This window comes from Trachypithecus francoisi, unplaced genomic scaffold, assembly GCF_009764315.1.
Source record: "Trachypithecus francoisi isolate TF-2019V2 unplaced genomic scaffold, Tfra_2.0 Lachesis_group7, whole genome shotgun sequence".
In the NCBI taxonomy this organism is placed as follows: Eukaryota; Metazoa; Chordata; class Mammalia; order Primates; family Cercopithecidae; genus Trachypithecus; species Trachypithecus francoisi.
Genome location: NW_022681472.1, coordinates 9,269,032 through 9,341,120, shown reverse-complemented (window position 1 = coordinate 9,341,120; position 72,089 = coordinate 9,269,032). Strand labels below are relative to the sequence as shown.

Sequence of the window (72,089 nt, the reverse complement as noted above, 5' to 3'; positions counted from 1 at the left end):
ATCTTCCTGCAAGTATCAATCACCCTTGAGCCTGTTCATGTGCTGAGAAATAAAGGAGACAAAGAAATAATGGGGAACATAGAAAGATGCAGAGGGAAAATATAAGCAACACAGGCAAACAGGCTGTGTTAACCAAACAAGTACCTTCTGTACTTGTTTCAAGTACTTTGGGAAATTTAAGAAAAATATGTTAAACGCTCAATAAGGACCAGGGGGTTTTAATTTTTTTATGTGAGAGAAGAAAGTCCTTGTAGATATGTACTAATTGTTTCCTTCCCGCTCTCCAATCCATGATTTATGGAATACTTAATGGTCATTTACTACTCACCTACTCACAGGAAACTGGCAGATCTGATATTCGACCCTACTTAGAAGCTGATAAATTGGCCTGTTACCGCTTGCTTCATGGATGTTAGCAAAAGACACAAGACTCATGGGTCAGAGACATGGCCATCCCAGGGGTACAAGTCCTCATGAGAAAGGCTAATTAACACGTAGCTTCAGACTAAAAGCAAATATCAAGGTGCACATGGTGCCCCTGGAAAAAGAGCTTACAATTGTGTGCAGCCATCAAATGAAGCCTACATCATTCAGCAGGGAGCACAGAGGGATCTGTGTGAAAAAAACCTGACAATGCCATCGTGTCCTCCTGGCCAGCTGATACACCTAGGGTTCCTGGTTCAGTTTAAATAATTGAGTCTAGACCTTGATTTGGAATGATGGCCTAAAGGGCAGACAGTCCACTTGTCCTGTCTGTACGTGGACTAGTACACCAGAGGAGGAGCGTTCATTCACCCCACAGAACGACGGAGCCACAGCTGTGAGAATGGGTGTGGAGAAGGCAGGGGACAAAGGAGAGTCTGCCTTTGCTACTTCCAGCAGATTTGTCAGCAAGTGACAGAGAATGGCAATCAAATCACAGTGAAAGTAATCTGGAGGAGGATGGCAGACCTAGAAGTCTTAAATTTCAGGTACTTGCAACAGCTTAAGAGAGCTACTCTGGGTCATTTTCCTTTTTGAGAAAGGCTGCAGAGAAAGATCACTAATATCGCTCACCCCCCTATACCTCCTGAGGTCTAAGGGGTTCCCTTTCCAAGTACCAGGGTTGTTCCTCTTCCTCTACTACCATAAAATCATTGAGGTCCATTTCAGTAGCTATAACGTCACCCTCTGTCCAATTATTCCCTTACCCATACCAAGACCTTTCTTTGGAAGGGTCAAGTACAAGAGGGACAAGGAACTTTTATTAAATGGACAGAGAACACTTCTATTAGTTTGCTTGTGCTGCCATAACAAAGTGCCACAAACTGAGTGAGTGGCTTACACAACAGAAATTTCATTTCTCACAGTTCTGGCAGCTGGAGGTCCAAGATCAAGGTGCCATGGTTTGTTTCTGGTGAGACCTCTCTTCCTGGCTTGTAAATGGTGGCTTCTTGCTGTGTCTTCACATGGCCTTTCCTCTGTGCTTGAGGGGAGAGAGAGAGAAATCTCTGGTGTCTGCCCCCCTTCTTTTAAGGACACCAGTTTTATTGGATTAGGGTTCCTAATTACCTCTCTAAGGGTTCTATTTCCAAATACAGTCACATTGGGGATTAGGGCTTCAACATGTGAGTTTTAGGGGAACACAATACAACTCACAACAATACTTATTTCCCCACTTTGGTCTGTACATGCCCCCATAGGAGGACTTGGTAAGCAGTCTATTCAAACATGTGTTTATTTTTAGGACCTAAAGCCATGTTACTCCAATAAGAAAATCTAGGTGGCTAACCTAGAATGAAGTTTGAATTCTCTGGGGTTCCCTTTTGGCTGGGCTGTTACCCAGAGGGTGCCCCCACAAAGCAAACCCGGAACTGCCACTTGAGGAAAGAAGAGAGCATTGGCCAGGCGCGGTGGCTCAAGCCTGTAATCCCAGCACTTTGGGAGGCCGAGGCGGGCGGATCACGAGGTCAGGAGATCAAGACCATCCTGGCTAACACGGTGAAACCCCGTCTCTACTAAAAATACAAAAACCTAGCCGGGCAAGGTGGCGGACACCTGTAGTCCCAGCTACTCGGGAGGCTGAGGCAGGAGAACGGTGTAAACCCGGGAGGCGGAGCCTGCAGTGAGCTGAGATCCGGCCACTGCACTCCAGCCTGGGAGACAGAGCCAGACTCCGTCTAAAAAAAAAAAAAAAAAAAGAGAGCATTGTCCCCAGTTTTCATAAGAGCAGAAACCCAAATTTTCTTTTTTTTTTTTTTTTTTTTGAGACGGAGTCTAGCTCTGTCTCCCGGGCTGGAGTGCAGTGGCCAGATCTCAGCTCACTGCAAGCTCCGCCTCCCGGGTTTACGCCATTCTCCTGCCTCAGCCTCCGAGTAGCTGGGACTACAGGCGCCCGCCACCTCGCCCGGCTAGTTTTTTGTATTTTTTTTAGTAGAGACGGGGTTTCACCATGTTAGCCAGGATGGTCTCGATCTCCTGACCTCGTGATCCGCCCGTCTCGGCCTCCCAAAGTGCTGGGATTACAGGCTTGAGCCACCGCGCCCGGCCTCAAATTTTCAAAATAGGTTTGTTGCAAGACCATCCCCCAGGGCTTCTCCCTGCACATTTTAAGGTCAAAGATACTGACTCCCTATGTTCTAGACTCTTTTTTCCAGAATGCTTGTCTGGCAAACAGCCTTGGAGGATAATCATGTCTCCCTCTAGAGTAAAGAGAGTGTTGTTAAATTTTCAGTGTAATAATGTTTTATTCTAGAGCAAAGATCAGACACACTCATTTCCCACTAATAGAGATTTGGGATTCTTAAGCTTGGGGTTCCTTCCTTGTACACCACCTAATGAATGCTCAGATTTCATCTGCCCCCCATCACATTACCCCAGGGGAACTGGGCTGGGGGAACTGGTGTAAATATACTAAACTCTGGCTACCGCTATTGCCATGAGACATAAAGTCCTTTGTCTCTGAGCCAAGTGTCTCATGTCTTCTACCAACACTCATGAAACTATGGCAAGCTCACTTGTTAGTTTGCAAGTAGGACAAAACCTCAGACTTGTCATATTTCTTTTCTTTTTTTTTTTTTTTTTTTTTTGAGATAGGCTCTTGCTCTGTCATCTAGGCTGCAGAGCAGCGGTGCAATCATAGCTCACTGTAGCCTCAACCTCCCAGGCTCAAGTGATCCTCCCACCTCAGCCTCCTAAGTAGCTGGGAGTGTGTCCTGGCATGTCACCATGCCTAGCTAATTTTTTAATTTTTTGTAGAGATAGTCTTACCATATTGCACAGGCTGGGCTTCACACTTCTTTTTTCTTTTTTGACAGAGTCTCCCTCTGTCACCCAGGATGGAGTGCAGTGGTGTGATCTTGGCTCACTGCAACCTCTACCTCCCAGGTTCAAGCAATTCTCCTGCCTCAGCCTCCTGAGTAGGTGGGAATACAGGTATGCACCACCAGGCCCAGCCAATTTTTGTATTTTTGGTAAAGACGGGGTTTTGCTTTGTTGGCCAGGCTGGGCTCAAACTCCTGACCTCAGATGATCCACCCACCTTGGCCTCTCAAAGTGCCGGGATTACAGGCATGAGCCCCTGCGCCCAGCCATTTCACACTTCTTGATGATCACTCTCACATTTTTTGTCCTGATCATTACCATGGAAGCAGCCAAGAGAAGATAATTCCTTTCTGGAGACCAAATTCAGTGACCAAACGGCCTCACTATGGTGCATGGACCAGGACATGGTAAGAGAGTAGAGTGAGAAATATTTTTCAGTCAGTTTTTGAGAAGGCAGTTTCAATACTCAACACAGGAAGCTTGTGAATGGTAGGGAACTGTGCTGGTCCATTTGTGTTGCTACAGAAGAATGCCTGAAACTGAGTAACTTATAAAGACAAGAGGTTTATTTGGCTCACGGTTCTGCAGGCTGTACAGGAAGCATGGCACCAGCATCTACTTCTGGTGAGGACTTAGGAAACTTAAAAACATGGCGGAAGGCAAAAGGGGAGCCCATGTATCACATACTGAGAGACAGCAAGAGAGACAGCAGGAAGCTCCAGGCTCTTTTAAAAACTCAAATCTGGCATGAACTCATGGAGCAAGAACTCACTCATTACTGCAAGGATGGCACCAAGCCATTCATGAAGGATCTGCCCCCATGATCCAAACAATTCCCACCAGACCCTACCTCTAACTTTGGGGATTACGTGTTAACATGAGATTTGGAGGGGACAAACATCCAAACCGTATCAGGAACACATAAATACTCCATTAAATACCTTGATTATTAGGCCACGGTTGACTCCCCTTTGAAAAAATGCTCCTCATTGTCAGAATCCAAATGGTCCAGAAAACCAGACACATGACACGGATCAGTTTCACAGGCTACAGTGGTCTGACAGGAGTTGGCTGATTAGACTAGAACAATAACACAGTAGCCTGAAGGAGTGTCAACAATGGTGAAGCACCACTGGTAGCCCTCAGAGGGGTCAGGGATCCAGTGTAGTCAATCCACCAGGAGCCATGCAACACAGTCTCCCATTCTGTGAGGGGAGGAAGCTTGGATGGCTGGAGTATGGCGAAGCGTAGTTCTGAAAAAGTTTCAGCAAGGGTAATGGAGGGTCCTAGAGCCAAAGTGACCTGTTAGAGACATCCAAGAACAGATCTTAGAATCCCTGCTGTATTCAACCATTCTCAGGGAGCAGCCATGAGCAGTGTGTCCTCTGCATCCATGTTGTGATAGATATCAGAACTCACCATCTAGAACTGCATTCATCCACACTCTCTGCAAGTAGAAAACCTAAAAGATTCCTTCTCATGGCCACCACAACCAGCTATGGTTAACAAAAGGATTCCATAAGACGGATACCAAAAGAAATAGAAAGAATAATAAGACCTACTATTTGATAGCACAACAGGGTGACTATTGTCAATAACAGCTTAATTGTACATTTTTAAATAACTTAAAGAATGTAATTGGTTATGTGCCACTCAAAGGATAAATGCACATTGCATGCCTATATCAAAACATCTCATGTGCCTCATAAACATATACACTTACTATGTACCGGCCGGGCGCGGTGGCTCAAGCCTGTAATCCCAGCACTTTGGGAGGCCGAGACGGGCGGATCACGAGGTCAGGAGATCGAGACCATCCTGACTAACACAGTGAAACCCCGTCTCTACTAAAAAATACAAAAAAACTAGCCGGGCGAGGTGGCGGGCGCCTGTAGTCCCAGCTACTCGGGAGGCTGAGGCAGGAGAATGGCGTGAACCCAGGAGGCGGAGCTTGCAGTGAGCTGAGATCCGGCCACTGCACTCCAGCCTGGGCGACAGAGCGAGACTCCGTCTCAAAAAAAAAAAAAAAAAAAAAAAAAAACTATGTACCCACAAACTTTTTTTTTTCTTTTGGGATGGAGTCTCGCTCTGTTGCCCAGGCTGGAGTGTAGTGGTGCGATCTCGGCTCACTGCAAGCTCCGCCTCCTGGGTTCATGCCATTCTCCTGCCTCAGCCTCCTGAGTAGCTGGGACTACAGGCACCCGCCACCACGCCCCACTAATTTTTTGTATTTTTAGTAGAGATGGAGTTTCACCATGTTAGCCAGAATGGTCTCGATCTCCTGACCTCATGATCCACCCACCTCAGTCTCCCAAAGTGCTGGGATTACAGGTGTGGGCCACCGCATCCAGTCACAAACTTTTTTTTAATTTAAAAAAAGATACCATAAGAAATTCTATTAAAGGCCAGGCATGGTGACTCACGTCTGTAATCCCAGCACTTTGGGAGGCCAAGGCAGGTGGATCACCTGAGGTAGGAGTTCGAGACCACCCTAGCCAACATGCCAAAACCCCATCTCCACTATAAATAAAAAATTAGCTGGGCATGGTGGTGGGCACCTGTAATCCCAACTACTCGGGAGGCTGAGGCAGGAGAATCACCTGAACCCAGGAGGCGGAGGTTGCAGAGAGCCCAGAGATCACACCACTGCACTCCAGCCTGGATGACAGAGTAAGACTCCATCTCAAAAAAAGAAAAAAAACAAGGAAGGAAGGAAGGAAGGAAGGAAGGAAGGAAGGAAGGAAAAGAGAAAAAAAGAAATTCTATTACAAAGAACAAAGCGGGCATGGTGGCTCACACCTGTAATCCCAGCACTTTGGGAGGCTGTGGCAGGTGGATCAGTTGAGTCTAGGAGTTTGAGTCCAGCCTGGCCAACATGGCAAAACCCTGTCTCTACCAAAAATACAAAATTTTATACAAAAGTTAGCCGGGTGTGTTGGCACACGCCTGTAGTCTCACCTACTCTGGAGGCTGAGGTAGGAGAATCACTTGAGCCCAGGAGGGAGAGGTTGCAGTGAGCCAAGATCACACCACTGCACTCCAGGCTGGGCGACAGAGTGAGACCCTGTCTCAAAAATAAATAAGTAAAAATAAAAGAGCAAAGGAAGCGAGATCCTTTGGAGTCTTATTTATAATAAGTCTATTTAGAATAATGTGCTAACAGACATTTAATATATATATATATATGAGTATTTTAAATATGTAAAAGGAAAGGAACTAAGCAGGGTATCATAAGTACTGTCAATTTCTAATACAGAAATATTTATAATTTATAAAAAGATTCTACGAGGTATTAAAAACATCTGTAAAGCTCTGGAAAGAAAAGCACAACAAAAGGTATGTAATTTTTTCAGTGTATAGATTATCTTTTTCTTTTCTCTGTAACTAAAAACAGCCTGAAGGACTTTTTGTTGTTGGCCTCTTTTCTGTCTGTGGAAATCAGACAAGTAAGAGGAAGGAGTAGAGAAACAGCTCCCTTCCTATCTCACAGCCCAGATGGACGAGGCCTCCCTTTGACTGTCGGGAACCGGGATCTGGTGAGAGGGAGAAAAGGGGAGTGGGAGTTGCAGCAGGCCTAGTAAGGGCATCATAAGGTCTTATCACCCACCTACGCAAGTGTCAATTCTTCTAAAAGATGTATTGAGATATAAAAATACCCCCTTACAGTATACAATTTATTCCCAAAGTATATTTACAGGGTTGTATAACACCATCACCACAATCTGAGTTTAGGATACTCACATCATCCCAAATAGAATCCCACTGGTAATGACTCCCTCAACAACTACATACATACACACGCAAACACACACACACTAGCCCTAGAAAACCATTCACTACTTTTTTTCTCTTTCTTTTCTTTTTTTTTTTTTTCTTTTTGAGACAGGGTCTCCCTCTCACCCAGGCTGGAATGCAGTCACGTGATCTCAGCTCACCACAACCTCTGCCTCCCGGGTTCAAGCAATTCTCCTGCCTCAGTCTCCCGAGTAGCTGGGAGTATCGGCGTGTGCCACCAGGCCGAGATAATTTTAGTATTTTTAGTAGAGATGGGGTTTTGCCATGTTGGCCAGGCTAGTCTCGAACTCCTGGCCTCAAGTGATCTGCCTGCCTCAGCCTCCCAAAGTGCTGGGATCACAGGCATGAGCCACTACGTCCTGCCATTCATCTACTTTCTATGTCTATAGATTTGCCTATTCTGGACATTCATATAAAGAGAACCATACAATATGTGGTCTTCTGTGCCTGGCTTCACTTACTTAGCTTGTTTTCAAGGTTTATCCATGTCACAGCACGTATCAATACTTCATTCCTTTTCATTGCTGAATTGTACTCCACTGTACTGGTGGAGATACCACATTTTGTCTATTCATTCATCATTTGATGGACATTTGAGCTATTTCCACTTGTTGGCTACTATGAATAATGCTACTAAGAACGTTCTTGTATAAGTCTTTGCATGGACATGTGTTTTTCATTTTCTTTGGCATATATGTAGTCATGAAATTGCAGGACACATGTGGCAACTCTATGGTTAACATTTTGAGGAACTACCAAACTGCCTTCCACAGCAGCTGACCAAAAGTGTGCAAGGGTTCCAATTTCTCCATATCCTGGTCAACACTTGTTATTGTCTTTCTTTACTACAGCCATCCCAGTGGGCTTGCAGTGGCATCTCATTGTGGTCTTGATTTGCATCTCTCTAGTAACTAATGATGGGCAGCATCTTTCCGTGTGCTTATTGGCCATTTGTATATCTTCTTTGGATAAATGGCTACTCAAATCCTTTCCCATTGTTTAACTGGATTACTTATCTTTTTGTTGATGACTTGTAAGAGCTCTTTATATATTCTGGATATCAGTTTCTTATCAGACATATGATTTCCAAATATTTTCTCCCATTCTTTGGGTTATCTTTTCATTTTCCTGATGTACCATTTGCAGCACAAAAGGTTTCAATTTTTATATAGTCTTATTTTTCTATTTTTTACTTGGTTTCTTGCACTTCTGATGTGATTACTAAGCATTAACTAATCCAAGGTCACATTTACTCTTAGGTTTTCTTCTAAGAATGTAATAATTTTTGCTCTTTCATCTAGGCCTATGATCTATTTTGAGTTGATTTTGTATATAAGAAAGAAGTTCAATTTTATTCTTTTGTATGTGGGTATCCACTTCTTCCAGGACCATACATTGAAAAGGCTAATTTTTGCCTCATTGAACTGCATGCCAATTTTAAGCAAAAAATGATTGCTTTCTATGACTGCAGTCCGAGAGATGGATAACCAGGCTCATTGACTCAGTCTTTTCACATCCCAGAATTTCTAGCACTTGCTATTTTGTGACAGAAACCTCCTCCAAACACATTTGTTACCTAAACAAACACAAGAACTGTACTTAACCTTGCTGAACTACATAAGAATTTGAACCACTTCTGTTTGCTATAAATACTCAGTGCTGTGAAAGAGGCTGTTGGTTTCTATTGAAACTCAATTCTAGAGTATTTGTCTGGGAAGCTGGGGGACTGATTTTCCTGTTTTACCCATGACCTCTCCCAATAAATGCATTTATTAATTTCCATGAATTGTTGTGGCTGGTGGGAGGTATGCAGCAGCCGCCAGTTGTATGGCCACAACACGCAGGCTGCCAACAGAAGGCCACAAAGACTACTGAATCTCTCTTCCCAATTTCATTGCTGCCATGGACCCTGCGAATTCATGCCCCCCCGGGCCTTCCACCTTCCTGCAGAGATAATAACGGGGACATAGAAGGATTCTTCAGGCTAATCCCACTGCAGCAGTTCTAAAACATCAGATGAGATTGTTGCTCTCAAGGTGGTTCACAGAAGACCAGAGCTGGATAATAGTTAAATAGGACTGTGCTCAACTCCAAACACAGAAAGAGAAAGTGGGGATTTTATAGCCAAGGACCAGGGTGAGGGTCAGTGGATGGAAAATTATTAAGAGGAAATATCAGAGGTAAGAGGGAATCTGGCTGAACCAACACGAGAGGACTCTGGCTGAAGGCAGGCCAGGGTGATCAGACATCAATGGGATAGTAGGGCGTGTGGAAGGTGATAAGATACTGAGAATGATTAGATATCAACAGTGACCAGATATCGATGGCGGGGGATTCTGACTAAACCAACTTTAAGGTATTCTCTTTAAAGCTGGGCGATGCAAAAATGGACAAAAAGTCCAAAAGTCAAGGCCTCATCAGGAATAAGAACAAGTGGAGGCTGAGCCGGTCAGGGAGAGACCCTCTGTCAGTGGACCAACTCATGCAAGTGACTTGGTGCATTAAAGGAACTCAAAAAAAAAAAAAAAAAAACCAAACCTATCGATAGAAAACATTAAAGATTTAACTCAAAGCCTAGATTTGTTGCATGGGACTCCAGAGGGAAAAAAAAAAGAACCTATTGAAGTGGATTTTTAAAAGTCTACAATCTCAGATGAAGAGTTACCATTATTTTAGAGAAGTCCATCTCTATTTCAACCTCTACTGATCTTTCAGACTGCACTGTTCATTCTAATTCTTATACTACAAAGTCAGAGCAGCAGATTCTCTAGGGAAAGAATGCTTGCACCGTGAAATCCACAAGTCCTGGGCATGGCCTGGAGACACAATGTCCAGGTCCCCCACCCAGTCAGGGTGCCAGATGGTGCCTGCTCCTCCCTAGGTAGGGACATGAAAAAACGTAGAATGCCAGGATCTTAAATCTGTAAGAGTAAAGATTCAGGAAATTCCCTTATTTACAGATAAGACAACTAAGGCCCAGAGTATTAAGGGGTTTGGCCTATGCCACACAGGGATTTGAAGTTGATGCAGAAATATCTGGAGTGTACTAATGTTTTTCGTTTAAATCACAGATGTAAGACGGTTTTTCATTCAAAATCTGATACTTCAAGCATGCCACTGCCATATCCAAACTTTTAAGCTGATGGTTTGATAATGAACATTAAGTGCTAGGTAAGATGGGGCAAGGTGGTATTTAGTTACTACAGCTTCAAACCAACCAAATCTAAATATAATTTCTAGCTACCTTGTTGAAACACAAAAGACATCCTCCAATACCTTTTTCTCTGCATTACATGCATTACAATGAGAGGTCAGTTGACCTTTGTTCCCTGGATTATTCTGACATTGTTCAAAGAGCCTCCCAGTTTGCAGCTCACAGAGCCCAGATGCTAGCCACCCCTGAACACAGATCCCCAGACCTTACTGTCAAATTTGGCAATTATTTTCTGTCTCTGTCTCTGCAGCTGCACTCAGAAGACTGCTTTTGTGGACCACCAGGAATTTCCTGTGATAGAATATCAGAAAGCTACTGGTGACTCGGAGGAGGTGACTTCACAGGGCAAAAGTTCCCTTTCTACAATAAACATTTTCAGTGTGGCCATGTGGGAGACTTCCTACACAGACCCCACACCTCCCGGCCACTTGTCATCTTGACACCAAATAGCCAGAGAAAGAAACAGAACCATTTGTAAGAGGTCATCTTTTTTTAAAATGAACTTGCCTATGGGTTCTGAGTATGTTATATCATCACGAAAAGCCATGGAAAAAGCTTACCTGAAAATGATTTTAAGAAAACATATGGGCCGGGCGCGGTGGCTCAAGCCTGTAATCCCAGCACTTTGGGAGGCCGAGACGGGCGGATCACGAGGTCAGGAGATCGAGACCATCCTGGCGAACACTGTGAAACCCCGTCTCTACTAAAAAATACAAAAAACTAGCCGGGCGAGGTGGCGGGCGTCTGTAGTCCCAGCTACTCGGGAGGCTGAGGCAGGAGAATGGCGTGAACCCGGGAGGCGGAGCTTGCAGTGAGCTGAGATCCGGCCACTGCACTCCAGCCCCGGCGACAGAGCAAGACTCCATCTCAAAAAAAAAAAAAGAAAACATATGGACTTTTTAGGGGCCGGGCGCGGTGGTTCACGCCTGTAATCCTAGCACTTTGGACGGCCGAGGCAGGCGGATCACGGATCATAAGGTCAGGAGATCAAGACCATCCTGGCTAACGTGGTGAAACCCCATCTCTACTAAAAATACAAAAAATTAGCCAGGCGTGGTGGCGGGTGCCTGTAGTCCCAGCTACTCAGGAGGCTGAGGCAGGAGAATGGTGTGAACCCAGGAGGTAGAGCTTGCAGTGAGCCGAGATCGCACCACTGCACTCCAGCCTGGGCGACAGAGTAAAATAAAATAAACTAAACATATGGGCTTTACAAGGCAAATAAGCAAGCCAATTCACAGTTCTAACTGAAGGATGAGGCTGCCAAATGATTATAAGGCCCTTAAGCCTCTTGAGGCAACTTGCAACATGTTTGAGAGGAAAGTGGGGCTTTGCTCCCTCCCTAGCACACGGACTTCTCAGTCACAGGACCCCCACGGGAAGCTGATGCACTCAGCCCTTTACTTCTCCAACAGTCATTCCAAAAGGCACCATTTGGAAGAAAGTCAGTGAAGAGAGAAGCCAGGCTGGGCTCACTCTAGGCTGGGCAACAGAGCGAGATTCTGTCTCAAAAAAAGAAGAAGAGAAAAGCCAGACCACATGGTGATCAACCATTAGAGCTGGTGCACACTTAAGACACCTACAGTCCTCTTGCATCAGGTAAGGGCATGATCCCAGGGAAGAGGAGCCAGCACCAACACGCACAGACACCATTACCAAAGGAAAGACAGCACAGCTGGCAAAACTTTGACTTTCCTCCTCGGTCTTTCAAATAACACATTCTACTCCTTGATTTATCGTGTTTTTTGTTTATTTTTGTTTTTGTTTTTTTGAGACGGAGTTTCCCTCTTGTTCCCAGGCTGGAGTGCAATTGCGCAACCTCGGCTCACCACAACCTCTGCCTCTCGGGTTCAAGTGATTCTCCTGCCTCAGCCTCCTGAGTAGCTGGGATTACAGGCATGCGCCACCACACCCCGCTAATTTTGTATTTTTAGCAGAGACAGGGTTTCTCCAGGCTGGTCAGGCTGATCTCGAACTCCCGATCTCAGGTGATCCGCCCACCTCGACCTCCCAAAGTGCTGGGATTACAGGCGTGAGTCACTGTGCCCAGCCTATCCTGTGTTTTAATAGTATCACAGATTCTCACCCACAGAATCTCATTCTTAGAAGTTGCTAGTATTATCATTTGCACATTTAAAAAAAACTGTCTCGGCCGGGCGCGGTGGCTCACGCCTGTAATCCCAGCACTTTGGGAGGCCGAGGCGGGCGGATCACGAGGTCAGGAGATCGAGACCATGGTGAAACCTCATCTCTACTAAAAATACAAAAAATTAGCCGGTCGCGGTGGCAGGCACCTGTAGTCCCAGCTACTCGGGAGGCTGAGGCAGGAGAATGGCGTGAACCCGGGAGGCGGAGCTTGCAGTGAGCCGAGATCAGGCCACTGCACTCCAGCCTAGGCGACAGAGCGAGACTCCGCCTCAAAAAAAAAAATAAAAATAAAAATAAATAAAAAAATAAAAAAAACTGTCTCGTTAGCATAATAGAGGAAGAATCCATCCAAGAGGAGCTTCAAACTCATCCATATTCTAAGCAAGGACTCTTGCCCATACACCTGGCTGCCCCTTCTTCTTAGCTTATGGCTTTGACCTCATGACTTTCTCTTGTTCCTTTTGGTCAATGTTTCCCATTCATATGATCAGTCTCCCCAAGGAATAAGCTCCTCTCCCTTTTGTAAAACAGGACCTAATGCTTTGGTTAGGCTTGAGTTTTCCCAGGCTCATGTGTGTGTCTGTATGTGTGTGTCTATGTGTGTGTGTTCTCTCACACACACACCACCGTGGGGGGCCTAGAGCCCTCACCAGGCTTTCTGTAAAAAGTTAACGACTGACCGGGTGTGGTGGCTCACGCCTGTAATCCCAGCAGTTTGGGAGGCTGAGGTGAGCTGATCACCTGAGGTCAGGAGTTCCAGAGCAGTCTGGCCAACATGGTGAAACCACGTCTGTACTAAAAATACAAAAATTAGCGGGGCATGGTGGCACACGCCTGTAATCTTAGCTAGTCGGGATGCTGAGGCATGAGAATCGCTTGAACCAATGGGCTGAGATGGTGACACTGTGCTCCAGCCTGGGCAACAGAGCGAGACTCAGTTTCATTAAAAAAAAAAAAAAAAAAGTCACAGCAGCTAGGACCAGCTGCAGTTGGAGCAGGCGGCTGCCCTGGCAGGGCCATTCCTGTTCCCTGCAGCCCCACAGGCCCTCTCCCCCCTAGGGGTCGAGTAGGAGACCAGCGGTATAAGCAGCAAACACAGAGTTACAGCATCTTTGGCACCATCCCTGACAGAGCCTGGGCTGGATTCATCACAGTTCTCCTAACGGCTTCCGCGTATGAAGCGTGAACTTCACCATCTCCATCTTGATTTTGACCTGTTTCCACGGGAACTGGCATCACGGGCAGGACTTTGCAACACAACACTGGCACCGATTTCACCTTTTCTGGGTGAAATACAGATTTGGTTGAATGACGGTCGCTTCTACTGCCTCCTGCTGAGGATTTGGCAGGGGCTCCTTTCAAGGCCACAAGTGTGGATGACCCAACCCCACCTCAGGCGGGCATGAAAGTACAGGTCATGGAACGCGTCCGACCAAGGGTGATGAAAAGGGAAGTAGCGGGCACCACAGACACATGATTCCAGACCCCTCTTCATCCAGACTGTGGCTTGAGCCCTCAAAAATGACGTGGTTCCCATCCCTGCATCCCACACCACAGCCCCAGGACTCTCCCGGCCCAGGCCGCGCCGTCTGTGGCGAAGGCACACAGCACAGATTGTAGGTTTTGAGGCTGGGCCAAGAGCTACCAGGCTTCGCTCCAGCGACTGGCTGCGGCTCCATGCTACACCCGGCGTACTGCTCCCGCTCTGCCAGGGGCTCCACTCCTAAGCTGCTCCCCGTTTTCTTTCACTCATAGTGTCTCCTTTCCCCGGATTCCTGGGTTCAAACTTGACTTTCACCCATTGTCTCGCTTCCTCCTAGCCAGCCTTCTAACCCCGCCAAACCGCTGCACATTGAAATTTGCAAACGCATGCTTTAGGTAGAATACACCGGCACTGCCCTATTCCCTACAGAATGTTCTGGAAGGATCTAGACAAGGGGACCCAGGCAGCCCCCAAGCCTCGAGGACGCAACTGGGAACTGGAGCGGAGTAATCCTGGTGCAGCGCCAGGTCTCAGCCTGTAAACCTTTCTAAAATTACTCTCCCATCCGTGGTCTCTGAGGCCCTCATCTTCGAAAATTTCAGGTCAACAAGATAGCTTCTGAGCACTTACTTGGTGCCAGGCATAAAACAGCCCAGATCCCGGCCCTGGTGGACTTGGCATAACGAGGACGGCAGACAGAAATCAAATAATTATAAAAATAAACTTTAAAGGGTCTGAAGTGCTCCAGAGGAAAACTCAACGGGCTCTAAAGGCAAATAACACAGCCTGGGTATTGTGATGGCATGAACTTTCCCAACAGCCCGGGAGCTTAGCCTGGTTAAGGAAGTGGTACCGTTGTGCCTATGGGGAATCGCCCCGAAGCCTGGGTGCGGGCGCAGCGGGGCTGCGGGAGGCCCGGGCATCACACAGCCCACAGGCTCCGGGAAAACGCAAGAGCGGAGGCGCCAGCTTAGGCTCCGGCTCTCATCCTCGTCCTGGTGAAGTCGATGCAGCCCTGCCTGCTGCCACCATTCAGTACGCCTGGTGTCTTCCGCAGCAGCAGCAAAACTGATCCTGGAGAATTTAAGCAGAAAAGTATGCCCTACGTGTCTCAGACTACCTGGAGAGCGGCGAGAATTGCGCTCAGAAAACTGCAAGAAACGCAGTGGCCCAGGTGGGAGGAGTTCAGCCAAAATCACAGCAGAAGCGGAAGCCGGTGAGTAATGCTCGCGGGGGCCCCCCCTCCCCTCCCCTCCCCTCCCCTCCCCTCCCCCCCACCCCCACGAGCTCAGCACGCAGGCCCCAGGGTCAGCCTGTTTCCTTCACTTCTTAGTTTTTTGGTTTTTGTTTTTTTTTTTTCTTTTGATACGGAGTCTCGCTCTGTCACTCAGGCTGGAGTGCAGTGGCACGATCTCAGCCCACGGCAACCTCCGCCTCCTGGATTCAAGCGATTCTCTTGCCTCAGCCTCCCGAATAGCTTGGATTACAGGCTGACGCCACCACACCAGGCTAAGTTTTGTATTTTTACTAGAAAAGGGTTTTCACCATGTTGGCCGGGCTGGTCTGGAACTCCTCGCCTCAAATGATCCTCCCGCCTCGGCCTCCCAAAGTGCTGGGATTACAGGCGTGAGCCACCACGCCCAGCCTTCACTTCTTAGTTCTATTACTTACTATGAATAGCTGTGCAACCTTGAGCAAGTTGATTAACCTCTCTGTGCCTTGGTTTCCTCATCTCCAAAATAAACCTTTTAAAATGCCATATTTCAACAAATCTAAAGTGCTGTCAATTTTATGATGTACTAATACTTTATGAGCCACTAGGAAGAAAAACACTGCCAGTTAAACTATGACACATGCTTTCACATCACTTCAAATTTTTATCTTATATATCATTAAAAATCCTTAATTAGGCGGGGCACGGTGGCTCACACCTGTAATCCCAGAACTTTGAGAGGCCGAGGCAGACAGATCACTTGAGGTCAGGAGTTCAAGACCAGCCTGGCCAACTTGGTGAAACCCCCGTCTCTACTAAAAATACAAAAAGTAGCCGGGCATGGTAGTGCACACCTGTAACCCCAGCTACTCAAGAGGCTGAGGTGGGAAGATCACCTGAGCCCAGGAGGTTGAGGCTGCAGTGAGCCGAGATCACGCCACTGCACTCCAGCCTGGGTAACAGAGCAACACTTTATCTTAAAAAAAAAAAAAGAAAAACAAAAAAGCCTTAATTAGACTTTATTTAGATATAGGTTTTCATCGTGTCATTCTTATACACACACAAAAAGGAGCATATAATTTTTAAAACCAGTTAAGATAGTTCTAGATCTTTTTCAATTCAGAGTCCAGGTCTCACGGGGAGAGAACCGTGTATTAGGTGTCAAGGTCAGAAGCAGAATCCAGCATTCCAAATTCTACCACTTGCGGTCTGGTCATTGTGGTCCATAAGTTTCCACTCAAACTTCATTGCTCTCTGTGCCATCAGGACACTGGCAGCATTTTCTCCTGGACCTTCATCAAGCCTCAGACACCTCTTCTGCAAGTTCTGGTGTGCTGTTTTCTTGACCTTACCTGGGGTGTCAAGAAGCTTTCCGAACACAGCCACAGTCCCTTCCAAATGATCCTTCTGGGGCTGTTATCTGAAACAGCAGAGACTGGCATCCTTTTATGCCAACAAGAAGAAAACTAAGTGTGTGCATCATGGACAAGGATGACCGTGGGACTGACGACCATCTGATCACACAGGAGGACCACAAGATGCTCCCTGGAACTGAGCCCCATCTCAGCACTGACCACAGACAGGCACTCCTACCAGCCCCAGGAAGAGGGCTGCGAGGGGTAAGTTAATTTACATAAATAACTTAGACGTAGGCCTGGCACACAGAAAGCACTCAATAAATGTCAGTTATGTGTGTTTGTTTGAAGAAATACTGTAGTAAATTATGAGTGTTTTATAAAGTTGAGATTTTCATTTTGTTTTGTAGAATGAGTGGGGCTTATGCATACCTGCAAGATAAGGAAAATGAGCTCAACTACTCCACCATTTACATGCTTTCAAAAGTAATTTTTAATTTGGGGAGGGCTATGAGGGAGAGGAATAGATAAGCAAAATAATCTTTTTTTAGTTCTGCCAGACAGCCAGGCTGTCCTCTTGATGAAAATGAAATGTACATAACCACATAGCTAGAATTCAGACCAGCTCGAAGAAGTCATAGCACACAGGGATATTCCTTATGGTTCAGTGCAAGTGTCTAAATAACCTTTCCGGCCATGCGCGGTGACTCACGCCTGTAATCCCAGCACTTTGAGAGGCCAAGGCGGGTGGATCACCTGAGGTCAGGAGTTTGAGACCAGCCTGGCTAACATGGTGAAACCCTGTCTCTACTAAAAATACAAAAATTAGCGAAGCATGGTGGTGGGCACCAGTAATCCCAGCTACTCAGGAGGCTGAGGCAGGAGAATCGCTTGAACCCAGGAGGCGGAGGTTGCAGTGAGCTGAGATTACGCCATTGCACTCCAGCCTGGGCAACAAGAGTGAAACTCCATATAGAAAATGAATAAATAACCTTTTCCCCAATTTTCTCCACTACCAATGATTTAAATTTATCTCAGTTATCATGTAGTGTACTTAGGAACTAAAAACAGCCTTGTTGGTTTTCTTTGTGTTATGATTTGGAACACTGGGTTCTGCTTCTGACCTTGCCACCCAGTACACAGTCCTCGCCCTGCAACAGCTCATTTAGAGATGGGAAAGATTCTTCCCGTGGAGGAGCTGTCAGAATAGGGAGTGGGAACAAAGACCAGGACACCGTCTCCCAGTTCCTGCTGCATGAGTAATCAGAAAGCCACAGAAGGCAGTGTGGCTCAGCTGGCCCAGGCTGGTGTGCTCAACTGGAAAAGCCTTTATTTCACAGTCCTTTTTGAGTAATAGAAAATATTTTAACCCTTAAACACCATCAGTCATTTGTCCATGCATTTATTTTCAGTGCAATTTGGTATTTCTAAGACTAATTGAAATCTGGATTTGGCAACTCACTGGCTATAGGGATCAAAGTTCTGCTACCTTTGGATTTACCTATAAAATGAGAATAAATAACTGGGTGCAGTGGCACATGCCTGTAATCCCAGCTACTCAGAAAGCTAAGGCAGGAGGATTGCTTGAGCACAGGAGTTCAAGACCAGCCTGGGCAACATAGCAAGACCCTGCCTCAATTTTAAAAGAAAATACTGTTGCCTCATGAGGAAAAAAAAGAAAAAAAAAGTTATCTCTTGAGCTGCCAATGTCTGTGACTGATTTCCAATTAGAATCAACTAAAATGGCCGGGCATGGTGGTGGCTCACACCTATAATCCCAGCACTTTGGAAGGCCGAGCAGGGCAGCTCCCTTGCGTTCAGGAGTTCAAGACCAGCCTGGCCAACACGGTGAAACACCGTCTCTAATAAAAATACAAAAATTAGCCTGGCATGGTGGCATGTGCCTGTAATCCCAACTACTCAAGAGACTGAGACAGGATAATCGCTTGAATCCAGGAGACAGAGGTTGCAGTGAGCCAAGATCGTGCCATTGCCCTCCAGCCTGGGCAACAGAGTGAAACTCCATCTCAAAAAAAAAAAAAAAACAACTAAAATGAGAATGAATAGCATAGACCCAGGTGTCAGGTGCACAGGGGGGAGCAGTAGTTTGGGGCACTTGCCAACTCTCCCCATTTGCAGGCCATTTTGTCAGACTTCCAACCTTAGAAAACAATTGTTAGCTTAGAACATGATTTTAGGCCAAAATATAAGGATTATTTACTTTGACAAACACTGTAAAGTTGCCCTCAAAAAGGATATGCCAAGTATAGTCCCAGCGATGGTGTAAGAGGGTACCCAGTTCCACACACGCTCGCTGACACTGGATTCTGCGATTATGATTTCATTCTTGGTAAGGTTGTGCAGACTCCATATGCTTATGAACTACTTTCCCAGATTTCTCATTTCCCTATTGGGGTGTTTCATGCATCCACAGTCTCTGCACCTTACAGCGGTAACCTAACAGGTGGACATCCACGCGGACTGAAGAGAACCACGAGCTTATAAGCTGGTGCAGTGGAAAAAAGGGAACTCCAATTCCCAAGGTCATTAGGCCCAACACAAGCTAGGACCCTCTCCCAGAAGCCTGCTCCCAAAACCTGCAGGCAGAGAGGATAAAAGTGCTTCAAGGAACGCTTACTGTGTTTCACCCTCCATGAAAAGAGTCAGTGGGCTGTCACTGTGTGGAGACAAAGCTAGGAGGGTGACACCTGTGGCAATTTGGTGCAGCCCAGAAGTGCAGGGTGAGCAGCTGCGGCCAGTTCTCCCTCCTGTCACTTAGCCCCTCGCCTTGGAGTTCCCGTAGCTGTAAGCTTGAAGTCTCAATTTATAGATTTCTTTGTTTATTCTAAAGTAAAGAAGCAGGAAGTTCATTTTTACCATGACCTTGACTAGATGTCTTTGATGATCATGTTTAATGGGTTAAAGATTCAACATTGTTTATTTATGTCATTATAACATGACGTCATCCTTGTTGTTATATTTTTCACATTTCTTTAATGAGTGTACTTCCTGAAATAAAGTATACACACACAAACACACACACACACATAATCATGTCCATAGTTTAAAGCAAAAGTTTTTCAACTTAATTTACTTAGTTTTATTGCAGCTCCATCACAATCTACAATACAAGTAATGTTATCTAATTCTTCAGTATTTACCTGGACTTTTAAAATAATTGAGTCTTTCTAAAACTTAGACTGTAATAAATTTTTAATTTTTTTCTCCACAATCATTCATCAGATATAACCTGTATATCAGAAGAGCTTTTTTTTTTTTCTCTTTTTTTGATGGAGTCTCACTCTTGTTTCCCAGGCTGGAGTGCAGTGTCACAATCTCGGCTCACTGCAACCTCCACCTCCCGGGTTCAAGCGATTCTCCTGGCTCAGCCTCCCAAGTAGCTGGGACAACAGGCTCGTGCCACCACGCCCAGCTAATTTTAGTATTTTTAGTAGAGATGGGGTTTCACTATCTTGGCCAGGCTGGTCTCAAACTCCTGACCTCAGCTGATCCACCCGCCTTGGCCTCCCAAAGTGCTGGGATTACAGGCGTGAGCCACCACGCCCAGCCCAGAATAGCATTTTTTGAACTTTGTTTTCTCTTCCTTTAAATAGCAAAATGTCACGTCAATGGGAAAAAAAGAATTGCAAAACAACTTACAGCGGCTGTTTTAAACACCCTTAAGTAGCAGCCAAAATTTGAAGCAATAACTCCACCTAGTGTTCTGGTTGTGGTACTGCAATAATAATATAGGCTCCTTGACTTATATCAGTTTTTCAACCTTTTGCACAGAAATCATCTGGGGATCTTGTTAAAATGCAGAACTTCGTTCAGAAATTGAAGGGTGAGAACTGAAATTCTAACTTCTAACAAGCTCCCAGGAGGTGCCAATGCTGCTTGTCATAAACCACTCTGAGTAACATGGACTTAGTTTATATATATGTAGCAAATTTTAGTGAGTTTGACTATTAAGCCTAATTGCCTAAAAAGAATTAGAAAGTTTTTATTATATGTAAAGATCATTTTAGATGCTGACAATCCATAAATCAAACTCACTTTATCCCTTTCTACAAGGGATTACTTGAGATGAATTGGTGATGTTGGATTAACTATTATTAAAAAAAAAAAAATGCCCAAAATCAATCTACTTGAATGTTCAACCCTTACTCTTTTTTTTTTTTTTTTTTTAAAGACAGAGTCTCTGTCACCCAGGCTGGAGTCCAGTGGCGCGACCTCGGCTCACTGCAACTTCCGTTTCCCAGGTTCAAGCAATTCTCTCTCCTCAGCCTCCCAAGTAGCTGGCATTACAGGCGCCTGCCACCACACCCAGCTAATTTTTGTATTTTTAGTAGAGAAGGGGTTTCATCATGTTGGCCAGGCTGGTCTCGAACTCCTGACCTCAGGTAATCCACCCACCTCGGCCTCCCAAAGTGCTGGGATTACAAGCATGAGCCACCAAGCCCGGCCTATGACATTCATTTTAGGTTCAAGGGGTGCATATGCAGGTTTGTTACATGGGTAAATTACATGTTGCTGTATTGTGAGGGTTCAGTATACAGATAATTTTGTCACCCAGATCATCAGCATAATCCCCTATAGGTAGTTTTCCTATCTTCTCCCTCCTCTCACCCTCCAGCCTCAAGTAGACACCAGTGTCTGTTCCCTTCTTTGTGTCCACATGTACTCAATGTTTAGCTCCCACATATAAGTAAGAACATGCGGTATTTGGTTTCCTGTTCCTGCGTTAATTTGCTGAAGATAATGGCCTCTAGCTCCATCCATGTTGCTGAAAAAAAAAATAGATTTCCTTTCTTTTTTTTTTTTTAAATTTATTTGAGACAGTGTCTCTGTCACCCAGGCTTGAGTGCAGTGGCGCAATCATGGCTCACTGCAACCTCCTGAGTTCAGGCAATCCTCCTGCCTCAGCCTCCCAAGTAGCTGGGACTACAGGCATGCTCCACTACACCCAGTTAACTTCTGTATTTTTTTGTAGAGACAGGGTTTCGCCATGTTGCCCAGGCTGGTCTCCAACCCCTGGACCCAAGTAATCTGCCCACTGTGCCCAGCCTATTCTATTTTTCTTTATGACTGCATAGTATTCCATGGTGTATATGAACCACATTTTCTTTAAGCAGTCTACCGTTGATGGGCACTTAGGTTAATTTCATGTCTTTGATATTGTGAATAGTGCTGCTATGAACATATGTGTGTGTGTTTCTTTATGATAGAATGATTTATATTCCTTTGGGATATTTATATATCCCAGTAATGGGATTGCTAGGTTGAATGGTAGTTCTATTTTAAGTTATTTGAGAAATCTCCAAACTGCTTTCCACAGTGGCTGAAGTAATTTACATTCCCACCAGCAGTGTAGAAGCATTCCCTTTTCTTCACAACCTTGCCAGCATCTGATTTTCTTTTCTTTTGTGTGTGTGGGTTTTTTTTCTTTTTTTTTTTTTCAGAGTCTTGCTGTCGCCCAGGCTGGAGTGCAGTGGCATGATCTTGACTCACTGCAACCTCTGCCTCCCGGGTTCAAGCGATTCTCCTGCCTCAGCCTCTCGAGTAGCTGGGATTACAGGCGCAGGGTATCACACCAGGCTAACTTTTTGTATTTTTAGTAGAGATGGGGTTTCACTATGTTGACCAGGCTGCTGTCAAACTCCTGACCTCAAGTGATCCTATTGCCTTGGCCTCCCAAAGTGCTGGGATTACAGGTGTGAGCCACCACGCCCGGCCTATTTTTTTATTTTAATCATAGCCATTCTGACTAGTGTGAGATGGTATCTCATTGTGGCTTAGAGTGTTAATAGCCCTCTTGGGTAAGTGGCCAGTTTGCAACATAAACCCAGGACCAGCTCATTCCAAAACTCTTACTTTAAATCACTTTACTACCATGTTAGCTTGTGAGTGCGCACCTCTTTGGACTTCTGTTTATTAGATTATATGCAGCTTTCAGATACATATGTATAATATACAGTCACAAGGGACTTTTTAAGAGTTTGCCTATTCTGTATTCTTAAGATGCTAGGAGGTACTATAAATGCAAGTTTAGGAGACTTAAGAAAGTCGACATCTAAAAACCGAGAGGTAACGGGATCCAACTTTAAAGTGTTTCTGAGAGGGTCAAGTGAACATCATAGTAAAAGGCAGTGTTACTGCTTTTGGTTTGGTTGCGTTTTCTTTTTGTTTTTTTCTTTTTTGGTCACCAACTTCTACCAATAAAGAACTTGGGTTTGTGGTACTCAGATTTAGGTTCCAATACCTTTAAAACTGAGGGTGAACCACAGTGTTGGGAGGCAGATTACTTATAGAATAACACCACACTGTATTTTAATGATTTGTTCTGTTAATTATCTGTTTCCTTCTCCCGATCTCTGTATGCCCATGGGGCAATAACTCTACCCTTCTAATTTTAGTATCTCCTGGCCAGGCGCGGTGGCTCACTCCTGTAACCCCAGCACTTTGGGAGGCCGAGGTGGACAGATCACAAGGTCAGAAGTTCAAGACGAGCCTGGCCAACATGGTGAAACCCTGTCTCTACAAAAATACAAAAATTAGCCAGGCGTGGTGGCACGTGCCTGTAATCCCAGCTACTTAAGAGGCTGAGGCCAGAGAATTGCTTGAACCCGGAGATGGAGGTTGCAGTGAGCCGAGATGGTGCCATTGCACTCCAGCCTGGGCGACAAAGTGAGACTCTGTCTCAAAAAAATTTTTTCTTTAATATCTCCAGTGTCCAGCATTGTGTCCTGTGTGTATTTTAGGTCTGTTGAATTATAAATTCATGAATAACTAATTATCCCAATTAATTGTAGAACAAAGATCAAACCTAGAAATTCCCTGAGGAATGTTCCCATTTGGTCAGTAGGTGGCAGTCTTGCCTATTTTGAGCAGGCTACATTCACTTTGTGATAACAAAACCTACTTTTCCACTGGAGGGAAAAGGAGGATGATTTGGAGCGCTCCAGAGCTGGAAGGCTTCTCAGGGATCATTGCTCGTGACTTCCGTGGGTCCCTCACTCTGGTCTGTCAAAGCAGAAGTCAGCATTTCACTCCTGGTAACTACTGCATACAAGTAACCAAGAGACTACTGGCTCAGTGAGGAAAAAAGCTTGGACACCCCTTCAACTCAGCATTTGAGAACTGGCCTGATCCATTGGGTCAGGCTCTGAAAAAAACACAAGTGCCCGCTCAAAGGCGCTTGGTGTGCAATAGTGTGTCCCAGGCTATCAGCTCTCAGGCAGTGATGGCAGACACATGCCCTGAGAGTGAAGCCACAGCGAAGCTTCGACAGCAGGGGCCAGCGGGGGAGTCATAAGGGGAATATTAATGGCAGCTTCTCTAACTTCAGACAATATCCAGCAACAGCTAACACTTTCTGATTCTCCAGTTAATGCAATAAAATTGCAGAGATGCTACACATGGCATTAATAGGAAGCAATAAGTGTGCATTAGAATAACTCCCTTCCCAGTGTCAGGGAGTTAAGTTTTATTCTGACCACTGCGATTCCAGAGAGGAACTAGGGTCACTATCAGCAACACTGAGCTACAGCTGGCTGGACTGGGCTATGGCCTAAATTCTCTGTCACATCTCCTTGTACACGACAGCAAATTACTACCTCTGCCTTCAGCAACTTCTGTACACAGAACAATAACCCCGTCTCTCCTGAGAATTGTTCCACCTACACATGGGAGAAGCAATAAACCTTGGGAGACCCAGCCTCCCCAGGAATTTCTCTGGGTCAGAGTCACTCCTTATATTTAAGACAGTCAGCAGTTTCTAACACCTGCTACATAATAAATCTTAGCCCTCCAAACCAGTGGTCTTTCATCCTAAAATCAGTTGAGTGATGATTTGATGTCAATGTAATATTGAAGTCAGGGAAGAGAGATAACCACAAACCTCTGCTTGATATGAGAAGGCACTGTGAAGGAAAAGATTTAGGACTTATAGAAAGTACACAAGAAAAAAGTATAGAATCCTTATGTTGGCAGACTAGATGTCAATTTATGGCATTTGCACATAGTATATCTACTATTCTACTTTTATTTTAAATGTAAGTTTCTTTACATCAAAAAAATGTTTTGGGGAGAGCATAGTGACTCATGCCTATCATTCCAGCACTTTGGAAGGCCTAGACAGGCGGATTGCTTGAGGCCAGAAGTTCGAGACCAGCCTGGCTAACATGGAGAAACCCCGTCTCTACTAAAAATACAAAAGTTAGCCAGAGGTGGTGGCATGTGCCTGCAATCCCAGCTACTCGAGAAGCCAAGGTGGGAGAATCGCTTGAACCCAGGAGGCAGAGGTTGCAGTGAGCCAAGATCACACCACTGCACTCCAGCTTGGGTGACAGAGCGAGACTCTCTCTCAAATTTTAAAAAATTTAAATATTTTAAATTTTGGTTTATAAATATTCTTATGGTAATATAAAAGGTACCTTTTACCACATGCAGAGCAAACGACTAAATCAGAAATGAATGAGACAACAGTCCCAACCCAAAAAAAAAAAAAGGCTTATAAGAGGCCTGGCATGGTGGCTCACACCTGTAATCCCAGAACTATGAGAGGCCGAGGCTGGCGGATTGCTTAAGTCCAGGAGTTTGACACCAGCCTGGGCCACACTGTGAAACCTCACCTCTATTAAAAATACAAAAAATTAGCAAGGCATGGTGGTGTTTGTCTATAGTCCCAGCTACTTGAGAAGCTGAAGTGGGAGGATCACCTGAGTCCAGGAGGTTGAGGCTGCAGTGAGCTGAAATGGCACCACTGCACTCCAGCCTAGGCAACCAGAGTGAGACCCTGTCTCAAGAAATATAAAAAATAAATAAAAGGAGTATAAGAGAACACTGTGACCAGCCTAACCAACATAGTGAAACTCCATCTCTACTAAAAATACAAAAATTATCTGGGCATGGTGGTGCATGCATGCAGTCCCAACTACTTGGGAGGCTGAGGCAGAAGGATTGCTGGAACCCAGGAGGCAGAGGTTGCAGTGATCCCAGATACATGCTGCTGCACTCCAGCCTGGGTGACACAGCACATTTCTGTCTCAAAAATCAAATAAAATAATAAAAATAAAGAGGACACTGTGAAAAACTGTGTGCCAACAAATTAGATAACCTAGTTGAAATGGATAAATTACTTGAAAGACACAAACTACAAAAACAGACTCAAGAAGAGTAGAAAATCACAGAAAAAAAGAGAAATAAAAAAGAATAGAAAATCTGAAAAGATGTATAACAAGTAAAGAGAATTATTAATCAAAAACTTCAAACAAAGAATAGCCCAGGATCAGATGACTTCACTGGTGAATTATACCAACTATTTAAAGAAGAATTAATGCCAATTCTTCAAAAATTCTTCAAAAAAAAAAAAAAGAGGAAACACTTTGAAATCATTCTATTTGCCTAGTATAACACTGATACCAAAGACATCACAAAAAACTACAAATATATTTTAAATGATACACGCAAAACTCAACAAAATACAAGCAATCCAAATTCAGCAACATATAAAAGAGGATTATATACTATGACCAAGTAGAATTTATCCCAGGTATGCAAGGTTGGTTTAATATCTGAAAATCTATCAATGTAATACACCAAATTACTAGAATAAAAGACAAAAACACATGCTGATAAGAGATAGCCCATGTTCACGGATTAGAAGACTTTTTTTTCTGAGACATGGTCTCACTTTGTCACTTAAGCTGGAGTGCAGTGGCACAATCATGGCTCACTGCAGCCTCAACCTCCAGGGCTCAAGGGATCCACCTTAGCCTCTGCCTGTCCCTTGGGTACCTGGAACTATAGGCATGTTCCACCAGCTAATTTTTAATTTTTTACTTTTTTGTAAAGATGGGGTTTCACTATGTTACCTAGGCTGGTCTCAAAACCCTGGGCTCAAGTGATCCTCCCACTTTGGCCTCCCAAAGTGCTGAAATTACAGAAGTGAGCCACTATGTCTGGCTAGAAGACTTAGTATTGTTAAAATAGCCATATTCTCTGAACTGATCTACAAATTTAAAGCAATTTTTATCAAAATGCAAGCTGCCATTTTTGCAGAAATTGGCAAGGTGATTCTCAAATTTGTATGAAAATTCAAGGGGCCCAGAGGAGTCAAAACCATCTTGAAAAAGAAGAATAAGGCTAGGATTTCTTTTTTTTTTTTTTTTTTTTTTTTTGAGGCGGAGTCTCGCTCTGTTGCCCGGACTGGAGTGCAGTGGCCAGATCTCAGCTCACTGCAAGCTCCGCTTCCCGGGTTTACGCCATTCTCCTGCCTCAGCCTCCCGAGTAGCTGGGACTACAGGCGCCCGCCACCTCGCCTGGCTAGTTTTTGTATTTTTAGTAGAAACGGGGTTTCACCGTGTTAGCCAGGATTGTCTCGATCTCCTGACCTCGTGATCCGCCCATCTCGGCCTCCCAAAGTGCTGGGATTACAGGCTTGAGCCACCGCGCCCGGCCAGGATTTCTTATTTTCAAAACTTACTACAAAACTACAGTAATCAAGACTGTATAAGACTTTATGAATCAAGTATATAAAATTAGACACACAGCTCACTGGCAGTTATGGCCAACTGATTTTCAACAAAGATACAAGACAACTCAATAGGAACAGAATATTTCTTTTCAGTAAATGTTGCTGGTACAACTTGATACCACATGCAAAAGAACAAAGTTGGACTCTTGCCTCACATCACATACAAACATTAACTCAAAAGTATTAAATGCTCAAATGAAAAACTAAAGCTAGAAAACAGAGAATTTTAAGACCTAGGAGTAAATCTGCATGACTTAGCATTAGGTAATCATTACTTAGATATGACAACAAAACCATAGGCAAAAAAAAAAAAAAAGAAAGAAAGAAAAAACAGATAATTTAGACTTCATCAAAATTAAAAACTTTTGTTTATTAAAAGACACTGTCAAGAAAGTGAGACAGGCCAGGCATGGTGGCTCAAGCCTGTAATCCCAGCACTTTGGGAGGCCGAGACGGGTGGATCACGAGGTCAGGAGATCGAGACCATCCTGGCTAACACAGTGAAACACCGTCTCTACTAAAAAATACAAAAAACTAGCCGGGCAAGGTGGCGGGCGCCTGTAGTCCCAGCTACTCGGGAGGCTGAGGCAGGAGAATGGCGTAAAAACTCGGGAGGTGGAGCTTGCAGTGAGCTGAGATCGCGCCACTGCACTCCAGCCTGGGCGACAGAGCGAGACTCCGTCTCAAAAAAAAAAGAAAAAGAAAGTGAGACAATACATAGAATGAGAGAAAATATTTGCAAATAATATATATAATAAGGATCTAGTATCCAGAATACATAAATACTATTATAATTCAATAAAAAGACAAATGATACAATTTTAAAATAGGCAAAGGACCTGAAAAGACATTTCTCCAAAGAAAACATACAAGTGGCAAAAAAGTTCATGAAAGTGATTATCAATACCATTAGTTACTAGGGAAATGCAAATCAAAACCACAATGAATTACCACTTCACTCCCACTAGAAAGGCCACAATCAAAAAGACAGACAATAACAAATTTTGGCAAAGATATGGAAAAATTGGAACCTTCATGAGTGGCTGGCAGGAGTATAAAATGGTGCAGCCACTGTGGAAAACAGTTTGGCTGTTCCTCAAAAAGTTAAACATGGAATTACCATGTGTATTAGTCTATTCTCACACTGCTGATAAAGACATACCCAAGACTGGGAAGAAAAAGAGGTTTAATTGGACTTACAGTTCCACATGGCTGGGGAGGCCTCAGAATTATGGTGGGAGGCAAAAGGCACTTCTTACATGGCAGTGGCAAGAGAAATTGAGGAAGAAGCAAAAGCAGAAACCCCTGATAAACCCATCAGATCTTGTGAGATTTATTCACTGTCACGAGACTAGCATGGGAAAGACCAGCTCCCCATGATTCAATTACCCCCCTCTGAGTCCCTCCCACAATACGTGGGAATTCTGGGAAATACAATTCAAATGGAGATTTTGGTAGGGACACAGCCAAACCATACCATTCCACCCTTGGCCCCTCCAAATCTCATGTCCTCACATTTCAAAACCAATCATGCCTTCCCAACAGTCCCCCAAAGTCTTATTTCAGCATTAACCCAAAAGTCTCATCTGAGACAAGGCAAGTCCCTTCCGCCTATGAGCCTGTAAAATCAGAAGCAAGCTAGTTACTTCCTAGATACAATGGGGATACAGGTATTGGGTAAATACAGCCATTCCAAATGGGAGAAATTGGCCAAAACAAAGGGGTTACAGGGCCCACACAAGTCCAAAATCCAGCAGGACAGTTATGTTTTAAAGGTCCAAAATGATCTCCTCTGACTCCAGGTCTCGCATCCAGGTCATGCTGATGCAAGAGGTGGGTTCCCATGGTCTCGGGCAGCTCCATCCCTGTGGCTTTGCAGGGTATAGCCTCCCTCCTGGCTGCCTTCATGGACTGGTGTTGAGTGCCTGCATCTTTTCTAGGCACACAGTGCAAGCTGTTGGTGGATCTACCATTCTGGGGTGTGGAGGATGGTGGCCCTATTCTCACAGCTCCACTAGACAGTGGCCCAGGAGGGACTGTCTGTGGGTGCTCTGATCCCACCTTTCCCTTCCGCACTGCCCTAGCAGAGGTTCTCCATGAGGGCCCCACTCCTGCAGCAAACTTCTGCCTGGGCATCTGGCATTTCCATATATCTTCTGAAATCTAGGCAGAGGTTCCCAAACCTCAATTCTTGACTTCTGTGCACCTGTAGGCTCAACACCACGTGGAAGCTGCCAAGGCTTGGAGCTTCCACCCTCTGAAGCCACAGCCCAAGCTCTACATTGGCCCCTTTCAGCCATGACTGGAGCAGCTGAGACACAGGGCACCACGTCCCTAGGCTGCACACAGCACAGGGATGCTGGGCCTGGCCCACAAAACCACTTTTTCCTCCTGGGCCTCCAGCCTGTGATGGGAGGGGCTGCTATGAAGGTCTCTGACATGGCCTGGAGACATTTTCCCCATGGTCTTGAGGATTAACATTAGGATCTTTGCTACATATGCAAATTTCTACAGCCAGCTTGAATTTATCCTCAAAAAGTGGGTTTTTCTTTTCTACTTCATCATCAGGCTGCAAATTTTCTGAACTTTTATATTCTGTTTCCTTTTTAAAATGGAAGGCTTTTAACAGTACCCAAGGTACCTTTTGAATGCTTTGCTGTTTAGAAGTTTCTTCTACCACATACCCTAAATTATCTCTTTCAAGTTTAAGGTTCCACAAATCTCTCAGGCAGGGGCAAAATGCCGCTAGTCTCTTTGCTAAAACGTAACAAGAGTCACCTTTGCTCCGGTTCCCAACAAGTTCCTTATCTCCATCAGACCACATCAGCCCGGACCTTATTGTTCATATAACTATCAGCATTTTTGTCAAAGCCATTCAACAAGTCTCTAGGAGGTTCCAAACTTTCCCACATTTTCCAATCTTCCGAACCCTCCAAACTGTTCCAATCTCTCCCTGTTACCCAGTTCCAAAGTCGCTTCCACATTTTTGGGTATTTTTTCAGCAACGCCCCACTCTACTGGTACCAATTTAGTATATTAGTCCATTTTCATGGGGCTAATAAAGACATACCCAAGACTGGGAAGAAAAACAGGTTTAATTGGACTTAATAGTTCCACATGGCTGGGGAGGCCTCAGAATCATGGCAGGAGGTGAAAGGCACTTTTTATGTGGTGGCCACAAGAGAAAAATGAGGAAGAAGCAAAAGCAGAAACCCCTGATAAACCCATCTGATCGTGTGAGACTTATTCACTATAATGAGAATAGCATGGGAAAGACTGGACCCCAAGATTCAATTACCTCCCGCTAGGTTCCTCCCACAACACATGGGAATTTTGGGAGATGCAATTCAAGTTGAGATTTTAGGGGGAAACAGCCAAACCATATCACAATGTAATTCCATTCCCAAGCACATACCCTAGAGAACTGAAACCGGGGGCTCAAATTCTTGCACTCTAATGTTCACAGCAGCTTTATTCACAATAACTCAAAGGTAGAAACAGGCCAAATGTTCATCAACAAATGAGTGAATAAACAGATGTGATACATACATGCAATGTAATATTATTTAGCCATCAAAAGGAATGAAGTACTGGTTCATGCTGCAACATTGGATGAACCTTGAAAATATATTAAGGAAGCCAGACACAAAAGACCACATATTGTATGATTTCATTTGCATGACATATCCAAAATAGATAATTCTATAGAGATAGAAAGCAGATTAATAGGCCAGGAGTGGTGGCTCATGCCTGTAATCCCAGCACTATGGGAGGCTGAGGCGGGTAGATCATCTGAGGTCAGGAGTTCGAGACCAAATTAGCCAACATGGTGAAACTCAGTCTCTACTAATAATACAAAAATTAGCTGGGTGTGGTGGGATGCACCTGTAATCCCAGCTACTCGGGAGGCTGAGGCAGGAGAATTGCTTGAACCCAGGAGGCAGAGGTTGCAGTGAGCTGAGATCACACCATTGCACTCCGGCCTGGGTGACAAGAGCGAAACTCTGTCTCCAAAAAAAAAGAGAAAGAAAGCAGATTATTAGTTCCCAGGGGCTGGGGACAGGAAGAGATGAACACAGACTGCTTAATGGGTATTAGTTTCCTTTTGGAGTGATGAAATGCTTTGGAACTAGATGGAGGAGGTGGTTGCACAACACTGAGAATGTATGACATTCCGCTGAATTGTTTTCAGTTGTCAACTTTATGGTATATGAATTTCACCCCAGTGTTTAAAAAACTTCTGTGTAGATGAAATGAAGAACACATATTCTCTGCAATGTCTATCTTTTACCTCGTTTCCTACAGCCTTTCTTTGCTTTTTGTTCCAATAAAGTCTTTGAGATCTCTGTAATGCAATGCTTCCTTCAGGCACAGCGTCTTGACGCATGCTGCTCCCTTTGCACAGAAGGATTGCTCTCATCGCCTCACTGGGCTCACTCTTAACCCTCGTTTTGTCACTTCTCAAGGACGCCTTCCCTGATTTCACTTACTAAATCAGATTACCTTCTTGTATGCAGTCAGGTCCCACATAAACACCATTTCCAACACTTATCTTCATTGCAATCTTATATTCATTTGCATGAACAACTCTGCTTTTAGACTATCAACTGCATGAGGGCAAAGACCACATCTTTTACTCACCATGGTAGATCCAAGGTTTGGGACTTAGGAGGTACTCAATAAACAATTAAGCCTTGGAATGATTAATCAAATAAATATTTGAAAGTTATTTGCACAGTGCCTTGTAGGCCAAGCAGGGCAGATAATCTGAGGTCAGGAGTTGAAGATCAGCCTGGCCAACATGGTGAGGCCCTGTCTCTAATAAATACACAAAAATTAGCCAGGTGTGTTGGCATGCACCTGTAATCCCAGCTGCTCTGAAGGCTGAGCCAAGAGAATTGCTTGAACTTGGAAAACAGAGGTTGCAGTGAGCTGAGATCAAGCCACTGCACTCCAGCGTGGGCAACAGAGCAAGACTCTATCTCAAAAAAAAAAAAAAAAACGGCCGGGCGCGGTGGCTCAAGCCTGTAATCCCAGCACTTTGGGAGGCCGAGACGGGCGGATCACGAGGTCAGGAGATCGAGACCATCCTGGCTAACACGGTGAAACCCCGTCTCTAGTAAAAATACAAAAAAACTAGCTGGGCGAGGTGGCGGGCGCCTGTAGTCCCAGCTACTTGGGAGGCTGAGGCAGGAGAATGGCGTGAACCCGGGAGGCGGAGCTTGCAGTGAGCTGAGATCTGGCCACTGCACTCCAGTCCGGGCCACAGAGCGAGACTCCGCCTCAAAAAAAAAAAAAAAAAAAAAAAAAGTTCAAACATAGAATAACCATATGACCCAGCAATTCCACTCCTAGGTATAGACCCAAAAGAATCGAAAGCAAGAACTCATGGCCAGGTGAAGTGGCTCATGGCTGTAATCCCAGCATTTGGGGAGGCCAAGTCAGGGGCATCACCTGAGGTTAGTAGTTCTAGACCAGCCTGGCCAACATGGTAAAACCCTATCTCTACTGGAAAAACACAGAAAATATCAGCCGGGCATGGTGGCACACACCTGTAATCCCAGCTACTCAGGAGGCTGAGGTAGGAGAATCGCTTGAACCTCGAAGCAGGAGGTTGCAGCGAGCCAAGATCATACCACTGCACTCCAGCCTGGGGTGACAGAGTGAGACTCCGTCTCAAACAAACAAAAAAAAAAAGCAAGAACTCAAACTTGAAACCAATGTTCAGAGCAACATCAACCACAGCAGCCAAAAGATGGAAACAACCCAAATGTCCCTCAACAGAGGAGTGAATAAACAGAATCTGGTATATACACACGATGGAATACTATTCAGTCTTAAAATGGAAGGAATTTTTTTTTTTTTTTTTTTTTTTTTGAGACGGAGTCTTGCTCTGTCGCCCAGGCTGGAGTGCAGTGGCCGGATCTCAGCTCACTGCAAGCTCCGCCTCCCGGGTTCCCGCCATTCTCCTGCCTCAGCCTCCCGAGTAGCTGGGACTATAGGCGCCCGCCACCTCGCCCGGCTAGTTTTTGTATTTTTTTTTTAGTAGAGACGGGGTTTCACCATGTTAGCCAGGATGGTCTCGATCTCCTGACCTCGTGATTCGCCCGTCTCGGCCTCCCACAGTGCTGGGATTACAGGCTTGAGCCACCGCGCCCGGCCTTCGGAAGGAAATTCTGACACGTGCTCAAGATGAATAAAGCATGAGAACATTATGCTAAATGAAATTAGCCAGTCACAGAAGGACAAATACTTAAGATTCCACTTAAATAAGGTATCTATAGTAGTCAAACTCATTGAAAAGGAAAAAGGAATGGTGGTTGCCAGGGGCTTGGGGATGGGAGGAAGAAATAGGGAGTTGTTGGCGGGGCAGTGGTTCACGCCTGTAATTCCAGCACTTTGGGAGGCTGAGGCAGGTGGATCGCTTGAGGTCTAGAGTTCGAGACCAGCCTGGCCAACATGTTGAAACCCTGTCTCTACTAAAAATACAAAAAATTAGCCGGCCGTGGTGGTGGGCACCTGTAATCTCAGCTACCAGGAGGCTGAGGCCAGAGAATCACTTGAACCGGGAGGTGGAGGTTGCAGTGAGCCGAGATCGTACCATTGCACTCCAGCCTGGGCAACAAGGCAAGACGCCATCTCAAAAAAAAAAGAAAGAAAGAAAGAGAAAAGAAATAAGGAGTTGTTTGTTTAAAGGGGTATAGAGTTTCCATCTTGCAAGATGAAAAGTTCTGGATATCTGCTGCATGACAGTGTGAACATACTTAACACTATTGAATTTCACACTTAAAAATGGTTAAGATGGTATTTTTTGTGTGATTTTGTTTGTTTTGAGACAGTCTTCTTCTGTCTCTCAGGCTGGAGTGCAGTGGTTCAATCTTGGCTCAATGCAACGTCCACCTCCCAGGTTCAAGCGATTTTCCCGCCACAGCCTCCCAAGTAGCCGGGATAAGAGACACCCGCCACCATGCCCAGGTAATTTTTGTATTGATAGTAAAAGACGGGGTTTTGCCATGTTGACCAGGCTGGTTTCGAACTCCTGACCTCAGGTAATCTGCCTGCCTCAGCCTCCCAAAGTGCTAGGATTATAGGCGTGAGCCACCACATCCAGCCTTGTGTAAGATACCATTAATTAAAATTTTTTTTAATTTAAGAATGAAACTTTGATACATGCTGTCTTATGGATGAACCATATGAACTAGGTAAAATAGGCCAGACACAAAATGACAAATATTGTGTGGGGCCACTTGTATGAGGTAGATAGAATAGGCAAATTCATAGACAGAAAGTAGAATAATAGTTATCAAGGGCTGGGGCAGGAGAAAATGGAGAGTTACTGTTTAATTGCATGGAACTTAGGTTTGGAATGATGAAAAAGTTCTGGAAATTGATAGTGGTGATTGTTGAATAACCTTGTGAATGCACTTAATGTATAGCATGCACTTAAAGCCACTTAATGTACACTTACGAATGGTTGAAACGGTACATTTTATGTTATGTAAATGTTACCATAATGAAAACATTTAAATCATTTTAATGTAATATGTATATATAACAACTGTTTGTCTAGAATCCAAGAACATAGGCCAGGTGCAGTGGCTTGTGCCTGTAATCCCAGCACTTTGAGAGGCTGAGGCAGGTGGATAACCTGAGGTCAGGAGTTCGAGACCAGCCTGACCAACAATGTGAAACCCCGTCTCCACTAAAAATACAAAATTAGCCAGGCGTGGTGGCAGGCGCCTTGTAATCCCAGCTACTTGGGAGGCTGAGACAGGAGAATCGCTTGAACCCGGGAAGCAGAGGTTGCAGTGAGTGGAGATTGCGCCACTGCACTCCAGCCCGGGCAACAAGAGCAAAACTTTGTCTCAAAAAAAAAAAAAAGAAAAGAAAAAGAAAAAAAAAGAACATTGTCTCTGGAGCCAGTTGACTTGAGTTTAAATCTTAGCCCTCATACTTCTTTCAAGCTAGATGTCCTCATACTAAATACTTGACCTCTCTGTGCTTCAGTTTTTTTCACCTATAAAATGGCATAAATAAAAGGGTCTGGTGAGGATTAAATAAGATAAACAGATAAAGCTTTTAAAATGTCCTACATATATGGATGCTCAGTCATCATCAGAATTATCTTTATAAAATTTCAAGTACATAGAAGAATATGAAGTCTCTTACATACAAATGGCCAAGAAGCTATTCTCGTTCCACATGTTCCACATCACTATTAGTGAAATGCAAATCAAACCCACAATGAGATGCCATTTCACACCGACTAGAATGGTTATCATCAAAAATGCAGACAATAATAAATGTTGGCAAGGATCTAAGAAACAGAAATGCTCATTGCTGGTCGGGGAGTAACATGGTGCAGCCATTTTGGAAAACAATTTGGCAGTTTCTTTAAAAGTCAAACATGGGCCTGGCATGGTGGCTCACACCTGTAATCCCAGCACTTTGGGAGGCTGACGCAGGTGGATCACTTGAGGCCAGGAGTTGGAGACCAGCCTGGGCAACATAGTGAAACCCCGTTTCTACTAAAAATACAAAAAAAATTACCTCGGCCATGGTGGCATACACCTGTAATCCCAAGGCCTCAAGAAACTGCTTGAACTCGAGAGGCAAAGGTTGTAGTGAGCCAAGATGGTGCCACTGCACTCCAGCCTGGGTGACACAGTGAGACATAGTCTCAAAGAAAAAAAAAAAGTTAAACATAAATTTGCTAATCTACTCAGCAATTCCACTGCTAAGTATCTTCCCAAGAGAAATAAAAACATATGTTCACACACAGACTTGCAAACATGTTTACAGTAGCATTATTTATAATAGCCCCACCATGGAAACAACCCCATGTCCACCAACTGATGAATGCATAAACACTCCACACTATGGAAAGCTAGTTGGCCATAAAAAAGAATGAGGTAGTGGAACATGCCACCACGTGGATAACTTTCAAAACATTATGCCAAGTGAGGTCGAGTGTGGTGGCTCACGCCTGTAATCCCTGCACTTTGGGAGGCTGAGGCAGGTAGATTACCTGAGGTCAGGAGTTCAAGACCAGCCTGACCAACATGGTGAAACTCTGTCTCTACTAAAAATATAAAATTAGACGTGTGTGGTGGCATGTGCCTATAATCCCAGCTACTCGGGAGGCTGAGGCAGGAGAATTGCTTGAACCTGGGAGGCGGAGGTTGCAGTGAGCTGAGATCGCACCACTGCACTCCAGCCTGGCGACAGAGTGAGACTCTGTCCAAAACAGACAAACAACAAAAAAAACAAAACTTGATTTGTGAACACTTTACAGAGGCAATTATGTGTCAGGCATTATGGTAAGTGCTTTTCAAATATTGACTTCTTTCAGTCCTCATAACCATATGCATTAGGATTCATCATCCCCCATTTTTCAGATGGTGAGACTGAGGCAGAGACGTTAAGTAACATATCAAGGTCACACAGCTAGTCTTGGCATCTGAGCCCAAGTAAACTGCTCCAGGTGGTTCTGCAAACTGGCTGAGCTTCATGTCTCCCCACAAATAACCTCACTGAGTCTCCCAAACACAGAAGCACAGAGGTGGGTATGATTATCTCCCTTTCACATGTGAGATAGAGGAGAGCACAGCAGTTACGTGATGTGCCCAAGGTCACACAGCTGCTGTCAGAGCCTGGATTCAAATCCAGGTTTGGTGACATGGAAGCTGTGCTACTTCAACCATGCTATGTCTCTTCAGTAAAGCATCAAAATGCAGCCATTCTGGGATCTGTATTAACATCAGAGAGAGCACTTTATTCTCTGACACCAACTAAATCGGGTTACACTGCTGTTATCTGACATCTTCCCCGGCTATGGTAGAGCCACTCTCATTGTCAAAGAATAGAGAGTAGCATTTTTAAAAAAAGAAAATCCAGGAACTCAATAGACAAGAAATCCCTAGCAATTATTTCTCTAAGGAGTTAAAAAATATTTTAGGCCAGGTGTAGTGGCTCATGCCTTTAATCCCAGCACTTTGGGAGGCTGAGGCGGGTGGATCACGAGGTCAGGAGATGGAGACCATCTGGGCTAACACGGTGAAACTCCGTCTCTACTAAAAAAATACAAAAAATTAGCGGGGCGTGGTGGTGGGCACCTGTAGTCCCAGCTACTTGGGAGGCTGAAGCAGGAGAATGGCGTGAACCTGGAATGCAGAGATTACAGTGAGCCGAGATCGTGCCACTGCACTCCAGCCTGGGCGATAGAGCGAGACTCCGTCTCAAAAAAAAAAAAAAAAAAAAATTTAAATCCATATTAACTCAATGGATTGGATGCAAACTAGACATGTATACTGGAAGCCACATACCATGAGAGGACTAAAATCTAGACTTAAGCATTCTTACTTTTATTCTGAGATTTCCAAGTGATATGAACCCTTAACAAGGTAACAATACCATCTGCTAGCACATTCTCTGCCCCATTATCCTTGTACACAGCAGCAGGGCCATGGTATATCACCGTCATAGAGCCCAGTGTTGCTATGTAGTTAAAACAAACTTGAGTCTCCCGGTTATACAGCAATTTGAGGATTAACTTTATGAAATAGAATGGACGGATTTTGTGGAACGTGCCTATTTTGGCTGAGAACTTATCTGCACAATTCTAATATTGAGACCAGGATACAGCTGTTTGTGACTAAGCCCATACTCACTGCATAAGTACTATCTGAGCATTATTCATAACCAGACATCTGTTTCCTGTTTTCGTTCTTCCCTTTATCATTCTATCCCAATTTCCTTTCACCTGTAGGCCACCTAAGACAACCACAGTGAAGTAAGTCTAATGTTTGACTGTCTCTTCCCTTCCATAACTGTTGTCAGGGTAGTGTAGTCATTCTACTTGGAGGATGGGGGAGGGAACCCAAGGGTCATTCTGAGCCTGGAAGGCTGTTGCCTATGCAATCTATCTTTAGGTGACTAACTTCCTCCCTTGTTCCCCATTAAGAACCTTTCCTGTTGAGGTAGTACCAGTCCCTCCAAATGTACAATTGTGAACTGAATCACAAAAGGAAAACCTCCTGCAGCACAAATAAGGCAAGGCAGTAACTTAGCTAGAGCAAAGCCAGAGTGTAAGTTACACACTGATATGAAAAAAATGGAACCTCTTACACGAATACAGAACACAGGATGTGTTAAAATTTAAAGAAGTTCATTTCTATGCAAATAGATTGAGGTCAAAGAAGTTTTCCTCAGCCCAAGGGAACATCTTTATCATCAGTGTATTACAACAGACTTTGGAGGTCATTTTACACAGTCCTCCTATTTTACAAAGCTTGTCACTATATTTTACAGTCTAAAAGATGAAGTGATTTGTCTAATGGATTCCATTTTAAATGGCTTAAGGGAGCGCAGTTTAAATACCCCACTAATAAATACTCAGAAAATGTGTTGTATGAAAGGAGAGAAGGTGAGCCCCTCCCTTGACAAAGGCAGAAGAGGCCCTCGGGCCTGATAACACAGAGTTCCTGGCATTTCACTATTTTTTTTATCTTCATCTCACTGTATTCTAAGAATTCTTTTTTTTTTTTTTTTTTTTTAATTTCAGCTCACTGCAACCTCCGTCTCCCAAGCTCGATTCTCCTACCTCAACCTCCCAAAGTAGCTGGGATTACAGGCACCTGACACCTCGCCTGCCTAATTTTTTTGTATTTTTAGTAGAGACGGGGTTTCACCATGTTGGCCGGGCTGGTCTCGAACCCCTGACCTCAGGTGATCCACCCACCTCTGCCTTCCAAAGTGCTGGGATTACAGGCATGAGCCACCATGCCTGGCCAAAAGCACATTCTTTGTACCTTGGCACTTTCCTTAGCAACCTTCTCTATATCTTATCCTCTCTTTTCCTCCATGTTATATTCAAATATGACTTTTAAAATATCTAACACAGGAAGACGGCTTTATTGTTAAAAATGTCTACTAAAAGCAGGCACAGAAAAAAGTGAATGCTTCTTCTCAGATAGTTTCCTGTGCTTTGTCATTGTTACAGGAAAGGGGTCGTGATCCAGACCCCAAGAGGTTCTTGAATCTTGGGCAAGAATTTGGGGTGAGTCCATAAAGTGAAAGCAAATTTATTAAGTAAGGAGGCTGGGCACAGTGGCTCACGCCTGTAATCCCAGCACTCTGGGAGGCCGAGGTAGGCGGATCACGAGGTCAGGAGATCAAGACCATCCTGGCTAACATGGTGAAACCCCGTCTCTACTAAAAATACAAAAAATTAGCTGGGCATGGTGGTGGGCGCCTGTAGTCCCAGCTATCCAGGACGCTGAGGCAGGAGAATTGCTTGAACCTGGGAGGCGGAGATTGCAGTGAGCAAAGTTCGCGCCACTGCACTCCAGCTTGGGCAACAGAACGAGACTCCATCTCAAAAATAATAATAATAATAAAGGAATAAGAGAGTGGCTACTCCATATGCAGAGTAGCAGCATGGGCTGCTGGTTAACTATTTTTATGGTTGTTGATTATATGCTAACCAAGGGGTGGCTTATTCATGAGTTTTCTGGCAAAGGGGTGGCCAATTCCCAGACTGAGGGTTCCTCCCCTTTTTAGACCATATAGGGTAACTTCCTGACTTTTCCATGGCATTTGTAAACTGTCACAGAGTAGTGGGAGTATCTTTTAGCATATGCTAATGCATTATAATTAGTGTGTAAGGAGCAGTGGAGACGACCAGAGGTCACTTTCATCATCTTGGTTTTGGTGGGATTTCGCTGGCATCTTTACCACAACCTGTTTTATCAGCAAGATCTTTGTGACCTGAACCTCGTGCCAACTTCCTATCTCATCCTGTGACTAAGAATGCCTAACCACCTGGGAATGCAGTCTAGTAGGTCTTTTACCCAGCCCCTATTCAAGATGGAGTCCTGTGGTTCAAATGCCTCTGACATCATCACTCTTCAAAAATACTTTGTAAATCAAGATTAATCATCAACTTATTGGCTATTATATAACTTACTGAACCTAGCATTCCAGATGCTATAGAATTAAATAATTCTGCACTTTTCCTGTGTTTGTCTAATGTCGAGTCAATTAACTTCAGAGTTGAGGTTTCAATACCAACACAGGTGACAATTCCTTTCCTGGTTGTCTAATACATCTACTCTCTTATGCAGCCACCATAATAGAATTTTTCAGTTCAGCTCAGAAGTGGCCAAAGTAAAGGCTTCAACACCCTTCAAAATAATGGGACTGCATCCAAGTTCTGGCCAATGGGTTTTGTGTGGAACCTTCCTTAGGAAAAACAAGGGTTTTGTGTGGAACCTTCCTTAGGAAAAGCAGGCTTGCTCTTTGCCCACTTGGATCATGAAAATGAGCATCTCACTCTAGGAATGAGGGTGCCTCGGGTTGAGACTTTGTGGAGCAGATCCAGCAACCAGCCCTCAACTGATCGCAGCTCTTCATGCGCGAGAGAAAAATAAACTATCTCATTCAAGCACTGTGATTTGGGGATCCTATCAATGGAGCCAAAATGAGCACTAACACACCAACTCCATCACTTGGGTATCTGAAAAATAAAAGCACGTTTTAAAATTTTTGCCTATCCTTTGAAATTCACAGGATTTCGTGTTATCATAGAAGATGGTCAGCTGGGCATGGTGGCTCACGCCTGAAATCCTACACTTTGGGAGGCCAAGGCAGATCACCTGAGGTGAAGAGTTCCAGACCAGCCTGGCCAACATGGTGAAACCCCATCTCTACTAAAAATACAAAACATTAGCCAGGTGTGGTGGCAGGCACCTGTAATCCCAGCTACTCGGGAGGCTGAGGCAGGAGAATCATTTGAACCCGGGAGGCGGAGGTGGCAGTGAGCTGAGATCACGCCATTGCACTCCAGCCTGGGCAAAAAGAACAAAACTCTGTCCCCCACCCCCACAACAACAACAACAAAAAAGAAGATGGTTCCAGTCATGATTCTTTACAAGTCCTAGGTACTAAGGAATGGTTTAATAACAAGTCAATTATATAATCCTGGATAAAAATTGAAAGAGGCAGGGCACTGTGGCTCATGCCTGTAATCCTAGCACTTTGCAAGGTCAAGGCGGATATATCACCTGAGGTCAGGAGTTCGAGACCAGCCTGGCCAACATGGCAAAACCCTGTCTCTACTAAAAATACAAAAATTAGCTGGGCGTGGTGGCACATGCCCATAATCCCAGCTACTCAGGAGGCTGCGGCAGGAGAATCGCTTGAACCCAGAAGGCAGAGGTTGCAGTGAGCTGAGAGATCATGCCGTTACTCTCCAGCCTGGGCAACAAAAGAAAACTCCGTTTCAAAAAAAAAAAAAAAAATTGAAAGATAAACTTGGTACATAAATTATTTTGGAAATTGAATCTCAGAACAGTAATATATGAGATCGATAAGCAAACAAAACAAATATTGCATTGCCGAGGTTTTCAAATTTTTTTATTTTTAAGAAAATAGCTAGGAATCATTTTATCCCTACTGTGGAAGAATTATGAATTATTCAAGATCAATCTTTAATTGCTCAATGTAAATTAACGTTTCATATGATTTGGATATAAAGTATCTTTCAGCAGCTAAGTAATCTAACTAACTGCTCCCTTGAGCCCAGGAGGCAGAGGTTGCAGTAAGCCAAGATTGCACCACTGCACTCCATCCTGGGCAACACAGGGAGACTGACTCAAAAAAAAAAAAAAAGAACTTACTATCTGCTGAATGTTTTACATTAACTAAACTTAATTCTCACGTTATCAATTGTTTGTATTGCTCATATAATATTTGAACCATTTTTTCAAAATCATTTGTAATGACTGAAAGATAAAGGTCTCCAATGTCTGAGATAAGTAAAAGTACATCAATTAATATTAGAACATTTACCTTCTTCAAGAAAAATATGTTAATGGCTTAATCATGGTTGTCTACTTTTGAGAGACAGGACTCGCTGGATTTCCTAGGCCGACTAGGAATTCCTAAGCCTAGCTGGGGAAGGTGACCGCACCTACCTTTAAACATGAGGCTTGTAACTCAGCTCACACCTGACCAATCAGGTAGCAAAGAGGGCTCACTAAAATACAAATTAGGTTAAGAGCGGGAGGTAAAGAAATAGTAAAGAAATAGTCAAATCATGTATCGCCTGAGAGTACAGGGGGAGGGACAGTGGTCGGGATATAAAGCCAGGCATTCGAGCAGCAAGTGGGCAACTCCCTTTGGGTCACCTCCCATTGCATGGGAACTCTTGTTTTCATTCTATTAAGTCTTGCAACTGCACACTCTTCTGGTCTGTGTTTGTTACAGCTTGAGCTGAGCTTCTGCTCGCCGTCCACCACTGCTGTTCATCGCTGTCCCAGACCCGCCATTGACTTCCACCCCTCTGGATCTGGCAGGGTGTCAACTGTGCTTCTGATCCAGCGAGGTGCCCATTGCTGCTCCCGATCGGGCTAGAGGGTCACCATTGTTCCTGCATGGCTAAGGGCCCAGGGTTCATCCTAATCGAGTGAACATTAGTCACTGGGTTCCACAGTTCTCTTCCATGACCCATGGCTTCTAATAGAGCTATAACACTCACCACATGGCCCAAGGTTCCATTCCTTGGAATCTGTGAGGCCAAGAACCCCAGGCCGGAGAAGAAAAGGCTTGCTGCCATCTTGGGAGTGGCTGCCACCATCTTGGGAGCAGCCTGCCACCATCTTGGGAGCTCTAAGAACAAAGGCCTGCCTGTAACACTTTTACCACAGAATTGAGAAAACAAATTGACTTGTAATTTTTGTTTCTCTCACCTTCAATGTCGCTGGCAAACATACTGCCTACCAGCTACTCCTCAGCCTTACACCTTAAGCATACGTCCTGATCTTACTCTTCGAGTTGAGGGTTTACCATCTTGACACTGGGTAGCCATGTTTCCCTGAGGCTACAGATTAAGAGAGGGGTCACCAACTCATTCCATATGCTCTCATCTTGGCAGAGGAGGCCTACAGGTCAATCCCATTCCACTTGTGCATTCATTCTGGTCTGTAACAGTAACAAGGTCTGGATGAAAAGATCATTGAAAAAACAAACTAGAGGCCGGGCGCGGTGGCTCAAGCCTGTAATCCTAGCACTTTGGGAGGCCGAGACGGGCGGATCACGAGGTCAGGAGATCGAGACCATCCTGGCTAACACGGTGAAACCCTGTCTCTACTAAAAACTACAAAAAACTAGCCGGGCGAGGTGGCGGCGCCTGTAGTCCCAGCTACTCGGAGGCTGAGGCAGGAGAATGGCGTGAACCCGGGAGACGGAGCTTGCAGTGAGCTGAGATCCGGCCACAGCACTCCAGCCTGGTGACAGCGCGAGACTCCGTCTCAAAAAAAAAAAAAAAAAAGAAAAACAAACTAGAAATATTCTAAAATAGTTGTCATTTTCCTTCCATAGACTATCAGGGAGTTTATATCTTTGAGACAGAACCCACACAGACTCAGTTTCTCTATGCAGTCCTTGTTTCCTGCCATTTTAATTTTAGATGAAAATGAGACATATGAGTACATTGAAAAGTAACATCACCATCTGGAAAATTATACATAAGGAAAATGCAATGAGGAATATAGATCATTCAGCCCCTATTCCAGTACTCTTTAACAACTCTGCTTTCTTGCTTTCTTGGCCAGGAATTCATGAGCTATAATACTTAAGGAGATTTTCATCTGTAGGTTTTAGGATTTTCTTATCAGTCATATTCACCACCCACCCTGGAGCAAGACCAAAGAAAATCTGTCTTGGATCCTTCCTAGTACAGAGCATTTTGAAGAGTTCATCTTTAGTGATATCAGGTAAGATATAACCATACTTCCTGGCGAGTTCAAGTCGTGCTTCAGGAAATTTGGCAGGATCCGCCAGGTACCCACGATTCTTTGCATCAGTGTAATACGGCACCAGTTCTTCTGGTGGAAGCATTCTTTTTGGAATGGGTTGTCCACGAAGAAAGAATGGAACAGGTTTGCATACAATGTCTAAAAGAAAATTTAAATTTAAAAAGTGAGATGCAAATATTAGCTCATAGATATACCTAGAGATGTAACTCTAACATAGAGATGTAACACTGTAACATAGAGATGTTACAGAGTTTCTCTTGATTATTAATTTTTATTTATTTATTTTTGAGACGGAGTTTCACTCTTGTTGCCCAGGCTGGAGTGCAATGGCACCATCTCGGCTCACTGCAACCTCTGCCTCATGGGTTCAAGCAATTCTCCTGCCTCAGTCTCCCGAGTAGCTGGGATTACAGGCATGTGCCACCACGCCCGAATCATTTTATATTTTTACTAAAGACGGGTTTCACCATGTTGTCAGGCTGGTCTAGGACTCTTGACCTCAGGTGATCCACCCACCTGGGCCTCCCAAAGTGCTGGGATTACAGGCATGAGCAACCATACCCGGCCAATTATTAATTTTTAAATATTAGTGAGATGAGAACTTAATTCCAAGAACTTTTTATTATATATGCTTGTCTTATGTAAGCAAATGGAAATGCTTCATTTTCAATAGTTTGCATCTTGAGAGGCAGAGTTACTCCCCTGGGTTACCAATGATTAATGAATTTCTAAACATTGGTAACATTGTACTTAAGCCCCATGTTAAAACACAAAACATTTTTATGGCATACTGCCTACAGTGTGTTAGAGCAAGATGGAGTCCCACTGCCCATACCACTAGTAGGAAGTCCTAAAACAGAAAACCGAGGTGTCCAAATGGCAAGTCAAAGAACCATGAAGACTCCAAAAATGCTTATATGGATCTTGTTTAGAAATTAAGAAGTATTAAGATTTCTGGAGGCCGGGCGCGGTGGCTCAAGCCTGTAATCCCAGCACTTTGGGAGGCCGAGACGGGCGGATCACAAGGTCAGGAGATCGAGACCATCCTGGCTAACACGGTGAAACCCCGTCTCTACTAAAAAGTACAAAAAACTAGCCGGGCGAGGTGGCGGGCGCCTGTAGTCCCAGCTACTCAGGAGGCTGAGGCAGGAGAATGGCGTGAACCCGGGAGGTGGAGATTGCAGTGAGCTGAGATCCGGCCACTGCACTCCAGCTTGGGCGACAGAGCGAGACTCAGTCTCAAAAAAAAAAAAAAAAAGATTTCTGGAAAACCAATTTTACTAAAATGAGTTATCTTAACCAAAGAGCTGGCGAAGAAATTTTATGTGAAACGAATCAAGGAATGCTGCATAGCCCCAGTTCTGTTTTTAAACATTTTAAATACCCGAGACATGTGTTCTGAAAGTGAGAGTGAAAAAAAGGCCTACACACAAGATATCACAGATGCCAGAGGGCCTTTAGATAGCTTAGAAAACAATTACACAAATAGATAACTGTATGAATACAACTGACACTCTACTCATCATGTGTTAGCAATGCACCCTTAACCAAAGCCAGTTACAGAAATCAAAAGAGTACTAAGGAAATTACTGAGAACCTTAAAATAAATAGTACATATGTCACAGAGCAATTACAAAGTTTACCTGATTTAATCCATGGAATCCATTCACACATGTATAGTATTTGGTATACAATGAGACAGATGTTAACTATCACCCACCAGGGTATAAGCTCTGTGAAGGAGATTTTTTTTTTTTTTTGAGACAAAGTCTCACTCTGTCACCCAGGCTAGAGTACAGTGGCATGATCTCGGCTCACTGCGACCTCCACCTCCCAGACTCAAGTGATTCTCCTGCCTCAACCTCCCAAGTAGCTGGGATTACAGGCATGCACCACCATGCTCAGCTAATTTTTGTATTTTTAGTAGAGATGGGGTTTTGCCATGTTGGCCAGGCTGATCTCGAATTCCTGAACTCAGGTGATCCACCTGACTTGGCCTCCCAGAGTGCTGGGATTACAGGTGTGAGGCCACTGCGCCCAGCCAGGAAGGGACTTTCGACTCTCGCACTACCGTCTCTCCATCAGCTGGAACAGTATCTAGCAAACACTAGCCACTGGCTGTTTGCTGAATGTAAGAATATGACAGCTGTTTTATACAGCTCTAATATACTGCATTACCTAGCAGTATCTCCAAACAGGGCAAATGAGAAATGGCGATTAAGAGGTACTCCGGGCAGGCCACTCACAGAAAGAAGAACTGGAAGCTATTTGCTAAGGGTCAAGACCAAGAATTAGAAAGCAGAGCCACCTAAAGCCAGGTCATGCTCTGGATAAACCATCCTACCTATTTCACCTACAACAGAGGGTAAGTAAATACTGGATGTCCTTGAATCATCAAGAAAGTATCTTCAAAATATATTTAAGAAAGAAGTTTGTAGGCCAGGCACAATGGCTGATGCTTTTAATGCCAGCACCTTGGCAGGTAGGAGAACTGCTTGAGCCCAGGAGTTCAAGACCATCCTGAGCAACATAGTGAGACCTCATCTCTACAAAACATAAAACAAAAAAAAACTAGCGTGGTGGCAGGCACCTGTAGTCCCAGTTACTCAGGGAGCCTAGGTGGGAGGATTTGAGCCCAGGAGTTTAAGGTTGCAGTGAGTGGAACTGCACTCCAGCCTGAGAGAGCAAGACCATCTCAAACGAAAAGAGAAAAAAAAAAATTCTCGCCCGACATGGTGACTCACACCTATAATCCCACCACTTTGGGAGGCTGAGGCAGAAGGATCACTTGAAACCAGGAGTTTGAGACCAGCATGGGCAACACAGTGAGATCCCCATCTTTATAAAAATCAAATTAGCCAGGCATGGTGGCATACACCTGTAGTCCCAGCTACTCATGAGGTTGAGGTAGGAGGATCACTTGAGCCCAGGAGTTTGAGGTTGCAGTCAGTCTTGATCACACCACTACATTCCAGCCTGGATGACAGAGTGAGACCATGGTGCAAAAAAAATTAAAAATGTTCTATAACTTGGAAAACTAAAGCACAACAAAGTAAATTATTCAGAGCCAAAATTACTAAGTGATAAACCTGTGATTGGATTTATTACTTTTTAAATAAAAAGCTCCTGGGACAACCCGCAGAGCTGCTGGAGAGAGCCACGCACAAGAGCATCAAGGTTGAGGGTGCCTCCGAAGATGCCAGCTCAGGGTGGTGGAGGGCATCTGGCTAGAGAACGAACGCCACCACCACATTGTGGTAACAATGACTGAAAAACACACTAACGCAAAGTCCTTCCAAAATGTCTGTGACTCTTTTAAAGAAAAATACTGGTTTTCATATTTGAGGCAGCTCACCCTAAAAACTGAGTGACAGACCAAAATAAGAAAAGATGCTCATCTATAATAAACAAGAGGGAAAATGGAATCACCACGTTAGCGAATTTCTTTTTTTTTTTTTTTTGAGACAGTCTCACTCTGTCACCCAGCCTGGAGTGCAGTGGCGCAATCTCAGCCCACTACAACCTCTGCTCCCAGGTTCAAGGGATTCTCCTGCCTTAGCTTCCCGAGTAGCTGGGATTACATGCGCACGCCACCACACCCCACTAATTTTTGTATGTTTAGTAGAGATGGGGTTTCACCACGTTGGCCAGTCTGGTCTACAACTCCTGACTTCATGTGATCCACCTACCTCGGCCTCCCAAAGTGCTGGGATTACAGGCATGAGCCACTGCGCCCAGCCTTTGATGAATATTTTTTTTTTTTTTTTTTTTGAGGCGGAGTCTCGCTCTGTCGCCCAGACTGGAGTGCAGTGGCCGGATCTCAGCTCACTGCAAGCTCCGCCTCCCGGGTTTACGCCATTCTCCTGCCTCAGCCTCCCAAGTAGCTGGGACTACAGGCGCCCGCCACTTCACCCGGCTAGTTTTTGTATTTTTAGTAGAGATGGGGTTTCACCGTGTTAGCCAGGATGGTCTTGATCTCCTGACCTCGTGATCCGCCCGTCTCGGCCTCCCAAAGTGCTGGGATTACAGGCTTGAGCCACCGCGCCCGGCCGATGAATATTTTTTAAAAGCTTTCAATTATGGGAAAAAGGAAATGGTAGGTATTTGTTTCAAACTCTACATACAGACGACACAAATCCTTCCCTTTTTCCTTTTTATATATTAATTTTCAAAGAATTTTCTTCTAATCATGCAATTTGGCCAGGAAATGTTTAACTCCCATTTGAATGTAAAAGCACCAAAGAATCCTTTGTAAAGCATTTAGTCAACAAGTTACATTTGGTTGTCATCTCTGCAACTTGAAAAATCCAATTAATTTATTCAACAAAATTTAAGTGAGTCTCTTCTAGATACCAGGCATCGTTCTATGTGCAGGAGATACAGCAGGTAGCAAAAGGTCTCCATCATCCTGAGAGATGGGAAAGAAAGAATGAACGGAGAGAGAGAAATGAACTTATACTTTGTCAGCTGGTGATAGCCGCCAGGGTCAAACACAATGCAGGGCAAGGGGACAGGATGTGCCTGTGCATGTGTGTGTGTGCATGTGCACACTACGCATGTGCATGTGTGTACATATGCTCTTTTTTTAGTACAGGTGAGAAAGATCTCCTAATAAGCAGAGACCGGAACAATGGGGCCCAAAGCCATTAATATTCCAGGTCGGGGAAGCTCCGGGCAGGGGGAACAGCAGAGGTCGAGGCTGAAAGTACATAGTACACAGGGCTCAGAGTGTGGAGGAAATCCAAAGCAGGTGGCCAGTAAGGGAACGGAGGGAGCAGGGGAACATCAGGAGGGACAAGAGCTGGTGCAGATCACAGCCAGCCTTGTAGGAGCAGCGTGGACACCACTGAAGGTTTTGTGCAAAGGAGTGATAGTCCATGCTTTAAAAGGAATCTCGTGCCACGTCACTCCACTGCAGATGGAAACAACAACAGAGAGGCCACCTGAAGGCCCATAGTCATCCAGGCAAGAGGACAGTGGTTAGGACAGACTGGCAGTAGCTGGAGAAGTGGTCAAATGTGGATAGTTTGAAGAAACAACTCAAAAGATTTATTAGGGCATAAAAGAAAAAGTTCAGGACTCCAAATTTTGGATGGACTTGTCATTTACTTATATAGGGAAGACTACAAGATGAGCCAGGCTGAGGTAAAAGAGAAAAGAGGGGCTGGGTGTGGTGGTTCACACCTGTAATCCCAGCACTTTGGGAGGCTGAGAAGGGCGGATCACTTGAGGTCAAGAGTTCGAGACCAGCTTTGACAACATGGTGAAACTTGTCTCTACCCAAAATATAAAAATTAGCTGGGTGTGGTGGCGGGCACCTGTAACCCCAACTACTCCGGTGGCTGAGACAGGAGGATCGCTTGAACCTGGGAGGCAGAGATTGCAGTGAGCAGAGATGGCGCACTGCAGCCTGGGCGACAGAGCAAGACTCTGTCTTAAAAAAAGAGAGAGAAGGCCGGGCGCGGTGGCTCAAGCCTGTAATCCCAGCACTTTGGGAGGCCGAGACGGGCGGATCACGAGGTCAGGAGATCGAGACCATCCTGGCTAATACGGTGAAACCCCGTCTCTACTAATAAATACAAAAAACTAGCCAGGCGACGAGGCGGGCGCCTGTAGTCCCAGCTACTCGGGAGGCTGAGACAGGAGAATGGCGTGAACCCGGGAGGCGGAGCTTACAGTGAGCTGAGAGCCGGCCACTGCACTCCAGCCTGGGCGGCAGAGCAAGACTCCGTCTCAAAAAAAAAAAAAAAAAAAGAGAGAGAGAAAAGAGACATTTCAGACATGAGACATGCTACATTTTAGGTCCCTGCTAGACATTCAAGAGAATTTGCCAGGCAGGCAGATGCAGTTCTGCAGTTCAGGGGAGGGGCTGAGAGCCTTTTTTGCCCTTGGTATTTGTGTCAGCAACATGCTGTATTCTTTAAATCATAATAATCCATATGGTAGATGTAGATCAAATACTACATCCAAACTACTACCAACATTTGCCATTCAGTAAGTAACTTAAAAGTAGTAGCCAATATAAGACAAAGAGAGAAAGAAGAAAATGACCATGGAACAAGCTTACCCAGACTTCTTGGATCATAGAAGGCTGTAGTAACAACACCACCATTTTTTTCTATGGCAGCAATAGCCAGTTCTGAAGCCAACTGTACTTCAATATTAACTTTCGCTGTAAAGGTGTCAGCACCCTGAAATATGTCAAAACAGTCTGTTGGTAAACAGCTTGGCTAAAAGTAAATTAATTATGTCAGGCTTCCTTTATAAATAGTATTTTTCCCTCCAAAGTGCCTATAATGTAACAGTACAGTTAGCCCTCCATATCTGTGGGTTCCACATCTGTGAGTCAACCAACTTGGATGGATAATTTTTGGAAAAAAGTAATAATAAAAAATAAGGCTGGGCGCAGTAGTTCACACCTGTAATCCCAGCACTTTGGGTGGCCAAGGCGGGTGGATCACCTGAGGTCAGGAGTTCGAGACCAGCCTGCCCAACATGGAGAAACCCCGTCACTAGTAAAAATACAAAAAATTAGCTGGTTGTGGTGCCGCGCACCTGTAGTCCCAGCTACTCAGGAGGCTGAGGCAGAAGAATCGCCTGAACCCAGCCAGGGGGAGGTTGCAGTGAGCCAAGATCGCGCCATTGCACTCCAGCCTGGGCTACAAGAGTGAAACTCCATCTCAAATAAAAATAAAAATAAAATAAGGCCAGGTGCAGTGGCTCATGCCTGTAATCACAGCACTTTGGGAGACCAAGGCAAGAAGATCACCTGAGGTCAGGAGTTCAAGACCAGCCTGGGCAACATGGTGAAACCCTGTCTCTATTAAAATACAAAAAGTAGCTGGGCATGATGGCGGGCACCAGTAATCCCAGCTACTTCGAGGCTGAGGCAGGAGAATCACTTGAACCCGGGAGGCAGAGGCTGCAATGAGCTGAGATTGCACCACTGCACTCCAGTCTAGGTGACAGAGCCTAAGACTCCATCTCAAAATAATAATGATAATAATAATACAACAATAAGAAAACAATTCTTTTTAAATATAGTATAACAACTATTTATATAGTATTTACATTACTTTCAATGGCAAAAGACGCAATTACTTGTGCACCAACCTAATATTAGGTATTATAGGTAATCTAGAGATGATTTAAAGTATATGGGAGGATGTGGCAGGTTATATGCAAATACTAGGCCATCTTAGAGACTTGATTATCTGGATTGTAGTAAGAGGAGGTGGTCCTGGAACCAATCCTAAGGGACGACTATAATTCCTATTTTAAATTTCTCTACTTTTGAGGTCCTATCACTTTTTTTTTTTTTAACATTTTATTTAGGCTACCTTGTTTTACCAATTTTCAATCCGTGTAGGTAAGACTGACTATATTTCCATTTTATGTATACCTACTAAGCATTCACTCCTGGTACTTCATTAATAGCAGGCTGCTTAATCCTCATAACAACCTTATGATAGGATTATTGCTATCTCGACTTCATAGATGGAAATACCAAGGCACAGAGAAGTTAAGTAATATGCCCAAGGTCACAAAGCAAGGATTCTAATCCAGGGAGTTCAGTCATAGCATCTGTATTTTTAACCACAACATTATGCTGTCATAGATAAAAACTAATCTTCCTTATCCCTAAGTAAGTAAGAGGCCAGCAGGAGGTTAAACAGGGGAACATGCAGGCTGGAGCAGATGGAAGAACAGAATATCTGACAAAATCTGAGTTTTGGAGAAGTTGGCCTCACTAGGGCAAAAAAGAGAAGACAATAGAAATTTCACTTTGCATTCAATATTGACTTTATTATAGCCTCTAAGCTGGAAAAAAGAAAAAAAAAAAACCTCTCCAAATTTTTCCTAGAATAGTCAACACTAGAAAATGTACAGGCGCAGTGACTCATGCCTGTAATCCTAGCACTTTGGGAGGCCAAGGAGGGCAGATTACTTAATGTCAGGAGTTTGAAACCAGCCTGGCCAACATGGTAAAACCCCATCTCTACTAAAAAATACAAAAATTAGCCGGGCATGGTGGCACGTGCCTGTAATCCCAGCTACTTGGGAGGCTGAGGCAGGAGAATGGCTTAAACCTGAGGTGGAGGTGAAGGTTGCAGTGAGTCCAGATCGTGCCATTGCCCTGCAGCATGGGCAACAGAGCAAGACTCCATCTCAAAAAATAAAAACAAAAAAGAAGGAAAAAAAAAAAGAAAAATGTAGTTCTGAACTCCAAAAAGTTAAATTTTTGGTCACAGTTAGCATGTGCTATATTTTTCTCTAATTTCAAAGCAGATTCTGATAAAAACAAAAAGACGGCAGCATTACCACTCTATGGCAATAGAAAGTTTTCATGAAACTGAAACAAACTGGCTCCCAGTTTAGCTCCTTCTATTAATGACTAATTTTTCATGTATTTCAAAAATATTCCATAAATTCTAAGATGCATTTTCACACTTTTTTTATATCTAATACTGGTGTGTGTTTAAAATCAACAGTACCTTTGATTCAATAAAACAGGGTCTTGCTGTATCATTTGTGATTTTTAAGTAATCTATAGCTTGCTTAACCATCTCCCTATTTTGGGGAATTGGTGTCAGTTCCAGTATTTTCAGTAGTATAAATAGCATTTTTAGGACTGTCTTTATATCAGGTTTCTTTCATTTTGCTTTTCCTTGAGAACATACATTTCCAAATTGATAATTTTGTGCTAAAGGATCAAAACTGTCTTATTATTCACTATTTACTGCAAATCTGAAATCACAGAAGTCAGTCAGTTAACAGAGTATAAATGATGTGTAATCGCACTTACTCAACCAGTGCCCTGGGGTACAGTTTTCACGGTTATTTTTGCTAATCTAATAGACAACACCTAAGGATGCTGGGATGTGCAGTTTAAGGGCTGATGAGGTCATGGATCTCCATATGTTAAGTTACATGTGTATTTCCTTATACACACCCGGGGTAGAATACTGAGGCTTAATCTTGTATTTGGTATTCTCTTTTCAAATTACTTTATTTGGAAAGTTTTTATCCATACAGTTCACTTTTTCAAAGGAATCTGAAAGGTTTTTTCATAAACATATGCTTCCCTCTAGTGGACACTAACTTACCTATACAACTGTATTATTGGCAAACAGTAGTTGATTAACAATGTCCAAAAAATTTGGCCAACGGTGGCTCATGTCTGTAATCCCAGCACTTTGGGAGGCCGAGGCAGGCGGATCACCTGAGGTTAGGAGTTCAAGAACAGCCTGACCAACATGGTGAAACCCTGTCTCTACTAAAAATACAAAATTAACCTGGCTTGGTGGTGCATGCCTGTAATTCCAGCTACTTGGAAGGCTAAGACAAGAGAATCGCTTGAACCTGGGAGGTGGAGATCGCAGTGAGTCGAGATCATGCCATTGTACTCCAGCCTGGGTGACAGAGTGAGACTACGTCTCCAAAAAAAAAAAAAAGAGGCAGAAAAAATAGCTGGGCCTGGTGGCAGGTGCCTGTAATCCCAGCTACTCGGGAAGCTAAGGCAGGAGAATCGCTTGAACTCAGGAGACAGAGGTTGCAGTGAGCTGAAATGACACCACTGTACTCCAGCCTGGGCCACAGAGCGAGATACCAAAAAAAAGAAAGAAGAAAGTAAAGCAATGAATCAAAGCACCTGCCCTCAAGGGAGCTTATATTCTAGTGAGGAAGACAATGAAAACAAAGGCATAACTTGGTAATGAATGTCAAGTGTTCATATATATTCAAAGAAAAACACTTTGGGCAGAGTAAAGGAAACAGTGTGATTCCTGAAGCAGGGAAAGTACTCTTAAAAAGCCTCTCAAAAAAGACCTTCCTGGCTGGGTGGGGTGGCTCACACCTGTAATCCCAGCACTTTGGGAAGCTGAGGTGGATCACCTGAGGCAGATCACCTGAGGTCAGGAATTTGAGAACAGCCTGGCCAACATAGCAAAACCCCATCTCTACTAAAAATAAATTAGCCAGACGTGGTGGCACGTGCCTGTAGTCACACCTACTCAGGAGGCTGAGGCATGAGAATAGCTTGAACCTGAGCAGCAGAGGTTGGCAGTGAGCTGAGATCGCGTCATTGTACTCCAGCCTGGGAGACAGAGTGAGATTCTGTCTCTATTAAAAAAAAAAAGATCTTCCTGATATGCTGACATACGAACAGAGAACGAAAAGAAGTAAGGGGGCACCAGGCACGGTGGCTCACACCTGTAATCCCAGCACTTTGGGAAGCGGAAGTGGGTGGATCACGAGGTCAGGAGTTCAAGAAGGCCTGGCCAATACAGCGAAACTCCATCTCTACTAAACATATAAAAAATTAGCCAGGTGTGGTGGCACGTGCCTGTAGTCCCAGCTACTCAGGAGGCTGAGGCAGGAGAATCTCTTGAACCCAGGAGGCAGAGGTTGCAGTGAGCCGAGATTGTACCACTGCACACTAGCCTGGGCAACAGAGCAAGACTCCATCTCAAAAAAAAAAAAAAAAAGGAGGGGGCAAGCTTTACAGATACGCAGAAGGGCATTCCAGGACCAAGGGACAGAGCCCTGCCATGATAGCATGACAGCTGTCCAAAACCACAGCCATCACCACTACATAATGGTTATAAACACAAATGGGATAAAAATAAAGGGGGTAGAGTATTGATTATCTGAAAATCAAAAATATCCTTCTTCAGGCCAGGTGTGGTGGCTCACGCCTGTAATTCCAGCACTTTGGGAGACCGAAGTGAGCAGATCAGTTGAGGTCAGCAGTTCAAGATCAGCCTGGCCAACATATTGAGACCCTGTCTCTACTAAAAATAAATAAAATTACCTGGGCGTGGTCGTGGGTGCCTGTAATCCCAGCTACTCAGGAGGCTGAGGCAGAAGAATCACTTGAACCCGTGAGGTGGAGGTTGCAGGAGCCGACATTGCACCACTGCACTCCAGATCAGGCAACGGAGCAAGACTCCGTCTTAAAAAAAAAAAAAAATCCTCCTATATAACACGAAAAGATCTAATCAAGACTTACCTCTTCAACCAGTTGGACACCATAATCCCTTTTAAGTGGCTGGATGGTCACACCTCTCCCATTGACAAGCTGGGTTAAGTCAATAGGTTGAGTAGGATCAACACGACCCAAATCAATCAGATACTGCAGCCTATTGAGACTCAAAGGCTTATACTGGCGTCTGAAACTGTAAAACAAGAATGTAAGAGTTGGAAAACTCTCATCTTCCTGTAACTTCTGCAAATCAACTCAAAGCTTTGTCTTGTATTTTCCTCTACCCATTTTAATTATTTGACTAAATAAAATCCTCTTGAGCATAACACAAACATGTAATATTGCTTGGTTTGGGGTAATGAAACCTGTACCACCTTTGTTCCACTAAAAATTATTTTCCTCTCTAAGCATTTACTTCACTTATTTACACAAATAAATCTGTAGAAAATTTAACTTACTATGGAGCTCAAAGTAATAATGTAGTTATCATTTATTAGGTGACTACAGTGGGCCAGATTTTTATATATACTGTCTATTATTGCTAATTCTCTTAAATAACCATTAGAGCAGGCATTAGAATCTCCATTTTGCAGGTCTGAGTGCAATGTCTGGGCTTTTTTTCCTTTTAATAATCCAGGCCAAATTTCATTACCAAAAAATGGTTCAGAGGAACAGTAGCAAAAGTTTGCTTCAAAGTGAATTTAAAATTTCCACCAAAATTTCTACCAAACTATTATTTAGGTGCTTTTTAATGGAAATTGGGGACCTGTACTTTTAAAAAGCAAAGCAGCTTTGCGCAGTGGCAGTATCGCAGCCAATGAGGTTCATCCGAGGCGCGATTATTGCTAATTGAAACTAAAAAGCAAAGCAACCTTACCTATGTCCTTCGTTAAACCCGTATTTTGGGATTCGGATGTAAAATGGAGTCTGGCCTCCCTCAAAGCCCAAGCGGGGCCGGGTTCCTCTTTGCCTTTCTCCTTTATGGCCTCTGCCACATTTTCTACCTCTTCTCCGACCTCTTGGTCGTCTCTCCTACAAGGAAAGAAGAGAATTTTATGAATTTCAGATGCATTTCTAAAAACTGCATTTCAGCTCTTCACTTTTTGTTATGCTATTCATTCATCCAACCGACCAGTGCTAGCTAACACTATTGTGTGACAAGCATGTCCTAATTGCTCAAAGGTCCACACACTCTGTTAGCATCTTTGCCTCTAAAGACATAGCTAATTCCTGTAACCAAAGTCCAAGCGTATTTCAAAAGCAAAAAGTAAAGGTTGGGATGGGGATAAGGTTTTTGTAATAGGCTGAAACTGAAAAAAAATCCTAGAATTAAATATCCACAACATTTTAAATGATAGTGAAGAACTTTTTATTTTGAAATTAATTGTAAATATGCAAATTTTATTCATAAACCTGTAATTTTATTTGAAAACTAATTTGTTGAAGAAAATCTTTTCCTTAATTTACTTCCTGTCATTTCACGAAAGCAACGAATTGACTGTTACAATGACAGTACACTGTCAACTAACAGCTTTTCTAGCTGTATTTAGTGAACTGCAGAAGGGACAGCTGCGATTCAGATCTTTCCAATGAACATAAAGATACACGGGGAAAGCACTTCATTTTAAACCCAATTTTGAATGACACAATGACTTTGTAGTTTCTGCGAGTAGGCTTCTCCGCCTAATATCTTTACGCTTTTAAACACAACCTTAACTGGGTGCGGCCGGGCGCAGTGGCTCACGCCTGTAATCCTAGCACTTCGGGAGGCCACGGCGGGCGGATCACGAGGTCAGCAGTTCAAAACCAGCCTGGCCAACGCGGTGAAACCACCTCTCTACTAAAAATACAAAAATTATCCGGGCGTGGTGGCGGGCGCCTGTAATCCCAGCTACACGGGAGGCTGAGGCAGAATTGTTTCTGGGCGACAGCGCAAGACTCCGTTCGGGGGAAAAAAAAAAAAGAACTGGGTGCACGTGGAAAGATTTCCCTCTGGGCAGTAAGGGAGAACAGGCACGAGGCAACCCTACGTTCATCCCAATACCCTCCCAGAAAGGGCAGTTCTCCTAATGACAGGGAGAGAAGGGCCGCCGCTTTCATCGCCCGGGTCCCCAGCGCTTCCCCGCACCGCCACTACCCATTTACCGGTTTCTTGGAGCCAGGATTCGGCTTTAAGTTGGCCAGGCTCACACGCGGTAGGCCCCGGAGCAGGTCCAGGGCCCGGGCCCGACCGCCGTGCAAAGGACCGGCCATAACCCGCAGACCCAAGGTCACCCAGAGCTGGTCGGAGGCCACGTGGTCTCGGGGGCTGCTTTACGGCCGTGGCCCCGCCTCTGTCGCGCTGCAGCCGCGCGCTCAAGCCGGGGACTCGGGCAGAAGCGTAGGAGTCTGCAAGCTTGTCTCGGTTGTGTTTTTAGTTCTTTGGGGATGTGATCTTATTTTCCGAGATCGTGCTTTGTCCTCGGGGTCCCTTTTAATATTCTGAACGTAAAACCTCTTTCGCCAAACAAGAGCATGCACTAAAAACACTGCGTTAAATAAAGGATCTTTTTTGAGTCAGTGTTTGGCCTTACCCGTTTGTCTAGGCAATGCCTTCTCTGAGGTCAATGCAAAATTCAGAGTAAAGCAAAGTGAACTGTTAATTATTAGCTTTTGAGCTTGCGTAATTATACACCGTAAGGTACAAAAATAATACTCAGAGTGCACCTATCAAAACGCCTGGCTAATACCAATCTTTGAATAAGACTCAAAGTATGAACTCTCATCCGTGTGCATCTGTATTGTTTTGAGTGAATCGCAGTTACCAACCACCTACTGTTGATGACTGGCGCCATACCGAATGCCTGGTGTGTGCCAGACGCTGTATTAAATCAGCCTTACTCGATTTACAGCCATTCTAGAGGTAGATGGTGTTAGTACATTTTACAGTCACAACAGGGAAGGCTTAGCAAGGTCCAATAGCTTGACCAACTTCTTACAATAAGCGACAGAGTCAGGATTCAAACGTATACTGCTTCCTACTATAAAAGTAGTATTTTTAGAATGTAAAATTGAGTATCGGCATCACAAAATACAAACATTATTAATCGAAAAATACCAGCTCTTCTTTTTTCTCTTAAGTGAGTTTAACATAGAAAAGACTGTTCCTTTCTTTTTCTTTCCTTTAGTAATGGTTTGACATTTCACTTGCTGGGGCGTTTTTTCTGCTAACTCTTACTAGTAATCACAAATAATGAAGGTGAGACAATTTTTGGAGGGCATCTGTCTCTAGGTTTAACTGCGTCTTTTTAAAGTTCCTTTAAATCAAGTGTAAAATAACTACATCTCACTCATAGGTGGGAACTGAACAATGAGATCACTTGGACTCGGGAAGGGGAACATCACACATTGGGGCCTATCATGGGGAGGGGGGAGGAGGGAGGGATTGCATTGGGGAGTTATACATGATATAAACGTCATGCACATGTACCCTAGAACTTAAAGTATAATAAAAAATAAATAAATAAATAAATAAATAAAAAAGAAAAAGAAAAAGTTGTATTCCTTCCTTCAAGTACTATTTATAAGTAAGACACTGAACTTGTTAGAAATACACATGGATTAACTCAAACAGGATTTCCTTCCCAAGTTGTTTGAAATCTAGTAGGTAACAGTTTCCAAAAATGAATTATTATTATTATTATTATTATTATTTTGAGACAGACTCTCACTCTGTTGCTTAGGCTGTAGTGCAATGGTGCAATCTCCGCTTACTGCAACCTCCGCCTCCCCGGTTCAAGCAATTCTTAGCCAGAGTAGCTGGGATTACAGGCGTTCACCAACACGCCTGGCTAATTTTTGTGTGTGTGTATTTTTAGTAGATACAGGGTTTCACCATGTTGGGCAGGCTGGTCTCCAACTGCTGGCCTCAGGTGATCCGCCTGCTTCGGCCTTCCAAAGTGCTGGGGTTACAGGAGTGAGCCACCGCCTCAGGCCCGTGAATGTTTTTTAGAAGTTAAAGTAGGCCTCTTGTAGGCGAATTAGCAAAAACAAGAAAATATGAGTTTGTTAAAATGATATGAAGGTAACGTCCAGACCACTTAGAAGTACATAAGAAATAGAATGCGGGGGGCGGGGTGAAATGGAACCTGTTTTCTGCCTTTAGCGATTTTTGGTTTGTTTGTTTGAGACGGAATCTCACTCTGTCGCCCAGGTTGGAGTGCAGTGGCGCCATCTCACAACCTCCCCTCCTAGCTTCAAGCGATTCTCCTGCCTTAGCCTCCCCAGTAGCTGAGATTACAGGCATGCACCACCACGTACAGCTTTTTTAGTTTTTTTGGTTGGTTGGTTGGTTTTTCAGTAGAGACTGGGTTTTACCACGTTGGCAAGGCTTGTCTCAAACTCCTAACCTCAAATGATCTACCTGCCTTGGCCTCCCAAAGTGCTGGGATTACAGGTGTGAGCCACTGAGCCCAGCCTGCCTTTAGTGATTTTTAATTCAGTAGTTTTCATTAAACTTTCCTACCTTTGGGAAGAAAATTGCAAAATATAATTGCAAACTGTACCCTAATCTACAGAAAAATGCACAATTATTTTCAATCCCCAAAAAATCATTGTTTGCTTTAAGTAATGAACTTTTTGATTTTTTTTTTTTTTTGAGACGGAGTCTAGCTCTGTCGCCCAGGCTGGAGTGCAGTGGCGTGATCTTGGCTCACTGCAAGCTCCGCCTCCCGGGTTTACGCCATTCTCCTGCCTCAGCCTCCAGAGTAGCTGGGACTACAGGCGCCCGCCTCATCGCCTGGCTAGTTTTTTGTATTTTTTAGTAGAGACGGGGTTTCACCGTGTAGACCAGGATGGTCTCGATCTCCTGACCTCGTGATCCACCCGTCTCGGCCTCCCAAAGTGCTGGGATTACAGGCTTGAGCCACCGCGCCCGGCTGAACTTTTTGATTATTAATGCCAGTAATGTTTTTTATCATGGAAAATTTTTTTATTGAATAAATAAAATGCAAGAAATATGCTGCACTTCTTGGAAATAGAAGTTGTATGGGTTATATAATGTTATTGGTGGACATCAGTTAATAATAATGGGAATAACAATTGTTGACAGTTAATTGTAGGCTATGTGTTTATGCCATATCCAACATGTTGATTAAGCACATAAAACTGTCAAAATAATTTGATGAGTTTCGTTTGTGTTGTAAGAATGTAAATTAAGGGTGTGTGGTCAATAAGTCAACAATCTTTACCTTAAGTGTAGAGTAGTTTTATGTCATCCTCATAATTGCACAGTTCATATTTATTACCCACCTACATGCTTGGGATGTGCTAAATCCTGTTTAAATCAAGTTAATGAGAACTTGTAATAAAAACATTAACACCTCGGCCAGGCGTGGTGGCTCACGCCTGTAATTCCAGCACTTTGGGAGGCCAAGGTGGGTGGATCACAAGGTCGGGAGATCAAGACCATCATGACTAACACAGTGAAACCCCGCCTGTACTAAAAATACAAAAAATTAGCCGGGCGTGGTGGTGGGCACCTGTAGTCCCAGCTACTCGGGAGGCTGAGGCAGGAGAATGGCATGAAACCACAAGACGGAGCTTGAAGTGAGCCAAGATCAGGCCACTGCACTCCAGCCTGGGGGACAGGGCGAGACTCGTCTCAAAAAAAAAAACAAAAACATTAACATCTCAACAACTATTTAAGGTCCATCCTGATTCCAACCGCCGTTCATAATAACTGCTGAATCGTTACATAATAACAATGAAGCTGGGAGCAGTGGCTCACGCCTGTAATCTCAGCACTTTGGGAGGCTAAGACAGGCAGATCATCTGAGGTCAGGAGTTCAAGACCAGCCTGACCGACGTGGAGAAACCCCATCTCTAATCAAAATACAAAATTAGCTGGGAGTGGTGGCACATGCCTGTAATCCTAGCTACTTGGGAGGCTGAGGCAGGAGAATCGCTTGAACCCTGGAGGCGGAGGTTGTGGTGAGCCAAGATCGCGCCATTGCACTCTAGCCTGGGCCACAAGAGCAAAACTCCATCTGAAAAAAAGAAATGAAATGAACCCTGTAAAGATGATACAACTTGAAGTGCTTTGGAAGACTTCACACTGCCATGAAATCTTCCCCATCTATATATATCAGCACCTGACAATGTGTTAACATAGATTAATTCCTTTGAGTTCATTATTTTTCTAAAAAAAAAAAAAAAAATTTGGCCAGACACGGTGGCTCATGCCTGTAATCTCAGCTCTCTGGGAGGCCAAGGGGAGTGGATCACGAGATCTGGAGTTCAAGACCAGTGTGACCAACATAGTGAAACCCTGTCTCTACTAAAAATAAAAAATTAGCTGGGTGTGGTGGCACAAGCCTGTAATCCCAGCTACTCAGGAGGCTGAGACAGGAGAATCACTTGAAATCCCGGGAAGCAGAGGTTGCAGTGAGTCAAGATCAGCCTGGGTAACGGAGCAAGACTCCGTCTCAAAAAAAAAAAAAAATTCAGGATTAGCAGAGAACGGGACTGGGAAATGGAAGTAAAAGGGAATAGGCTGGACATGGCGACTTACGCCTGGAATCCCAGTAATCCCAGAAATTTGGGAGGCCCAGGTGGCTGGATCACTTGACATCAGGAGTTTGAGACAAGCCTGGCCAATATGGTGAAACCCGTCTCTACAAAAAATACAAACATTAGCCGGGCATGGTGGCAGGTGCCTGTAGTCCCAGCTACTCAGGAGGCCGAGGCAGGAGAATCACTAGAACCCGGGAGGCCGAGGTCGCAGTGAGCTGAGATTGTGCCACTGTACTCCAGTCTGGGCAGCAGGACAAGACTCCTCTCAAAAAAAAAAAAGTTGAGCAGAAAACAACTGGAGAAGCAATATTCCTAAGTGAAGGTGGGAGAAAGCCAGAGGCAGGAGAGCAATGAATCCCTTTGATACTGAGAGAAAACTAATATTGAGAGAAGGCTATGAAGAGAGCATGGAAAGGGGCTGGAAATAAATGTCCCCTTGATAAAACTTAACTAATTTTGCCTTGATAAAACTTGGTTCCAACCTAAAGGTCTTTATTCACACCTAAATAGGTTTTAATTTTATTAAAGCATTGTAATGCCTACATATGTTGAAAAAATCAGATAGTACAGAAGGGCTTATAATGAGAAGTAGTTGTTTCCTATTCCATTTCTAGTTTCACTCCCATAAGCAATCACTTTTTTTTTTTTTTTTTTTTGAGACGGAGTCTTGCTCTGTCGCCCAGGCTGGAGTGCAGTGGCCGGATCTCAGCTCACTGCAAGCTCCGCCTTCCAGGTTTACGCCATTCTCCTGCCTCAGCCTCCCTTGTAGCTGGGACTACAGGCGCCCACCACCTCACCCAGCTAGTTTTTTGTATTTTTTAGTAGAGACAGGGTTTCACCGTGTTAGCCAGGATGGCCTCGATCTCCTGACCTCATGATCCGCCCATCTCGGCCTCCCAAAGTGCTGGGATTACAGGCTTAAGCCACTGCACCCGGCCAAGCAATCACTTTTAATGTTGTTTTTCTTTCTTCTAATGATTGCCTCCTTGTTTACAAATTAATAAAATGTCTACTTCACTAATTTTTTTATCATTTCTTTTTTTTTTTGAGACGGAGTTTTGCTCTTGTCACCTAGGCTGGAGTCCAATGGCACAATCTTGGCTCACTGCAACCTGCGCCTCCTGGGTTCAAGTGATTCTCCTGCCTCAGCCTCCCAAGTAGCTGGAATTACAGGCACCTGCCACCTTGCCTAGCTCATTTTTGTACTTTTAGTAGAGATAGGATTTCACCATGTTAGCCAGGCTGGTCTCGAACTCCTGAGCTCAGGTGATCCACCTGCCTTGGCCTCCCAAAGTGCTGGGATTACAGGTGTGAGCCACTGAGCCCGGCTCATTTTTTTTCCTTGAGATGACAAGTCTCGGCCTATTACCCAGGCTGGAGCACAGTGACCTGATCACAGCTCACTGCAACCTTGAACTCCTGGGCTCAAGTGATCCTCCCACCTCAGCCACCTGAGTAGCTGGGGCTACAGGTATCCGCCACCATGCCCAACTAATTTTTGTATTTTTTGTGGAGACGGGTTTTTGCCATGTTGCCCAAGCTGGTCTTGAATTCCTGCGCTCAAGCAATCCTCCTGCCTTGGCCTCTCAAAGTGCTGGGAGTACATGCATGAGACACCACACCTAGACTTTTATCAATTTTCAGCATTGGATATTCACTTGACTTGTGATAAATGAAGATTTAGGTAATTTAAGCTATGTCTTCCTAAAATTTTTCTTCTTTCATGGTAAACTTTGTAATTTAAATTATGTAATTTAAATACTTTAATCATCTAATTCTTGGATTTTCAACCTTCAAAAATATATTATACTCCTCACTCTGGGTAAGATAAAGATATTCACACCCCAACCTCTCATACTTCTTCACTCCTTCTACTTTCCAATTTTTGTTAGCTGTATCTTTCTTTAACATTGCCATGTATTGTATTATAACTATATACTTTAAGTGATTGTTTAGTGTAAATAAGCCACAACAATTACCATATCTGCTCTCTCTAGGGCAGTTTTCAGTGTTTCCCTCATTACCAGCTAAAACAACTGGCTTTTAGGCTGTTTGGCTTACTTTATTTTATATATATATATTATTTTTTGAAAAAGGGTCTTGCTCTGTTGCCCAGGCTAAAGTACAATGGTGTGATCTCAGCTTCATCTGACTCCCAGGGTCTAGTAATCCTCCCACCTCAAGCCTCCTGAGTAGCTGGGATTACAGGTGTGCACCACCACGCCCAGCTAATTTTTGTATATTTTGTAGAGACAGGGTTTCTCACCATGTTGTCCAGTCTGGTCTTGAACTCCTGGGCTCAAGCAATCCTCCTGCCTCAGCATCTCATAGTACTGGGATTACAGGCATGAGCCACTGCACCAGGCCTGTATTAAGTTCGTGATCAGGAGTCTCAAATTGGTCATCCTATTCCAGTGTTCAAAAAACTTTGTATTTTCACTCTCCAAGATGACGATTTTGTATCATCTCTCTTTCAGTTAATGATTTTTTCTTATTCTTTTATTTATTCATTTAATAGAAATGGCATCTCACTAAGTTGCCCAGGACGGTCTTGGACTCCTGGGCTCAAACTGTCCTCCAGCTTTGGCCTCCCAAAGTGCTAGGATTACAGGAGTGAGCGACTGCAACGGCCTGACTTTTCCTTATTCTTTTGTTTTATTTTGTTTTGTTTTTTGAGATCGGGTCTTGCTCTGTCACCAGGTTGGAGTGCAGTGGCAAGATTTCAGTTCCCTACAACATCCATCTCCCAAGTTATTCCATTCTCCTGCCACAGCCTCCCAAGTAGCTGCGATTACAGGTGCCCGCTACCACATCCAGCTAATTTTTGTATTTTCAGTAGAGACAGGGTTTCACCATGTTGGCCAGGCTGGTCTCAAACTCCTGGTCTCAAGTCATCTGCCCACCTCAGCCTCCCAAAGTGCTGACATTACAGGTGTGAACCACTGTACCTGCCAAGATTTTGTTGTTTTGATGATTCCTTCTCTCTCTTGCATCATCCAGTCTCTCCTCAAGTTAGATGGTCTCATCAATGTACAAAAATGCTCGAATACAAACTTGATCTGATATGATTCATCTTTAAAAAGTAGAAACAGCTGTAATCCCAGCACTTTGGGAGGCTGAGGCAGGTGGATCACAAGGTCAGGAATTCGAGACCTGCCTGGCCAACATGGTGAAACCCCGTCTCTACTAAAAATACAAACAAAATAGCTGGGCATGGTGGCATGCGCGCGTAATCCCAGCTACTTGGGAGGCTGAGGCAGGAGAATTGCTTGAACCCGGGAGGCAGAGGTTGCAGTTAGCCAGGAGCACGCCACTGCACTCCAGCCTGGGTGACACAGCGAGACTCAGTCTTAAAAAAAAAAAAAAAACAAAAAGTAAAAACGAAATAACACTTTTCTTACCCCCACCAACTCTCTGTATCCCTCTAGCAGTGCCCATTTCTCTGCTTGCTTTCACAGTGGGAAAGGAATATAAATCTTGGGGACCCCAAAATCACTAAGCCAAAGAAAAAAGTCAAGCTGGGAACTACTTAGGGCAAAACTGCCTTCCATTTTATTCCTAAAAAAGATGGCTTCTAAGATTAAAAAGTTACATACCTGGCTGGGCATGGTGGCTCACGCCTGTAATTCCAGCAGTTTGAAAGGCCAAAGTGGTGAATCATTTGAGTCCAGGAGTTCAAGATCAGCTTGACCAACACAGCAAAACCCTGTCTCTACTAAAAATACAAAAATTAGCTGGGTGTGGTGGTGCACGCCTGTAGCCCCAGTTACTTGGGAGGCTAAAGCAGGAGAATTACTTGAACCCAGGAGGCAGAGGTTGCAGTGAGCCAAGATTGCACCATTGCACTCCAGCCTGGGCAACAGAGCAAGACTCCGTCTCCAAAAAAAAAAGAAAAAAGAAATTCTCTGTTCTCTTACCTTAGTTCTTAGCAGCATTCAAAGCACTCGATCATATTTCAAGGATAGCTTGAAATATTTCCCTTGTTTGGTTTCTGGGATTGCCCACATTTCTGGTTTTCTTCTTCCATCCCTAGTTGATCTTTCTCCGTTACTTTTGGGGGCTCCTCCACAACTGTCTGACCTTTAAATGTTTTTATTTTATTTTTTTGAGATCAAGTTTTGCTCTTGTTGCCCAGGCTGGAGTGCAATGGCATGATCTTGGCTCACCGCAACCTCTGCCTCACAGGTTCAAGCAATTCTCCTGCCTCAGCTTCCGAGTAGCTGGGATTATGGGCGCCTGCCATCACACACAGCTAATTTTTGTTTTTTGTTTTTTTTAGTAGAAAGAGAGTTTTACCATGTGGGCCAGGCTGGTCTCGAACTTCTGACCTCAGGTGATCTGCCTACCTTGGCCTCCCAGATTGCTGGGATTATAGGCGTGAGCCACTGTGCCCAGCCCTAATGTTAAAATTTATTTTGGTATACAGATATTCTCCAAAAGTGATCATAAATGACTTAAAAATTATCAGATTTATATCTGCTATCCAAAATTGGTATGTATAAATCAGAATCTCTTCTTAATATACTCAAAAGGGAATTCTAGATTTCTAGCCCTTTGCCACAACCTTCCCCCAAACTGTTCTTCCCTTACTGTTCCCATCTTAATAAATGGAACCCCTATTTACCTAGTTATTAAAGCAAGAAATTTGGGAGTCATTCTTGTTTCCTCAGTTTCCCCATTTCCCACATCAACAAGACCTGTATCTTTGGTCCACAGACACCACCCTAGTTCAAGCCACCATCATCTTGCCTAGGATAATGCAACAGTCTACTGACTGATCTATTTTCACTGTCACTGTTGCCCCCATTCTCTGAAAGTAGTCAGAGCCTCACTGTCCTTCTTCAGTGGCTTCACGTTGCACTTAGAATTAAATGCAAACTTAGGGGCCAGGCACAGTGGCTCACACCTGTAACCCCAGCACTTTAGGAGGCCGAGGCAGGTGGATCACTTGAGGCCAGGAGTTCTAGACCAGCCTGGCCAACATAGTGAAACCCCATCTCTACTAAAAATACAAATGTTAGCCAGGTGTAGTAGTGCGCACCTTAATCTCAGCTACTTGGGAGGCTGAGGCAGGAGAATCACTTGAACCCAGGAGGCAGAGATTGCAGTGAGCCCAGATCGCACCATTGCACTCCAGTCTGGGCGACAGAGAGAGACCCTGTCTCGCGAATAAAATAAAATTTAAAAAAAGAATTAAATGCAAACTTCTTGCCATGGCCTGTAAGTATCTGGCTGATCTGGTCCCTACTTGTCTCTATACTCAAAGCATTAGGGAGACTTCTGTGAATGAAATAAGCAGCAAATTTTCTGTTTTGAAGAGGGAAGGTGCACACACACACACGCACACACACCAAGTACTAATAAATAAAAAACTATTTCGGGGAGTAAGGAGTACCATGAAGACAGTTAAACATGGGAATGTGTTAGAAAGTAACTGATATCCTTGAGGACTTTTATCCTGAGTGGTCAAGGATTGCCTTTCCAAAGGGTCATTTAAGCTGAATGATACAAAGGAACTTTTAGTGCTTTCTAAGCAAAGGTTTGTTTTGGAATTACACAGTAATCCCTTCAAGGATCAACTGGGGGCTCTGGTCCTTATCTGTCTAATTAAGACTCAAGCTGAGTGAGCAGGCACCTGCTTGAAACTTGCGTGTTGTTGTGACAGATGAAAAGATAATCTGGAGGGTCTCACACCAACAATGGAAAGCTCTCAGCCAGGTGCGGTGGCTCACGCCTGTAATCCCAGCACTTTGGGAGGCCAAGGCAGGAGGATCACCTGTGATCAAGAGTTCGAAACCAGCCTGGCCAACATGGTGAAACCTCATCTTTACTAAAAATACAAAAATTAGCTGGGCATGGTGGCAGGTGCCTGTAATCCCAGCTAAACTCGGGAGGCTGAGGCAGGAGAATCTCTATAACCTGGGAGGCGGAGGTTGCAGAGAGCCAAGACCACACTATTGCACTCTAGCCTGAGCAACAAGAGTGAAACATCGTCTCAAAAAAAAAAAAAAAAAAGAAAGAAAGAAACAAAAGAAGAGAAAAGAAAAGCTCCGGTCTGGAAGTGATGCTTGTCTCTTTCACTTACAACTCACTGACCAGAACTACTCACATAGCCTCATCCAAATCAAGCCTGGGAACTGCAATCCTACCATGTCCTGGAAAACAGAGAATCAGGAATATTTAGAGAACATGATTAATGACTACCTAAATCCTTCAAACCGAGAGGAAAAATAAGAGGGAAAGGCCAGGCACCATGGCTCACACCTGTAATCCCAGCACTTTGGGAGGCCAAGCTGGTGGAATATCTGAGGTCAGGAGTTCCAGACCAGCCTGACCAACATGGTGAAACCCCATCCTACTAAAAATACAAAATTAGCCAGGGGTGGTAGTGCAGGCCTGTAATCCCAGCTATTTGGGAGGCTGAGACAGGAGAATCACTTGAACCTGGAATGCAGAGTTTGCAGTGAGCTGATATTGGACCATTGCACTCCACCCTGGGCAACAAGAGTGAAACTCCCTTGCAAAAAAAAATTAGGGGAGGGAGGGAAAGACATAGATACACGCTTGGCAGTGGCAAGAGTTCTCTTAACTGTACAAGAGCATCAGTATTGCTAGGTCTGGTCCTTCTGGTAGGCACAAGATAGAAGGTGATCTGGTGAGCTTCCCCAAGTCTTTCTGTTATTTCACTCCTTTAAAATTGAGGAAATGGTTTCCTACTATTTTACAGAGCTGCAAGAAAGAGCCCTTAAAGTGTTACCTCATTCTCCCTACTAATGATTTCAGTTTCCTGAGCTTCAGTTACACAGCCTTAAACTTCTCTAAAAGTAAAGAATAGTCTGGAGACATGTATATTCTCCATACCAACTTCACAGAGCAAAAATCAAAGAAATGGGTACAGGACTGGCTCAATGATTTCATAAATGGTTAAATCATTGTAATTTTTTTTTTTTTTTGAGACGGAGTCTTGCACTGTTGCCCAGCCTGGAGTGCAGTGGCACAATCTCGGCTCACTGCAACCTCCACCTCCTGGGTTCAAGTGATTCTGTTGCCTCAGCCTCTGGAGTAGCTGAGATTACAGGTATGCACCACCACGCTCGGGTAATTTTTGTATTTTTTGGTAGAGACAGTGTTTCGCCATATTGACCAGGCTGGTGTCGAACTCCTGACCTCAAATGATCTGCCTGCCTGGGCCTCTCAAAGTCCTGGGATTACAGGCATGAGTCACCACGCCCGACCTGATCATTGTAATTTTAAGACTATTTCTTATATGTTACACACACATTTTTTTGTTGTTGTTACTGTTGTTGTTTGAGATGGAGTCTCACTGTGTCACCCAGACTGGAGTGCAATGGCAGGATATTGGCTCACTGCAGCCTCCACCTCCTGGGTTCAAGCAATTCTCCTGCCTCAGCTTCCCGAGTAGCTGGGATTATAAGCATGCACCATCACGGCCTGCTAATTTTTGTATTTTTGCTAGAGACAGAGTTTCACCATGTTGGTCAGGCTGGTCTCAAACTCCTGACCTCACGTGACTCACCCACCTCAGCCTCCCAAAGTGCTGGGATTACAGGCGTGAGCCACCACCTGCAGCCTACACACGCATTTGAAGGAGAAAGTAAAAGGTTCAGTCAAGGTCATAGATGCTCCTAAGACATACACTTTTTTTCTTCTAGTATTGTTAGAGTTTCTTTGTCTTTTTAATAACTTAATCCTTTGTTCTTTTGGGGATCTATTTATTGTAAGATATTTTCAGTCTGATATTAAATATAACTAATAGTAAACTGAAGATCTGTGTGCCCACCACCCAGCTTATGAAATAAAACATTACATATACAATTATAGGCCCTTTTTCACATCTTATCACATTCACAGTTTCCCCAGAAATAACCAATATTCTGAATTTGGAATTTATCTTTCCCGTGTATTTCTTCATACTTTTATTGTATGTGTGTGTGTTATATATATATTATATTATATGTGTTATATATATTATACATAGATATATAATATATATTATATGTGTTATATATATATATTATATTATATTAACAATATATTAGAGTTTTCAGATTTTTGTTTTTATTTATTTCTTTATTTTGAGATGGAGTCACCCAGACTGGAGTGCAGTGGCGCGATCTTAGCTCACTGCAACCTTTGCCTCCTGGGTTCCAGCTGTTCTCCTGCCTCAGCCTCCCCAGTAACTGGGATTATAGGCACGTGCCACCACACCTGGCTAATTTTTTTGTATTTTTAGTAGAGATGGGATTTCACCATGTTGGCCAGGCTTGTCTCGAACTCCTAACCTCAAATGATCCACTGGCCTTAGCCTCCCAAAGTGCTGGGATTACAGGCATGAGCCACTGTGCCTGGCCCAGAATTTTGCTTTTAGTACAGCTAGATTTTCTTTTTTAAAAAAATGAGATTTGGCCAAGCGCAGTGGCTCACACCTGTAATCCCAACACTTTGGGAGGCCGAGGTGGGTGGATCACAAGGTCGGGAGATCAAGACCATTCTGGCTAACATGGTGAAAACCCGTCTGTACTAAAAATACAAAAAAATTAGCCGGATGTGGTGGCGGGCTCCTGTAGTCCCAGCTACTCGGGAGGCTGGAGTAGGAGAATGGTGGGAACCCAGGAGGCAGAGCTTTCAGTGAGCCGAGATCGCACCACTGCACTCCAGCCTGGTCGACAGAGCGAGACTCAGTCTCAAAAAAAAAGAAAAAAAGAAGAGATTTATCCTCCCATCATACACAACTAAGAAATCAGACAAAATATATGCCATAATGGTTTCCAGATATTAGTCAATAGGCAGTGAAACACAGTAATCTCTTAGAGAATAAAACAAGCCCCAGCTTACTGTCTGGAAAGAATTTTCAGCCTACATGTAAGAAGGAAATACCTATACAGAGCCCAGTGGTCTCCCTGAGCTGAAGAGGCAGCGCTCATACAGGTAAAGTGCACTAGAATCTGTGGGGTCAAGTATCTGAGAAGGGAGGGCTGCACAGAGAGAGTTTCAAAGGAGAATTGATCAGCACATGTGTGTGAGGAAACTACCAAGGCCAGTAAAAGCCCACCGGAAAGATTCTGGCAGAGCCAGTCTCAGAACTCACACAAGGTTGGGAAAACTTCATGTTCCCACCAGCAAAATCAAAAGATCTAACAGAAGGGGCATTATCACAAGGGTGTTGTACCAATACTGAGACCAAATTAGTTCTACACTAAATGCTGTAGTGGGCCCACCTAACAAAGCAAAAAAGCAAGCCTCAAAAGAAAAAATTGATTATAAGTGACTTAATTGTATCCCAAAACAAAGCCTCCAAATCAGAAAAAATACAAAAACTTCATTAATCAACAAAGTAAAATATACAGTATCTGTCATTTAGTAAAAAGTTGCCACTTATGATCAGGCAGGAAGATAAGATCTATAATGAAAAAAAGAATCACTCAATATCAACAGACCCAGAAATGGCAGAAGTAATAGAAATAGTTGTCAAGAAAGTTAAAACAGTTAATATATGGGTCATGTGTTCAAGAAGGTAGAAGGACGAGCACTTTAAGGAGAGATATAAAAAAAGTTTTAAGATTCATGACAATGTGAATATACTTAACACTACTGAACTGTACACTTAAAAATGTTCGGCCAGGTGTGGTGGCTCACGCCTGTAATCCCAGCACTTTGGGAGGCTGAGGCAGGCAGATCACGAGGTCAGGAGATTGAGACCGTCCTGACCAACATGGTGAAACCCCGTCTTTACTAAAAATACAAAAATTAGCTGGGTGTAGTGACACACACCTGTAATCCCAGCTGCTCGGGAGGCTAAAGCAGAAGAATCGCTTGAACCCAGGAGGCAGATATTGCAGTGAGTTGAGATCACACCACTGCACTCCAACCTGGCAACAGAGCAATACTCCATCTCAAAAAAAAAAAAAAAGGTTTAAGATGACAAATTTTATGTGACATGTTTTTACCATAATAAAAATAACACATTTGCTAATTAAAAGACAAAAACAAACCACAAGTAGATATGTAGAGATGAAAAATACAATGTCTCAGAAGAAAAATAGTCTGAAAAAGATCATCAGCAGGTTAAACACTGTAGAAAAAATAATTAATAAACTTGAGGACAACAATCTAAATCATCTAAAATGAAACAGAGGAAAGACTGGAAAAGATAAACATAATATCAGTGAGCAATGGAATAATATCAGCTGGCCTAGTATAGGTGTCACTGAATTCCCAAAAATTGTGGAGCAAGAATGGAACAAAAAAAATACAAGAAATAATGGCTTTTTCCAAATTTAATGACAATTGCAAGCCTACATTTCCAAGGAGATCAATGAACCCCAAGCAGGAGAAATTTTAAAAACTATTCCAAGGCGTATGTCTTAGTCAATTTGGGTCACTACACAAATTATCATATAGAGTAGGTAGTATAAACAACAAACATCTGTTTTCCACAATTCTGGATACTGGAAGTCCAGGACCAGGATGCCAGCATAGTCAGGTTCTGATGAGGGGTCTCTTCCAGGTTGCAGACAGCTGACTTCTTGTTGGCAGAAAGAAGGCTGGAGAGCTCCCTGTGATCTCTTTTAAAAGGGCACTAAGCTCCCTGCAGTCTTTTTTATAAGAGCATTAATCTCATCCATGAGATCTTCACCCTTATGACACTATGACCTCCCAAAGGCCCCACC

The 72,089-nt window shown here is 44.0% G+C and overlaps 1 protein-coding gene, 1 non-coding gene and 1 pseudogene across 2 annotated transcripts; 2 read left to right on the top strand and 1 right to left on the bottom strand.

Moving 5' to 3' along the window:
- The first annotated feature begins 38,448 nt into the window (after nucleotides 1-38,448).
- Nucleotides 38,449-38,584, top strand: LOC117079708 (annotated as a pseudogene).
- A 4,888-nt stretch (nucleotides 38,585-43,472) lies between these two features.
- MRPL15 (mitochondrial ribosomal protein L15) lies at nucleotides 43,473-57,167 on the bottom strand. Its single transcript, XM_033202516.1, has 5 exons — nucleotides 56,992-57,167; nucleotides 55,724-55,878; nucleotides 54,874-55,039; nucleotides 49,930-50,053; nucleotides 43,473-44,000 (listed from the first exon to the last, which is right to left on the bottom strand). The coding sequence occupies exons 1-5, from the start codon at nucleotides 57,097-57,099 to the stop codon at nucleotides 43,663-43,665; spliced, it is 891 nt and encodes a 296-aa protein (XP_033058407.1). The 5' UTR covers nucleotides 57,100-57,167; the 3' UTR covers nucleotides 43,473-43,662.
- LOC117079739 lies at nucleotides 55,635-55,776 on the top strand. Its single transcript, XR_004435581.1, has one exon. It is a non-coding gene; the product is annotated as a U4 spliceosomal RNA (small nuclear RNA).
- Nucleotides 57,168-72,089: the final 14,922 nt, after the last annotated feature.

What these genes read in the sequence shown, in the direction of transcription:
- MRPL15 (XM_033202516.1), bottom strand. Translation starts at nt 57,099, where the DNA reads ATGGCCGGTCCTTTGCACGGCGGTCGGGCCCGGGCCCTGGACCTGCTC. An exon ending in ATCCTGGCTCCAAGAAACCG is followed by an intron (nt 55,879 to 56,991) that starts GTAAATGGGTAG and finishes CTTTCCTTGTAG; the next exon opens with GAGAGACGACCAAGAGGTCG. An exon ending in GGGTTTAACGAAGGACATAG is followed by an intron (nt 55,040 to 55,723) that starts GTAAGGTTGCTT and finishes CTTGTTTTACAG; the next exon opens with TTTCAGACGCCAGTATAAGC.